Source organism: Indicator indicator, chromosome 1 (assembly GCF_027791375.1).
Source record: "Indicator indicator isolate 239-I01 chromosome 1, UM_Iind_1.1, whole genome shotgun sequence".
Classification (NCBI taxonomy): domain Eukaryota; kingdom Metazoa; phylum Chordata; class Aves; order Piciformes; family Indicatoridae; genus Indicator; species Indicator indicator.
Window position 1 is genome coordinate 17,744,827 of NC_072010.1, and position 51,646 is coordinate 17,796,472.

The 51,646-nt window shown below is 39.3% G+C and overlaps 2 protein-coding genes across 2 annotated transcripts; both read left to right on the forward strand.

Annotated features, from left to right (window-relative positions):
- The first annotated feature begins 3,538 nt into the window (after positions 1-3,538).
- On the forward strand, positions 3,539-12,262 carry RAB39A (RAB39A, member RAS oncogene family). Its single transcript, XM_054383571.1, has 2 exons — positions 3,539-3,861; positions 11,836-12,262. Exons 1-2 carry the CDS (start codon positions 3,539-3,541, stop codon positions 12,260-12,262), a joined length of 750 nt encoding a protein of 249 aa, XP_054239546.1.
- A 9,145-nt stretch (positions 12,263-21,407) lies between these two features.
- Positions 21,408-51,314, forward strand: CUL5 (cullin 5). Its single transcript, XM_054384656.1, has 19 exons — positions 21,408-21,431; positions 27,965-28,074; positions 30,373-30,472; positions 31,749-31,925; positions 35,201-35,342; positions 36,461-36,606; positions 36,683-36,763; positions 37,944-38,037; positions 41,037-41,167; positions 41,950-42,057; positions 42,510-42,574; positions 44,678-44,810; positions 45,332-45,463; positions 46,081-46,204; positions 46,931-47,106; positions 47,225-47,386; positions 48,085-48,203; positions 49,469-49,592; positions 50,684-51,314. The coding sequence occupies exons 1-19, from the start codon at positions 21,408-21,410 to the stop codon at positions 50,876-50,878; spliced, it is 2,343 nt and encodes a 780-aa protein (XP_054240631.1). The 3' UTR covers positions 50,879-51,314.
- Positions 51,315-51,646: the final 332 nt, after the last annotated feature.

A 51,646-nucleotide genomic window follows, 5' to 3' on the forward strand; every position in this document is an offset into this window, starting at 1 on the left:
ATAAATAACATGAATACACAATTACCTTAGCTAATAATCTAATTAATCTAATAACACAATGAATAATTACCTTAGCATAGCCTATTTGCAGAAGCACATCAAAATACAGAAAAAAGCGTGAAAGAAAACCAGCAGCTACCCCACTACCGCTTGTCTCACCGACATCTCTGCGGAAAAGAGCCAACACCCAAAAACCCAAAACCCAGAAGCAGCAACTGGAACAGGAAGCTTCCCATGCTACAATCTGAACTTCAAGCCTCATAATACTTTGCTCCAGCCAGTACTTTCATTTTTGAAGCTGGCATGACTGCAGCATGGTATGAGTAACAGCAGCAGGTTTAACTCAATCCATGACAGGAAGGGAAATACAGCTCTTGTACGTCTGATCTAGACATAGCAAGCACCAAGCTGGGAATGATTGCTCTGGCTGTAAGATATTACTGACATTTTGAGGGAGGAGATAGTTAGCAAATAGGGGTGAGACAATGATAGGCCTATAGATAGAGGTTGTTTACCTATGTGAAACAAGGATGTCTTAACAATTGGTGAGATGTGTGGAAAAGTAAAAACATTTAATGGTTGTCAGGCATTTATTGAGGAAATAGTCTTTGGGTTTTAATATTCTGAAAAGTTTTGACTTTTAATTCTGAGACTTGTTTTGGAGTTCTTTGAAGTTATGCTGTAAGTCCTTCTGGAAGATTAGATCTGAAGAGTTAGGAGAAGTTTTCCTTTTCCAGATGGGTGTTTCTGCTCTGTTTAGTGACTGCCTCTGTGAGTTCATTCTGCTGTGAAGTAGTTTCACTTGCATCATCTCCACATAGCCATTTTAATGCCATGAACAAAGTGGATCTGTATGTAGATAGTTATTTAGATACTAAATTATCTGTGAATCTGTTCATTGATTCTGATGACTCAGTTGTGCAGGTTGGGGATTCTTTACTGTTTATACTGGTGCTCTACCATGAAAATATTGGCAAACATGTTTAGCTCCACTGTAAATGCCATAGGCAAATTACTTGGCTGACCTGTTAGGGATGAAATGAGCTGTGTAACTCAGTAGTACGAGGTTCTTTCAGCCCAGATGTGCAAAGGACAGTAATCTGCTATTCATCTAAACTAGACAGCACATACTTTGAAGACCTATGGGTGTTAGACAGGGTGGTGATTCATGCAGGATCTAGGTATTATACCACGAGCAAAGTCCACTTAAAATTTTGTCCTGTTCACATTCAGCAAGTATCAGAGTTACTGGTATCACATACCTTACATCTCTGTTCCACATGCAAATACTTCTTGTATCTAAGTGCCACTTTTGTCAGAAAGGATACCTAGGAATCACCTGTAATCTGTCTCATGTAGAACTGCAAGAACTGGACCAATTTTACCCATATGAAGGTTCATATATTTGCATTAATGTTGTTTTATTTTAAATGTTATTCAAAGGAGCCAGGTCCCTGGAGAGTTCACATTCTTGGAGTAGGCAGCGTCCTGCAGCGTCAGGTCAGTGTGCAAAGTAAGATAAATCCTTCTGGCAGCTTCTGACTGTGCCTTGTATAGATTCCAGGCTACCAGGCCAATTCTCTGCTAGAAGCCTCTGGGGTCCTTTGGCCAAGTCTCCTAGGGTCAGACGCACTTGCACATCCCAGCCATACTCATTTTGGGGCTGGAGCAGTGATTGCCCAAGCAGTGCTTGGCCAGGTGAAGAACTAAGGTGCCCCTGGTCTCATTCTTTCACACTGTGGAGCTGCAAAGTCCGCCCAGGCATACAGAGGGAAACATACTAGTCTCACACTGGTGACCACCTAAAGCATTGGAATAACAAATCTAGACTCAGGCAATGAGAATAATCATCGTAACAAAACTGCCCCACAAAGTTACAAAAGAAGTGTGGTTTCAGATACACCTCTAGCCAGCCACAGGCATGGTTTAGTTGCGTCTGTGCCTGACATTAAGAGGAGAACAGCAGGTTGTGTTAAAATGTCAGCCATCTCCTCGTCTTTTCCACTATCAAAGTGCCCATTCATTTGAGTATCCACTTACCGCTGACCTTCTGCCAGCAACCACCTACTTCCCAGCTCACCCAGCCTACTCTGCTTGGTTCTCAGGCTCTCTGCCTCCAGCTCCCTCAGTCTTCAGAAGAAGCTGCAATTCTCTTTACCAGAAGTCATCAGATTTCTGCTTGTCTCTAGTGACCTTACCAACTACCTGAGGACTGTTAGTGTTTGTTAGCCGATGTGGTTCTGAGACTTCAAAAGAGTCTCCCTATCTGGAGATACTCAAAACCTGCCTGGATGCGTTCCTGTGTGATCTGGTATAGGTGATCCTGCTCTGGCAAGGGGGTTGGACTAGATAATCTTCTGAGGTTCCTTCCAACCCCTAACATTCTGTGATTCTGTGCAGTCTGAGTAATCTACTGTTCAGCAGATTTATCATAACACAATACTTAGCAGAAGATCCCGGGGAGGGGCAAAGAAATTTATTCAGTGGACATCTCTACAGACTGAATTGTTTTATCCCCACAGGTAAAGGTACTTTCCCAAAGGCCCAATACCTGCAGGTTGTTCCAGTGCAAAATGAAGAGTGCATGTCCCTGTCATTTCCAGTATTTCACTTTTTCTCAATACAGTTTGCATGGTTCTCTCTAGGTACACCTAGATGGCCAGCTATCCTTTATCCCCTTTTCCATGTGCTGAGCCAGACTTTACCACTTGGCACTTGTTCCTCTACTTGTGAAGTGTCTCTTTTCCAGCTTGCACTCCTGTGGGCAGCTGCTGACCAGATGCCCCGCAACAAAGACAGCTGCCTTTCAGCTCCCTGACCCTTTTCACCTGCCGACCTTATTCCTCCTCTCCTTCCCTGGAATTTCCTTTCTGCACCCACTCGTCTTAGCAAATCCCATGCTCTAGCAGCCCGGTTCTCTCTCGCCTGCTTTTCCAGGACGGCCTAGTTTCAGCCCCACCCTGCACTTCCCTTCTCTTTGCCCATCCCTACACCTGTTGCTCACGGGAGGAGCTTGACCCTGGAATGTGTTGCAGCCCCAGGGCAGTGTCCTCGCCGCGGCACGACGGCGGGCAACCGGCGGTGTCTTCCGCAGACCTGCCATGGTGAGGGCGGTGGGCGAGGGGCCGGGCTGCCTGCCCGCCGCGCCGCGGGGGAGGGCCCGTCTCGCCGCGCAAATGACGGCACGGTGGGAGGCCCCGGCGGGTGGCTCGGCCGCAGCGCGGGCGGGGGAGGCGGGCCCCAGCGCTCACCCCGCGGTGGGAAGGCCAGCGGCAGCCGGGGCGGGGGCGCGGAGCCGAGCCCCGGGGCGGGGGCGGGAGCTGAGCAGCGCGGTGCTGAAGGGACAGCGCCCGCGGGCGCCGCCCGCTCCGCCCCGCCCGGCCGAGGCAGACACCGGGAGCCAGGCGCGGGGAGACCCGGCCTCCGCTCTCCCGCCCGGCCGCCGCCGCCCTGCCCGGCGTGGCCAACACGGCGGTCTCGTCCTACCCTCGCGGCTGCAGCTCGGGCCCCGCGCACCCTCCGCCCGCCAGCTGCGCCGATGCCGGGCGTTGGGGCGATCGGAGCGCGGTGCAGGCACCTGCCGCGCAGGAGCCCCAGGAAGAGCCCCAAGGCGGAGTCGGGCCAGGCTGGGGCCGCCATGGACGCGGCGATTTGGATCTATCAGTTCCGGCTGATCGTGCTGGGTGACTCCACCGTGGGCAAGTCCTGCCTCCTGCATCGCTTCACCGAGGGCCGCTTCCCGGGGCCGCTGCACTCTGACCCCACCGTGGGGGTGGACTTCTTCTCCCGGCTGGTGGAGATCGAGCCGGGCAAGAGGGTCAAGCTGCAGCTCTGGGACACTGCAGGGCAGGAGCGGTTCAGGTACAGGAGCTGAGATCTACCCCTCTACCCCCTCCCACCCGGCCCCCAAATCCGCCGGCCCACGGGCACACCCTATCCTCGGCCCCGGCCCCCGCCATCCTCCCAGCGCTCCGACACGGTTCCTGACCCAGGGACTTTGCCTCGCCTCCTAGAACACCTCACTGCACCCAGCTGGCTGTTGTGGCCCAGAACCGCTTGCCATCGCCTGCCAGTCTCCCCCGTCCCCAAGGCCCACTATCCTTCTCGCCTCACTGTCCACCAGTTCCGCTCCAGGAGCTTTATCCTTCAGCACCTTTTCCTTTGACACCCACACCAGCTCACACTAGGGGGTAACAAGTGGCCTTGTCCTTTATCTCCTCCCCCATCCTTGCCCTGAAGTGCTGGACCTAGGGTACTGGTCCTCTGCATTTTTCTACTTCTTTGCAGCAGGAAGTCCCTGTTTCACTCTGCATTTCGTACTTTGTCATCACCTCCGAACTCATCCTCCCCTGCAGCATTTCCCTCTCCCATAACTCTCCCTCCCATGCAATCTGGAGGGACCAGGCTACCTGCCTGCTCATCCTCCTTCCAGCACAGCAGCACTGCAAGCACCAGTGCAGCCTTGGCAGTGCAGAAGCCACTGACAGCCAGCTGCAGTCCCTTATGAGTGTTTTATCTGTCTTTTGCACCTGTTCTGCACTGATGGTTGCCAGGAGCCTTCACTAATACCAGTATCTTTTATAGTGTAACTAAACTGGCTTGAATGCTGCACAGAGTATTAAATTCTCACCTTTCTCCTCTCTGTCACAAACAGATAGCAAAACTACCCTCTGTTCCTGCCCCAAAAGAGTCACGGTCATTCCCCACATACAAACTGGTGCTATCCTTCACTCAATCCCATGGCTCTGTTGCATCTTTATGCTTGCCAATTTTGTCTATGGATTTTTGTTTGGACTTGGTGTTCAGGAGGTATGAACTCAAGTGGAAGGTTAATGTGTAGCCCATCTACACACTATCTGACCTACATACTTGTTACTGGGATGCTAGCAGTAGGGTTGACATGGATCTCTTCACTGTCCAGGATAGATTATTTTATGTTCCCTGTCTTCCACTGCAACAGTTGTTCAGAGTCTCACACTCAGCTGAAGAGGTGAGATTTCACTCCCTTACCAGGGAGCAAGGCCCACCCCCCCTCCTTTTTTTTTTTTTTCCTCCCAATAACAAGTGCTACAGTGAAACAATAAAGAGCTTTCCTGGGTTTGCATGAGTCACAACTTCATAGGTATTTTTGCAGGCAGGTCTCTGAAGGGGTTAGCAAAGAAATTAACAGCAATAACAGCAAGCTCTTAGCGTTTTTCATCCTTATTGTGCTTCCCAGCACAGAATTTGTAAAATACTTGGAAGCAAGTGACTGAGAATGTATAATCTCTTTATTTTGAATTTGCTGAGATGGTCAGTGACAATGCACTTTGACTGAAAGTAATGTAAATGATGAGAGTTTTGCATAAGTTTTAAATCAAATTATAGCCATCCTTTAACACAGGAATGCTCAGGGGATATACAGTGATGAGTCATGCAGCCAGTTGCTTTTAAACTTACCATTAGTATAAATCTGTTTTTTCTAATACCCAGAAGACACAAACTGAAGGAAGTAGTTTCAAACATCTGTGTTTGTTTTTCTGCTATGAGTTTCTTGTTACTTGGTGTACAAAATGTCATAGCATTTATTGTATAGTCTGGTTTACACTTACTCAAATTATATATATATTTTACTAAGTGATGCACCACAGATTAAAATCTTGCACAATCTGTTTTCTGACAATGGAGAAGACTACAGATCACAAGCAAAGATAGTCTGGGGGAGAAACTAATTATTCCATGAAGAAATCTAATTTTGGGGAACATCAAGCAGCTTACAGTTGTGATTCTCAGTTCTGCTCTGGTTCACTTGCACTGGTCCTTTGAAGGAGGTAAAGCTCCGTGGGAAGTTCTCTGTGTAGGGCAAACTACTGGCTGTAAAGTAACCCTCTTATTTTGGTCCCAGGTATTAGGAACATTCCCAGGGTAAAATTAAGGTGTGTTACACCTGCTGTCACACTCTCTTGAAAGAGAGCACTTATTTTATTTGATAAATTGTTTTGGAAAAATTCTTACATGTGTCTAGTTCATTGATGCTGCTGTATTTGAACTGGATTTTATACATGGCCTTAGAAATCATCACTGACATGCACTGTTTGCATTATTTCTTAAAGTCATTCTCACCACTTCCACAAAAAGGATGAGTGAGCTGCAAACACTGGTGCTGGGCAGTTTACTTCTTTTGAGCTCAGACAGGGCAGTTACTGGCTCTATTTGATATCAGTAAGGCATCACTAAGCACAATCTCCCATTATGCTAGGTGCCACAGTGCTGCTTTGGCTATGTTTCACATTGTCTACTTTGCTGTAATTTTGTTTGTTTGATTGATTTTCCTGTATTTAAAGCAAACAATATATTTAAATCATGAAACTTCCAAGGATATAAAGACTGAGAGTTCAAGAATATAGGGGCAAAACATTGTAAGGATGTCCCAATTATATTAGCCCACTTTTTAGCAGACTATGATATTAGATACATTCTGTTTCTAACACAGGGCTTGCAAACAGAACACTCCCCTTATTCTTCCTTTTGCGTAAGCAATCTGTATTCTCAGGATTAATACCATTACTATGTAGTTTTTAGTCACAGCATAAAAATAAGTCTTCAAAATTAGATAAAGCTTTTAGTGAAAGTTTGGTTCATCTGGTAAAGATCAGTAAGATCATAATGAGATAGAAACACTGTGTCTTATTTAATACGTCACCCTAAAGCCATAGTCTGATGTGATTAATACATCTTCTCTTTCATTTTCAGAAACAGTTGTTCAGTGGCCATCCTCTTACCAAGTCCTTTCTTGAGAGTATTAATTAAGCTCTTACATCTTGAATGTAATATTTAAATTAAGTTAAGAGAATGACTTCTGTTCTAGATAGTATTTTCCTATTCCATAATGGTAGTGTAGGCAGAATGAATAAGCAGAAGCAATATATAACCTATATGAAAAGTCATAATTTACAAAATAATTTAGGATCTGCATTTAACAAATGTTCCCAATTAGACTTAAAGGTTAGCCTTTGGAAAACCATTCTAACATAGCATTATCAAGCATCACAACCTATAACTTCTTGAAGAGCAGTCTCACCTTCATAGAATCATAGAATCATAGAATCAGTCAGGGTTGGAAGGGACCACAAGGATCATCTAGTTCCAACCCCCCTGCCATGGGCAGGGACACCTCACACTAGATCAGGCTGGCCAGAGCCTCAATTCAGCAATTTTCAAGTACAGAAACATCTGGAGAAACCTTGCAGCATTCAATATCAAAGTGTTGTGGTTCCCTTTTAGTGCAGTCTTACTTGTTAACGTGTTCTAATAAGGAAAACTGTATTTTCTCCAACCCTTTACATTTATTACAAATGCCAAGCATTATATGAAATGAGCAAAAGTTTTTCGTACAAGTATTCTTGCTGAAAAACTTAGGATAGTCTTGAGAATGCTAGAACAGTGCCTATTTCACAATAGCACAGATAAGGAGCTGTGCAATCTCTTTTTATTTCTATCAAGTGGGAAAGAAAATAAGAATTTTCCTTTCAATAATATTTATGCCAATTCTTATAACTCTCAACCAATAATTATGTAATACTTAACATACAAATTGTGGGCTGACTGGAGGCTGTAGCACACCCCATCATCAGTGGCTGGCGTGACATGCATTCTCCAGCCTGAAGGAGGAGCTTAACAGTCACCAAGGGGTTCAGTCACCTCTCCTACATAAGAGGGTTGTTTATTTCCATTTAGTGGAGCCCTGGCAAGCAGAAAAACTCCCTCCTGAAATACCAGCTTGCACCTTGAATGAAGGCCCTGGCAGACACATTGGTTTGGGCACTTTCATTGACTGTTGCCTAGACAAGGGTTCAGATGCATCTCTGAAAGAGATGCTGAGAGGAGAGACAGAAAGGAAGTACTGGACAAAAAAGAGCAGAAGAAAACCAAAGTGGTTTAGGCAGAGAGATACGACACACGAGTAAAGACAGATGCAAGGATGGATTTAAGATTTTGGTCCCCCTTTTGTTCAGAGTCAGGGGCACATTTGCCAGATTCTAAATCTGAATGAAGTTCTGCAACTTGCAGCTACGATCTCCTCTTAAATTTCCTGGAAGGACATGGCAGGCTTCATTGCTGTCTCTCCAGTTTTAGAAGACAGGCTGCTCTTTGGCCATTATTTTTACATCCTAACCCCACCCTGTTCCTAAGTTAAGGCTTTTCCTCTACTAAAGGAAATACTCCCCTCTGTCTCCCTCTCTACAGAACATTAATCATGGTGCTGCAAGTGAGACATTCCCTTCCATAATGCTAGTTTAATGACGTTAATTAGCTGAACCAAAATTCACATGAGAAGCCATCATTTCAACAAGGATTTAGGATCTGCAAGGGGATAATTTGAGAAATGGAAATGTGAACATCCTTTATGAATAAGTTGGACTACATCAAACCTGACCTGTCACCAGTTCCTGATCCTGACTTGAAAAACGCACAGGGCCCTAGAGGTTTTTCCATATGTTCAAAAAGTGAAAACAATAAGGGAATTAAAAATTTCATTTTGCTTTGAGTCCGATCTTTCAGCGTTTACCAAAGTGTATATAATCATATAATTGCATTCCCTGCTTATAAAAGAACACAAAAATGGCCAATCTAATTTTGTCTATGGTACCTACTCTGGTATCTATCCCTAGTCTACCTATCTCTAATGGAGTCTTTGTATTCTTCTGAGTTTTCTGTTGTCCTCTACTTTCAATTTGAGGGACTTCTGGGGACCAAAGCTCACTGAGTCTCTTGTTCAAGATTTGTTCAGTCTTCCATGGAACACAGATAAGATCTTTGACATTCATTGCATTCATAACATTTTTCCCAAGGAGATCTACAAGTCTATCAGGTATTGCACAACTTGATAGACACACCAAAAATACAGAAAAAAAAGGCTGCTGTCTCTTCCATATATTCACCCAAATTTTGTGATGTACAGCCCAAAGTTACAGATGCTTTTTAATCAGCTCAGTTACAAGCAATGTAATGGCTTAGCCCATCAGCTTGTGTAGATTAGCATGTCTCTGCAGAAGTGAGTTACAACAGATGAGGGTATTGACTGCTTCATGTGAGCACCCAATACACAAGGAGGGCTGCTTTTCAGTACTCCAGTTCATAGGTACACAATATATGTCAATCTATATACTTGGTAAAGAATGCACTGCATTTTCAGTACTAACTTATTTTTCTTCCCTGGTTAATGCATTTCTTTGGTATAACTGTTTTCAAGGTTTTTGTTGTGATTTGGTTTGGTTTGTTGTTGGATTTGATTTGGTTTTTCATTAAAACAGGTTGCATTAGCTTCCAATTCTCCAAATCAAATCCCATTTTTGTCACTCACTTCAGCTTTCTAGAAACAGATGTATTATTTTACTGTACTCATTTGTGTTTGCAACTGCTCTACAGCAAAAAACTGCTGACAAAAACCTGAAACAGATCTTTATGACACCTTTATTTAATACTTCACAAAATGTGGCACCTCTCATTTATGGTCTTAAATAATTTTGCAAAACCACACATCATTTCTCATATTGAGGCTATTTAAATTAATCTGAGGATAAGATCCTGTTGTCTTCAGATTTGAACTGTTTGGAAAGATACTCTATGGACTATTTCTGGGAACATAGAAAAGATTTTCCTCAACATTAGGACAAACAACCCCTCCCCCTTATCTAAAAAACATTTCAAATGCCATTTGCTATGGCTAAATGAATTCAGATATGCCAGCAAATTTAAACCTTATCTAGCTGTGCACTTACCTATCTGTTATATGCTTGCTGCTGCTAATTATATCTCTATGTTCAATTTGTTATAAAACACTCTATGAAATGTGATGAACTGAAAATTGGAAGGAGCTACTGTTACGGAAAGATAATGTTACGGTGCACGGTTCATTCTGATTCTGAAAGTTTTTGAGGCTGCATCCCCTTCATAATCCTAAAATAAAATGGAATAATGCTTAGCTAAATTATAATTTCAAATACTGAATGTCAATAGAGATTGTGCATCTCATTTCAGTTGGTGTTTACAAATACAATAGCTATGTATTTATGCTGGTGCTTCTGTCCACTCCTTGGTAGTCTGTCATTTCCTTTAAAATACTGCTTCTCACCTTCTCCATCCTCCTCTATTGCTCATGATTAGAGACTTACAATGATTTTCAACCCCATATCCTTCTTTCTTTCTACATTATAACAAATATTCTTTTTCTTCTAGAGAGTATTAAAAATCTTTCAACTAGGGGCTTCCTTCTTCCAAAATTCCTTCCAGTGAATTCTTTGCAACATAGAGGGCTCAAAAGTGGAAAATACCTCTTGCCAGTCCTGCAAGTCTCATGCCAAAAAAAAAGAGTAAATGCAATTATGAAGAGCTTTTGAACTGCTGTGTCAGAGAGGTATTGGAAGTATAAGTTTTCCCTGCCAATGCTCTAAAAAGTGTGTGTTTGCCCAGCTCAGTTACTTTTGGATAGTCTTGTTTAGGAATTTAGTTTCTTAGTCTGTTACCTGATGACTTCCATAAGCACAAAGAATTACAATTATCACAGTATCACAGAATCAGAGGTTGGAAGGGACCTCAAGAGATTATCAGGTCCAACACCCCTGCCAGAACAGGATTACTTAGGGTAGTCTGCACAGGAACGCATCCAGGTGGGTTTTGAAAGTCTCCAGAGGAGACAGCCCCCCTGGGCAGCCTGTTCCAGTGCTGTCACCCTCACTGTAAAGAAGTTTCTTCTCATGTTGAAGTGAAATTTTCTATGTTCAAGTTTGAACCCATTGCTCCTTTTCTTATCACTGTGAACCACCGAAAAGGGCCTGGCCTCCTCCACTTGACACCCACCCCTCAGATATTTATAGACATTGATCAGATCCCCTCTCAGTCTTCTCTTCTCAAGACTAAATAGCCCCAGGGCTCTCAGTCTCTCTTCATAGGGGAGATGCTCAAGTCCCCTAATCATCCCCATGGCTCTCCATTGGATTCTCTCCAGCAGGTCTCTGTCTCTCTTGAACTGGGGAGCCCAAAACTGGACACAGTATTCCAGGTTTGGTCTCACCAGGGCAGAGCAGAGAGGTAGAAGAACTTCCCTCGACCTGCTGGACACACCTTTCTTGATACATCCCAGGATCCCATTGGCTGTCTTGGCCACAAGGGCACATTGTTGTTCCATGCAGAACTTGCTGTCCACCAGCACTCCAAAGTCTTTCTCTGTGGAGCTGCTTTCCAGCAGCGCAGCCCCTAACCTGTCCTGGTGCCTGCTGTTATTTCTCCCCAGATGTAGGACCTTGCACTTGTCCTTATTAAACTTGATGAGGTTTGCCTGCCCCCAGCTCTCCAGCCTGTCCAGGTCACGTTGGATGGCTGCACAGCCTGATGGGTTGTCAGCCAACTCCCTCAGTTTTATCTGTACAAACTTGTCTTTCAAGGAATTTTTCTATGAGAAACTTGTCATTGGCAAGCTTAGGCTCCAGGTTTCTCAACATTTGCCTACATAGTTCAGTTTGCAGTAACTGATTAAAACAAAGCAAAGTGCATGTTTGTATAAAACTGAATGACTCAGACTTTAGCACCAACAAGTATTTGACAAATATATATATATATTTTAACTCTGTGAACATTTGCCACAGTTTAGAAAGTGACTTTTGAATGTAAGAAAAAAATGAAAAAGGAACATTTGTGTGTAGAAGGTAAATTGTTAAATTCGAATTAGTTTTTTAAAAAGCAAAGCTATTTCATAAAACTTATAGTAGATAAAAACACATTGCCACATGGAAAAGTAATGTATTTAAGGGTAAAGAGAAAAGATACTTTAATTTCCTCTCTTTTTTCCCTTCACAGATCAATAACACGCTCTTACTATCGCAATTCTGTGGGTGGCTTACTAGTGTTTGACATCACAAATCGAAGATCTTTTGAGCATGTGAAAGACTGGCTAGAAGAAGCAAGAATGCATGTGCAGCCCTTTCAGATTGTGTTTCTGCTAGTAGGACATAAATGTGACTTGGTGTCACAGCGGGAAGTTACAAGAGAAGAAGCTGAAAAACTGTCATCTGACTGTGGTATGAAATATATAGAAACTTCAGCAAAAGATGCCACAAATGTTGAAGAATCCTTTACAATTCTTACACGAGACATCTATGAACTTGTGAAAAAAGGAGAAATCTCAATACAAGATGGATGGGAAGGTGTCAAGAGTGGCTTTGTTCCAAATGTTGTACATTCATCAGAAGAAGCTGTAAAGCCCAGAAGACAGTGCATCTGCTGAATTTGTAGCATGCCAAAGAGAGCAACTGAGTGTTCAGAAGATGATGCCAACCTACATAACAGAATAATAATTTTGAAGCAGTATTAGATCATGACATAGCTGAATCATAGAACGGTAATTTGGTTTTGTATCCTTCTGTCTAGGTCATAACTTCATAAAAGTTTAAGTGCTTTTTTTTCTTTTCAGAGTACAATAACTTTGTGTGGTCTTCAGGAAAAGAAATCATATATTGCTAAAGGAAAAATTAATCCTATAGCAAGACACTGAGAAAGTGCAATAATCATTGTGGCTACATCCTCTCTTGAGCTTTGTATTTTGAATACTGTTTTAAAATCAGTTCTCAGTGAGGATCAGATAAGCTCATTACTTTTGTTCATCTTGCCTTAGTTTTGGTCAAGAAAATACTATACTTTTTTAATGTGGTTCTTTACTCAAGTACAGGGTTGCTAATGACCATTAGAGTTTAGAATGCTGTAGAATTTCATAATAAATATAACTAAAGAAAGCAAGCTGAAAGATTGCTCCAAAGGCAGACACTGTTGATATGACTATGAATGCAAGCCTTACTAAAGAAAAATAATGTTTTAGAAAAGAGGATTTATTTGTATACAAAAGTGGGTAATAGAAGCAATGAAGTTTATTATGAAATATTTTCTGAATTGCCAATGAAGCTAAATGTAACATCAGATATGATCCAGCTGTTGTTTGACTTGTATGCAAAACAGCTTTCCCAACCACTGGAATTACATTTTGGTGGCCAGATTGTCAGCTGGTAATTATCATAGCCACACTGATGCCTAGAGAATTATGTTAATTTACATGAACAGATTCCATATTACCTTTAAAAAATAAATTGACTTCTAACTGGAAGTAAAAACAAAAGTGCTGCAACCCATGGAGACCCAGGCCTTAAATCTGAAGAGAGCAAGGATTGTTTTATTCTCAGCCAGCCAATGTCTAAAGCCTGAAGGTTTTAAAACTAAAGCTATCATGAATTGAGTGGAGAGGAGAGAATTTCTAGAATACCATTTGGCTACAGAGAGCATAACTGGAGAACATCTATTCTAAGAAAGCAACACATAATAGCTTTTAATAACAATAATAATAGGAGAAATATGTGATCCTGTGGCATTTTACTGAGCTTGAGGTCATGTTCCTATTCCTCTGACTATAACACACACTAGCTTTATGCAAACTATGCCCTATGTGTCTAGCATTTAAATACCAAATAAGTCTATTTCTATTTTATTGTAGTAGTATGACAAGATGACTTGATCTCCAGAATTGATAAGCATCTACAATTTAGCTGGGCTTACTCATAACAACAAACCATTACCTTCATTTGACAGTGTACTATTGTGTTACAATTCTGCATATTCAAGACCAAGCGACAAGTCAGTGTCTAAGTTTGTCTTCAACAAACATATAATTGGTTTTCCCTCAGATTCCTTTTAGGTCTTTCTACAATCCTATTGTAAATATTCCACACTATAGAGACAAGGTTTTTGGTTCCAGTTGTTTTATTCTTTTAGGGCTGCTAAAATTATTGACTTCAAAGGGAACTGAAAGGTTAATTTTTTTCTATAGCTTAAGTCTCACTTGCACTGAGGCACAGTTATGGCTGTTATACAGAGGCCTTAATATAAACAGGAATCAGCCTTAATTCATTAGCAATTAAAATGGTTGGTTAATTCTAGTCTCAGCATGCCACAAAGTAATTGTTGTGAGCCTGATTCCCTATTAAACCACATATATTAATTGTTTACACCAAATTTGAGGGCATTTTAGGCCCTCTTTACAAAGTAAATGTGATTACAGATGCCAAAAGGTAGCGCAGAATCAGGCTGTATGCATTTTACATTGATTCTGCCATGATACTAGGCCCATGTTGTGTGTCTCAGATCTTGTCTTAGCTGTTAAAGAAGACAGGATGGGCCAAAAAATAAATTGGTGGCTGGGGCGTCAACAGACCCAAAGTCTACAACTGGTTCACTGGTGTTTTCTGTGCCTCACCTTCTGTATCTCAAAAGCAGAGATGATTGTTCTTCCTGAAATTCACAAAGACTGCTGAGACCCAGTCCAACTGTGATCTGCAGTCTGGAGTCTTCTCTTTGTGTACTAGCTGTTGTAGAGTGTTTAGCACTACGGGATGCAGATATTGGTTTCTTCTGCCATACCAAAAAAAAAAAAAAAAAAAAGTAACAGCTTTATAAGTACCAGGTATTGCTATTACTGTGAATCTACATTCCACTACACATTTCATTTCTTTCAGGTTAAAATCTTTTATCTTAAATTTTTCTTCCTGAATACTCTGCAGCAATGAACTTGTCATTCTGTATGAAAAAAAATGAGGTGTATTGTGGGAGAAGGGACAGGGAGAAGGGAGTGGAGGGGAGGTATGCGCAGAGAAATAATCATGAGGACAAAGCCTTAATGACCTCTGCGGTCAGTGCTGTATCTGTAGTGCCACTTTCAGTACACTGGGAATAGAGCTTTTAACTAGATTCAACTGTGTAAGGAACTGGCATTGTCAATGCAACTAGAAGAGAAGTTCAGTTTACTGCATTTTGAAGTACTGTGCACATGGTTATCTTATTTGTAATTTCTAAAAATGTAGATTAACTTGTACATTCAAGTGTTGTCTGTCCTGATGATATATTAAACCACTACTGTACCTTCTCACTACACATTTGCAGTTAATAGAAATATCTGATAAATAGATTTTCTTTCTGAAATACATGATTTTGTTTGCAGGTACTTTGTGGTACAGTATATTAAGTAACATCTTGAAGAGGCCAGAGAATGGATTATAATTCAGTGTATGTATATTCTTTTTTTCCCCAAGGAAGGGCCAATATTGATATCAGAATGAAATTTCCAGAAATTAGAGTACTCTGAATTTGGCAGCCAAATTAGTAAATAGAGATTATTTGTTAAGAAAACATCACAACTTTGCAGATTAATGTGTGGTAAATTACAGTTAGGAAAAGGAAGAAGCTGTTGAAATAGTAAACAGTTTGCATTGGGATTCATAGGCCTGGCAAATGAATGGATAGAAAGTATTGTTTTGGACTTCTAAAATGTTTAAGCTTTCATTGCTTTTATTTTGAGTTTGATATAAAAAAGAACAAATATCTTCCCCTAGTCATCTAAATATTTCACACATTCATTCTTCAGATATTTTGGCTTGCATATAGTGGTATCTGTATCTGTCCTGTGTAAGAAGCAGAACTCAGCCACACACCCTAGGAATCAACCAAGAAAATAATACAGGCTTGACTGAGCACCCAAGTACATTGCAGTTGTTCTGTGCTGAGATCCCTTCTGCCACAGCCAAACTGTTATTGGTACCCAAGATGCCTAACTTAAATCAAAGATAGGTGGATGCACTGCACTCACATATATTTCAATCTTAGTGCTTCAGCTTGCTTAATAGAATACTCACTTCATTGCCCTCTTTTTGCACAATTAACATCTAGAGAGAGCATTTTTCCCCAAGTTGTAGACCCCATGACAACAGCTCCTTCAAGCCTTCATCCATACCCTATACTCGGAGTGGGCACAGAAATCTCAGCAGCCTTCATTCAGCCTTGGAGAGAAAGAAGGAGCGCTCAGGGCTTATTCTCAATATGGGCATGGAACCATACCACAGACATGCTGGACTGTTTAAGAAATCATTAAATATCAAAACACAATTGTCAGTAGCAAACATTTGCATTGCTCATTCCGCAGAGTCCAAAGCAGTATTTTAAATAAGCAAAAATAACTACAATTCTAGAAGAGGAATCCATAAAATACAACTCTCCCTAAAAGGCCTAATAGATAGGATTGCACAAGAAAATGAAATATATATATATATATATATGTATATGTGTGTGTGTATGTATAAAAAAAAAAAGTCCAAGCATTTCTGTAGTCATCCTTTGCTCTGGTACTGCATGTGGTAGCCCAGTTTTCTAAGGATAATAATGGTATCATTGAATGTATTTAACACTAGAATAATTCAACCAAAATTCATCTACCTGATCCTCAGAGAAAAAAAAAAATGCGTCTCATGAATGCACACATACTTATTTCCCAGCTCATTTCAAATAGTAATTCCATGTACAGGTTTAATGCTATGTTCCCTGAGGCTGTCCTCTGAAAACCACCTCCCTACATATGCTGTCATTTTACTCAGCAGTATTTCCTCTGCAAAGTGAATACAGCTGTGGAAAAGCTGAATTTTACTTCTGAGTATGGCAGAATTGTTTGTCCTGTTTCAGTGAGTGTTGAAGTCAGATGAAAGTAGTGCAACTGAAGACATCCCAGTTGAGCATAACATAAAGACTATGAAGTTGTACAGGTTCCTGAAGACAGTTTGCCTTGCATAATACTTAATTAGTGGGAGTGTAGCATATTTGTGAAGAAATCTAAATTGGTTCTGTGAACCCCAAAATATTTTTCTAAGTAGCACTTCTGATGTGCAAGAGCCAACTCCTTAGACACAGGACTCCACAGAGCAATCGGTTTTCTTCACGGAGTTGCTGCTCCCACAGGCAGTGGAACCACAAATATGTGGCTAAAATGCATCCAGGAAATAGAATCATAGAATTGTGATGGCACAAATCCCCAAAAATATAATACATACACTGTGGGCTTTTTTTGTCTCTGGGAGACGGGAAACAGTTGTTCAACAGCCAATTCCACCACTCATTTCTCAAAGTCACATTTTAGGCTAGGCTACTCAGGGATGGACACTTTGTGTAATCTGCTGAAAGACTACTTCTCCATGGCAGCAGTTCTGTAAACTAGCTGACATCAACCTTCAGCAGCCTCACAGGCTACAAGGGCAGCTCAAACTAAAAACAGCCCTGATTACCTTTACAGGCTGCTAAAGGCTCACCTTGCAGCTAAAAAGCTTCTACAGAAACAGAACAGTAGAAGTAACAAGAAGAAATTCTATGTATTGTAAATAAAATCAATGCATAGGTAAACAAGCTGAAGTTTCAGCTACAGTTCAATTATTGTGATTCTTCATTGCTGTGGCTTCAAATCTGCTTGAGTGCAAATTGGTTTTTCCTCCTCCATGAAAACTGTGGAGGAACAGACTGAGCCTCCTGTAGCAATAAACTCAGTCACTAGGGAATTTAACGCACAAGATAAGGATGGAAAGCAAGACACAGATAATTTCTTCCATCCCTGCACAGCCCTGGGGGAGCAGTGAGACTAACCACTTCCTGGGCCCGTAAAACCCTACAGAAATTTCCATCACTGTTATTGGATTTGTGGGGTAAAGGAAAGTGCCAAGGACCTGGTGTCAGCACAGAGACACAGCCTGTTGACTCCTTAACTCCAATGTCTCCCTAAGGATTGGTTAATTCTGTGGACTGCCACCCAAGAGGAACAGTTGGGTATAATTCCATGCCAGCACATCTAGGTTGCAGGCTTCTTCCCCTTTTACCTTCTCCTCTGTGTGGTTTCTTTGCAGGAAGAGACTGCCAGAGGCCATATTTGGCAGTACAATGTGACAGCAAGCAGAGTGATGGTTTAAAATGTTAGTGGTAGTTGCTAAGTATTAAGGTACTAACACCAAGGGGAGGAATTGTGGAAAATATTTCAGTCAAAATAATAAAAACATTGCAGGCCTGGCACTGCTTTGCACCACTTTCCAGAATTGTCCATTTTTGCTACATTTTCAACACCAAGAAAATAGTTTAGCTATTTAGTCATGACTTTTATCAATTTGCTCGTTTAAAATAATTACTGCTTATTATTCAGGGGGAAAAGTCTCCCCTGTGCAGATAATTTTTCTCATTTCCCTGACATATAGCTGGTGTTATATGCATTAAACAAGGAAGCTATGCCAGGATGTAAGGTTAGAAGATGTAAGTCTCAATTCCAGTTAGTCAGACCATTGAAATTCATAGTAGTACTGTTCATTTTATTGGGGTTTTTCTCTGTAGAAAACAGAGTCTGATTCTCAAAACACAAACAGACAAAAAACAACAAACTTTTAAAACAAAAGAGAGACAAAGCTTACTGAAAAAGAGCTGCACATGTGAACAAGTGTCAAAAAAGCAGCATGTGACATAATTTTTCTTGTTGCATTCTTTTTCACTCTACCGTGCTTTGCAGACCAACTACAACTCCCTGAGTACACAGAGTGAGTGGAACAGTAAATTTCTAGCTGTCAGCTATGAGAGGAAAAATTAGATCAGATGTAATTCCCCACAGTGGTTCTCTGCAACTCTGTGCCAGGCTATGGAACAATGGCCACATTTTCCCTAACACACGCCATGTGCTTCTCCATGTCCCAAGAGGAATTTGGTCTCAGCAAAAAACCTCCTGCAGGTTCTGCTGGCACACAGTTGCTCTGCACCACTTCACATCACCCTCAGTGTAACACAGGGCAAAAAGTGCAAGGTTTTCCAGCAAGGAAATTGTGAGGGAGTAGTGCTGTTGTCTAAAAATACATCACAGAAGAAAAAACATCAGGAAGACATAAGTTATTTAAGCTAAAGGACAATGTTGGCATAAGAATAAAGAGGACATCCTGAGATGCACAGGATAGGCAGTTCTGGTGATGCTAAAATACCAACATTTTTAACAGCTTTAAGTGAAAGCAACAGACACACATTATTTTTAATATCAGTAAAAAGTACAGCTGCTTCTAAGGTGTTCAAGTTCTCTTTATTTCTTGGCTAGCACTACTCATAACTACTGCATAAGAGCATAGAAAGCAGCTCTGTGGAAAAGGATGTGGAGGTGCTGATGGATGAGAAGCTGGATGAGAGCAAACAGTGTGTGCACTTGCAGCCCAGAAGGCAAGTCACATCCTGGGCTACATCAAAACAAGTATGGCCAGCAGATGGAGTGAAGTGATTCTGCCACTTTGGTCTACTCTTGTGGGACCTCACCTGGTGTACTGCATCCAGATCTGGAGCCCTCAATATAGGAAGGACATGGATCTGACAGAGGGCCACGAAAATGATCAGGGGGCTGGAGCACCTCTGCTATGAAGACAGGCTGAGGGAACTAGGGTTGTTCAGCCCAGAAAAGAGGAGGTTCCAGGGAGGCTGAACAGCGACCTTACAGTACCTGAAGGGGGCCTACAAGCAGGATGGAGAGAGACTGTTTACAAAGGCCTATAGTGATAGGATGAGGGGCAATGGCTTCAAACAAGAGATGAGTAGATATAGATTGGATGTTAGGAACGTACTCTTTACCATGGGGGTAGTGGAACACTGGAACAGGTTGCCCTGGGAAGCGGTTAGGGCCCCAATCCTGGAGATATTTAAGGTGAGGCTTGACAGGGCTCTGGGCAGCCTGATCTAGTGGAGGATGCCCCTGCTTACTGCAGAGGGGGTTGGACTAGATGAGCCTTCCAACCCAGACCATTCTATGATTCTATAATACACCGACTGGGAAGCAAACTGGCTGGTGCACACATTTTACTGACCTTGCTAGAGGCTTTGTAACTTCAGCAGTGTTGTACAACACTACATAATACAATCAACTTTATTGCATAATTTTATACATATGACACATACAACTGCATAACTGTATGCATTATATATGTGCAATTAATACTGAATACTTATTTATAGTATAGATATCACAATATATAATAACAGCAAAGGAAAAATTAAAAACTAATTGAAGCACTCAGAAGCTGGAAACTATCAAACTAGCAATTACTCAGTACCCCCTTTTTACTTCTTAATTAAGAGACTGTCTTAATATGGCTATCTTAATTCATCAAGTTAATAAGGCTGCAGGCCATATTTAGTCAGCATTGTCAAAACTTCTCTGGTGTGCAGATTTGTTGAATGTGTTATTACAGCTTTTTTAACACTTCAGGGTCCCTATCTTCTAAGATATTAATTTATCTTCAAATTCCATCCCTCATTGTATGCCCAGGAGAGACAAAGGGCACACCTGTGTTCCCAGCAGCAGGCAGTGAGACAGTAGGCAAGGCCAAACAGATGGCATCAGCTCTTGGGATTCCTAACTTGTGAGAAAAGATCAATGAAATTTTCTTCATTTTAGATTAAGTCTAAATATTTTAACAAAGTAAAATTCTTTTTTCTATAAAACGAAACCTGAAAGTTTCCAGATCCCTCCTAAAAGATACCCAAAATCAGACATTTCTTACTACTTGCATAAACGGTTTGACAGGTTAGCCAGATTTGGGTATAGGGGAGCACCCTGACTGCACAGATTGTGGTTTTGGGTCGGTAACCCGACGGCGGTCCCTGCCCTAAGTGCTCCCACCCATCAGGCATGCAGGAGGCCGTGCAGGGCTACTTGACACCTCGCAGGAACCAAAACAGAGAAGGAGGCTGGAGGGCTGTGCTTGCCAACCTCTGCCAAGTAAGAAATAGATTTATTTCTCTGCTTATAAACCACATTATTCAGCCACGTTAAATCCGCGCCTCCGTTTCTGTGGTTCAAATCCATGGGGTTTTGTCAGGGAGAAGGTATACGGGATTGGGAAGTGAGGGAGGTGGATTGGGAAGTGAGGGAGGGGGTTTGGGCGGGGGGTGTCGCTGGGATGGCCGCGGAGCCGCGAGGGAAAGCAGCCAGCTTTGCCCAGCCACCGGCTCCTGCCACGCCGGAAGTTTCCAGCATCTGCCGCTTGTACCAGGATTCATTCCAGCGGGGCTGCGAAGGCAGACGTCTTGCCGCGACAAGAGCGGGCTCGGCAGAAAGCGGGAGCGTGGGGCGGGCCGGGAGGAGTTCCCCCGCGCAGCGTAGCGGCGGACCGCTAGGGGGCGCTGCAGGCAGAGCGCGCGGCCAGAGCGGCCGCGCTTGACGGCGGGGCTGGCTCCTCAGCGCCGCATCATGTGGGCCGGCCCCTTCCATGGAGCCGGGGCTGCTGCCGAGCGCCTCCTGGGCGGACGCCGCCATGAGGCTCTGAGGGGCGGCTGCGTGCGGAGGACCCAGCCGGTCGCGCTGCGGAGCACCCCGAGCCTGACACTGGCCTCGCCCCCAGGCAGGGGAGCCCAGCGCTGCAGCCTCTGCTACTGCCGCCGCCGCGGGTCCGGCCGGGCGGGCGGGAGGCCCGGGGCCATGTAAAGCGGCAGCGGCCTCGGGGAGCCGAGCCGAGCTCGGGGAGAAGAGCCGCTGCCGCCGGCCTGGGAGGCCCCGCGGGGGGGTGATCATGGCGACGTCTAATCTCTTAAAGGTGAGCGAGGGGCCTGGCGGCGCCCTGCGTGAGGAGAGAGGCAGCGGGGTCCGGCCGACCGGGACTGCCCCGCCGTCGGCTGGGCCTTACGGGTGCCTGGGGCGGCCGGGCCAGGCCGGGCTGAGCGGCGGGTGGGGACAGGGCGCGGGCACTGCTCCCCGAAGTTGTCGTACCCCAGAGGCGGGGGCGCCGGCGGCCCTCCCTCAGGTGAACGGCCTTAGCACCGCGCCCGCGCTCGGTGCGGGACCGCTGGCCTCGGCCCAGCCCGGCCCGGCGACGCTTGGCTGCCAGCACCCCCCTCCCCCCCGACTCTCCCTTCCTAAATACGCGTCGTTGGGAAACAGCGTTGCGTCGAGCTGTGAGACAGGGCACGGTATCGTCCCTTTGTTTATTTAAGACGACATAGGTGGGCAAAAAATTAGTTATAAGTTACACAAAGAGTTGAAAATGTCTTCGCGGTGGGAAGGTGGTGTTATTTGGGTTACCACCATGTTCTAGCTGTTTTAACTACGTATTTTCTGCAAAGAAAAACTCCTGGAAGCCTTTAGCTAACATGAAGCAGGTTTGCTTTTGTAGTCACATGTTTTCAAGCACTTCACCTGCGTTTGATGACAGATGCCAGTCACACCAAGGTGCTACAGATTTGAACACAAGTTTTCAGTATGACAGTCCAGTACTTGAGCCTGTCCTGATACTTGCTGCAGCATGTGTGTGGAGAAAACTCTATGTGGCCTTTGATGCCATGCCAGCACATGGAAGACGGGCCTACTTTGAACAACTGCTACCAATGGTTCCAATAAGTGTTTCTAGAACGTGTGTGTAGTTAGGGAAAGACCTTGGGAAAGCTGCTTAACTTTATCAGTTAGCAATTTAAAATACATATAAATACTATAAGTATAATGTAAGCATACTCGTGTTTTAGTACTGTGTGTTTTGGTTAGATATCATTCTGAAGAAGTGCTGCCTGAATTTTACCAATCCGATCTATTTTGGATGTATAGATTCTTGCCTGAAACTGCTGGTTATATTGCTCCGGGACACACAGTGTGAAGAAATGAGATAAATTGATAGTCCTGTTTCTTCCTGGTATTAAAAAAAAAATCATATTAAAAAGACAATTCCTTAAAAAATCTTTCTTGAAATTGAAATGTAATGGAAATTAACTTTTATCTAGTTGTAATTAACTTCTCTAATTTTTTTAATGCCTAACTGGGTAGTTATGTTTTTCTGCAGGTAAGATTTAAATAAAAATCTAAAATTGAAGAATCCAAGAACAGATTTTTTTGAAGAAATGTACATTTTATGAAAGAGTGTGGATTTAGAGCAGGGCTCAAGATCTGCTTACCAATGTTTTAGTCTATCTCTTTGCTATACGTTTAAGGATTGCAGGAAAGACCAATGCATGCTTTGACAAGACGTGGTTGTACAGCCTGTAGTAGGTAAAAGAAACATAAGCCTTTAAGATTTGTCAGCATTACACTTCAGCAGCTTTGAAAGAATAATAGGTGTACAGTAAGGGAAAACAGAGTCATGGACCTTGATTCTTGCTGCACTCTGAAGCCTTTGTGTTGACTAGTCATGCTTTTACAACTGGCCTTTGAATCATGAATATTTTTCTATTGACAGCAATATAAATGCACATTGTGTTTTAAGAAAAATTCTAGAGACACCTATTCTAAAATAGGCCTTTCTGGTCACTTGGACTATTTTTTAGCACTACAGCTTACTAACTAGTGAGTTTTCTAAAGACAGTCAAGTGTGAGTCCTGCATTACAAAAAAGGAAAGATTATACAATTATTTAACTTTGTTCATAGTGACACAATAAAACAGTGCAAGAATTGGACTAGGTAAGGTCTTTTGTTCCCCAATTCTGCTCATCACAGTGCTCTCAGAGAAACAAATTGTTGATTCCACATTAATTGACAGTGCCTCATGCTGTTTGAGGCTGTGAAATGTACTTCCGCTTTAATGTTCAGGGAAAAAAAAGAGCTATGTCTCAGCATAGTAAAAATCCCTGGTTAAGAATGGAGAGGTGTTAAAATTTTAAAAGGTTTTTCCATATCCTTGCCAAGTAAGCCTTCTTAATCAAATCTAAGTTGGATTCAGACAGATCTTATTTTTGCCAGGATAAACTGGAACTAGGAGTTTTCTCTGTTTTTCCCTCATTCTTGTTCAACTTTCTACATGGTTGAGAAAATGAAGTGAAATGTTCTTCTCTTATTCTAAGTAATTGGCTGAATCCAAATCTGACTGGTTGTTGTAATTTTAAAGGGCATTGTTTAAACTCCACTAGTGCATCATTTTCCTAACTCTAAAATAAATTTTAGTGAGAAACTTATTCTCAGAGAGCCTTCTTTAAATGCAAAATTAGAATGACCAACTGTATTGCAGGATCACAGGATGTTAGGGGTTGAAAGGGACCTCCGGACATCATTGAGTACAACCCCCCTGCCAGAGCTGGACCATAGAATCTAGTGCAGGTCATGCAGGAATGCATCTAGATGGGTCTTGAAAATTTCCAGAGGAGACTCCAAAACCTCTCTGGGGAGCCTGTTCCAGTGCTCTGTGACCCTCACAGTAAAGAAGTTCCTCCTCATGTTGAGGTGGAACCTCCTGCGCTGTAGTTTATATCCATTGCCCCTTGTCCTATCACAGGGTGCAACTGAGAAGAGCCTGTCTGCTCCCTCTTGACACTCAGCCCTCAGATATTTATAAACATATATTAAATCCCCTCTCAGTCTTCTCTTCTCCAGATTAAAAAGCCCCAGGTCCTTCAGCCTCTCCTCATCAGGCATGTGTTCCAGTCCCTTAATCATCCTCGTAGCCCTCCATTGGACTCTCTTAAGCAGATCCCTGTCCCTCTTGAACTGGGAAGCCCAAAACTGGATGCAGTATTCCATGTGAGGTCTCACTAGGGCAGAGTAGAGGGGGAGGAGAACCTCCCTTGATCCGCTGGACGCACTCTTAATGCACCCCAGGATACTATTTGCCCTCTTGGCCACAAAGGCACATTGTTGTCCCATGGATAACTTGTTATCCACCAGCACTCCCAGATCTTTCTCCACGGGGCTGCTCTCTGTGTATGTTGAATCCTGGTGAGATACAACAAATTGTAATGTGATGAAAATGTTGAAGTACTGAAGAGGTAGCCGTTATGTAGTAAGCAAGCGTGTACCCTGCCTGTAGCAGAGGTGCTCTCCCAAGCTGAAGCTGTTGCTTTCCTATAGATGACTAGGTGAATCTCCTAAAGTTTTTCCTTTCAACATATATGTGATTCTGTCTCTTTTAAAGTGAGATGCTTTGTTTCAGGTCATGTGTTGGATTTGTAACCTGTTCCCTGTGTAGTGACAAGATAACGTAAACCAAATATCTGTCATGTGCTGTGAAGACACATGAGTTTTTCTGCAGTTTCTGGAGCAGAGAACACCTTGACTTATTGGAACATGGAGAGGAGTTTCAAGGTTCAGAGGGACCGTAGCATAGAGATCATATTATATTGCATTGCCTTGTTCTATTCTAAGTTTATTTGGACTTCTTAGTCTATACTCTGCCTGCTTCTGAGAGGAACTTCGTGCTATGTGGTAATACCCAAATTGGAAAAAAAAAAAAAAAGGGCAGTGAAACAATTCCACTGAAATCATTATAGTAATTCTGAATACTATCCACCAAAGAGTCTGAGGGGTTATTAAACTCCTGTTTTAAAATAGTGTGTAGGTGCTTAGGCATAGAATTGAAGAATGGGAAAAAAGTAAGTTTGAAGAGAAGAGTTGTAGTATATATTTCAAATAAATTTAGTGTTAAAATGGAGTTTCAAATTGCTGTGAACAAATTCAGTAAAGTTACTTTTGAAACTTAAAATGTTTCCCAAGTGAAGTTATTTTTCAAAGCCATAAATTTTAAACTTCTATAATGGTTACTTAGCCAGGGTATAGTTATCAATTATAATCCATATTTGCAGAGAAGGTTTGGTAAGTGGAGTAATTTTATTTCACCAAAGGTATGACTTACTTCCCTGCTTGCTTTCTCTTGGGAATGATGGTTTGAGACAACAAATTAAGGAAGTTTTGCTCAGAAATTGTACAGGTTCGTAGGTGGCTCAGCAAATTGGAAAATGGGTTCCTTGAGTTATCTAGGTCACTGATGTACGTGTGATTTTGGTAACAACTAAGAATTACCACTGTTTAACCTCTCTTCTACTATAAATGTTGGGTTTCTCATGCATGAGGAATAGATTAATGAATGTGAATGACATGATAGATGGTATTAAGCACTTTTTCTTCAAGACTATAAAATTAATGGCTGTGGAAGCCTTTATGATGTTGAATTATTTATTGACATTTAAGAATAGTTGAGTTGGATTTTTAATACCTTCATTTTATTTACTCTTCTGCTCAATTTATGTGTAAAGGCAAAAATGTGGAGGAAAAAAGTAAAAATAATTTTACTTATATGTATATAGCAAGCAAAGTTCTAAACTTCTGCCACACTTTATGTAGGGAATTCTTTTTAAGTAGGTACGTGCTTGTTACAAGTGGACATGCAGGTTTTTATGTGTGTAGTTCTTACCACGAACTAGGTAATCATGATGTAAATCATGCAAACACTGATGTTTGCAATCCCCGCCTGTCCTCACAGTGTTTTACAGTGAAACTAGTGTTATTCACAAAGATAAAGTATTCAGTTTTTCTCTTCAGTGACTTCCAGTGAATGACTGTGTTACACTTCTCCAGAAATGCAGAGCAGGCTTTTACCTCTTCCAGAAAACTTAAAGGCTCCTCTCTAAAAGGAAAACTTTGAGGATGTTGATTTTACTTATTTTATAATGCCTTTTCTAGAACTTCTAACTGTTCAACAGCTTGTCTTTTGAGTTTATTGTGCTACAAAGACAGAATGGGAACAGAAATATCTGGAAATAGAAACTAATATTTTGCACAGGAATAGGAAAGATTAGAGCAACTCACAGAAGCTTGGAGAAAAATTGCAAAGCTGTGTCTATGTAGGGGAAGCGTGTAGGTGATGATTTTCAAAGATGATGCATTCAGGTTTTTTGTGGTGGAAGAGAACAGGCAAAACTGTCTCTATGAATTGGAAAAAAATTTCCCCTTGTTTTTATATTTTGATGTTGAAAGAATTCCTTACTGAACAGGAACTGCTTCTGTGAGACCCATGTTTAGTACCTGCTGAAATGGTTGGATAATGCTGTGAGGCCTCCAGGTGCTGCTGCTGTAAAAAATAGTTACTGTGATGCCTGTTGTATCATTATAGCTTGAAGATGAGACATCTTTGCACCTCAGAGCAGCAGGGGATACAGTTTCCAAACCGTGCTTATCCTGAATTCTAAATAATGGGTTTAATAGTGAATTTCTATGTAGAAATTAGTCACAAGGAGATGATTGAGAGAAGATGTGCTGCTTGTGGTTATTTATTTGGAGAGGTGTTAGTGGTAGAACAGTGCACTTGTCAGAATTCCAAGTAGTTAGACTGTATTATTTGCTGTATTCAAAGTAAATTGTGGCATATGTAATATTAGTAGCCAAGACAATGATCTGTTCAAAAGCAAGCAGTGCATTGGAACAGAACCAGTAGTCTTCGCCACAGAATTCTCAATCAACGTTTCTTTTAATTGCAGAGTTTTCTTGATAATACACAGAGCTGTAACCAAGTAGAATTACAGCATATGCAATAGAGCCATTGTTTTCTCTTAAAGTTTTGGGGGTTTTAATAATGGAAGTCAGTCTGTATACTGTGGTGAGATTTTTCAGAATGATATGGGAACATTTTGTTTCTTTAGCTTTCCTCTTAATTTGTAGCATTAACTTAAAAAAATTCACCTTGGGTTAGATTTTTGTAATAATCAGAATGGTATACTAACACTTTGTTTCTTTAACTTTCCTCTTAATTTGTATCATTAACTTAGAAAAAAAATCACCTTCAGTTAGATTTTTCAGCACACACAGCATAGTTCATTTTTGTATGCACCAACTGTAGTCTCGTCTGTCAGACTTTACCTGTGACCATTTAACCCACAGGAAGGGAGTCAGTGATAAAACAGCTCCTACACTTTTCTGCTTTCTTCCTTCATCTTTGCTGCTGATACCAAATGCACAGTGGAGAAAAAAGGTACATGGCATCATCCACAGGTGCTACTCCTGATTCTTAGCTGCCATTTTGGTAATGGTAGTTTATTCAAGACAAGTTTGCAAGTTTCCTTCATCATTGGCTAAAGCAGTGAAGCTGACAAGAATATCATTTATGTTGTCCATGCTAGAACTTGTTGCATTGTAGCTAATACAAATGAAGAAGGAAGAAGTTGGCAGTCTACTTCTCTTAAGAAACAAATAATAGCTCTGTCACTTTTAAAAAGTGAAACTTACTGTGAAAAGGCTTGTTCAGCTGTGGTGGTGTAGCTCAAACACTCATTTAAAGACACTTCTGAGAAGATATTTTGACATTAACAATAGATACTGCAGTCCTAAAAAATAACATTAAATAAGAAAGTGTTTTATTGACAAATTTTCTTTGATCCTTTTAGAATAAAGGTTCACTTCAGTTTGAAGACAAATGGGATTTCATGCGCCCTATTGTTCTGAAACTTCTTCGTCAGGAGTCTGTCACAAAACAGCAATGGTTTGATTTGTTTTCGTAAGTAATTTTTTAGTATCTTACATCCTTTTGCATAATGGGATTACAGTCACGGTACTGCTTCTGATACAGAAGTCATGTATGACATGGACTATATGGAAACAGAACAAAAGTAATAGTTGAAGTTTTATTAAGTGGGAAGTGTGCCTACTTCACTGTAAATGGGTGAAAGTAGAGGGGTGTTTTTGAGAACAAGATCTTTGAAAATAGGATGAAGACATAAGAACAGAGCTTTTGACTTTAGGTAGTCATAGTAAACAAGTTTACTGCCCACAAACCTTTTGTTAGAACTTGAAAGTGTTGTGTACTGCCTTTGCAATAAGTTCATGTGAAGGCAGTTTGTATGTGACATTCTCATTTGAATGACTTTCTTCTAAAATAACTTAAGAGTACTATAAAAGTAACAGGGCAATGCAGTTTTACTGGTCTAATTTGAATAGTTTTATACACTAAGAATAATATATTGAATATTTTTCAGACAATTTTCATTATTGTACTTTCTAAAAATTCTGCCATTTTTATCCCAAAAAGCCAGCAGTTGCTTCTTGTTAGGTGAGGATTTTTCCTTACAGTATGTCATGTGACTTTTGCCAACATAACATGGGAGTGAGTTACAACACGTATATCAAAAGTATACCTAAAATAATCTTTGTCTTAAAATAGCTATTTTCCCTCAAATACAGTTGTAGCTTAAATCTGCAGTCTCTCCTGCTTTTTAAAATGTCACAAAAGTTTTTTATTTAAACATAGTCTTGGTGTACCCTGTAGCTTTATTGCTCTCTTCAATGAGGACAGCCTACTGATTCTTTTTACAGCTATCTTACTGCACCTGTCACGCTTTTCTGTCAATCAAAAGGAAAGATAATTTATCGTGTAATGAGTTTTAATATCTTACGATAGCTAGAAATATGTATAGTTAAGGTACAAATTCAGTTCTGAATCATTGCTGTAGTTTTTAGTAACTAGTTCAATAATACTGCATTGGTATTGAAATTTCCCGTTTATTCTTTTTCTTGTACCTGAATTATTTGATGAAACTTAAGTAACTTTCTGGCTAAATGAAGGATATTGGGGGAAAAGATCCCATTCTCCTAGGTTCCTATTTTTGGAGAGTGTTCTTTGTTAAAGTTTTTAGTAACAATTAAAAATCTGTAGATATCTTCTACCTGCCATTTGAGTACAATTATCCAGCATTGCTTTTTGCACTGCTGTCAGAAACAGTGGTATCCGAAATACAGTAACACCTTTTCTGTGTGTGAAAGTTGTGTAAGTCTCCCAAGTTGGGCAGACCTCTATAAATCGTGGGACTACACCTTTGATCTGTGTCAAAAGAATCTTTTTTTATCTTGCAAGCTTTGTCTTTTCAGTAAAAATGAAAAAGATGCTTTTGTATTGAAATAACTGTATTGATTTAATAGGAACAAAGTCATACCATTAGATTATGTGGTTGCTTTCTTTCAAAGATGTGGTGGTGTTATTGAAAGGAAGAAGAACCAGAGGAAAGTAATTGAGTCAAAAAAGGCTTTCTAAGCCAAGTTATATATGATATATGGTTAGGAGCATAATTTGCTTTATTTAGTCTTTAGTATGGAAAGTAGGAGTTAAGTTACACTTGCTGGGCTGCCTGCTAGGAAAAACAGGAATTTATTTGAATGTTGCTTGAAACTCAGTAATAGAATTTTACTTTGCAATGCTGTTTGGCTTTTCTGCAGTAGGTTTCACTTTAAAATGCTACCACTGTCATGAAACCTTTAAGTGATCTTATTAAACTAATTAAAACATCTGTTAAACTACTTGATGTCCCTGAGCTCAAATTTCTCACAAAGGAGGTTTGTTTCCTTTGTAGCGCAAGAATGTGCTTGGACTGTGAAGCTGTGAGCAAAGACTGCATGTTAGTGAGAGCATTTTAGAATAATATGAGTTGAGTAGTAATGCTTGTACTGGCAAGTGATTTTTGTCTTTGTCAAAGAAAAGCTTTAAAAATTGCCCTTAATGCAATCAGGATTATTGAATAGGTACTGAAAACAGATTTGGCTGCTATATCTCCTTCTTGACCATAGCCTTTTTCTCAATAGGTTGCTGTTATTTGCTTCCAAGATTTTCTCCTAGTTTCAGTGTCTTCTCCAAACATATTTGTTTGCATGTATCACTGGGATCTACTAGTACAATATTTGACTATGATAGCTAAAAAATGTATTAACTCCTTAGACATACTTAAATTATGACTACTTAGGCCTCATACATTACAGCATTAAACTTCAATAAGTGTTACTAAAAGATGGATAAATTGTTTTCTAGAGATGTACATGCAGTTTGCTTGTGGGATGATAAAGGTCCAGCAAAAATCCATCAGGCTCTGAAGGAAGACATCCTTGATTTTATTAAACAAGCACAAGCAGTAAGTTCTTTGTTTCATAACTTATATTTATATTGTTAGAAAAATAACCAAATAGTTTCTCACTTTCATTGGATTTAAGTGCATTTGCTTTTCTGTTTGAAATTCTATGATGTTCTAGAGATGGTAATTGCCCTGCGACCTTCTATTGACAAAAAGGAAGACTTAGCCTTAAGCATTTGCCTTGGCTCAGTGTTTTTTCCAGGTCCTTGAAACCGGAGTGGGCAATGATTTTTGTGTTACATTAAAAATAACCACAGAAACCAGCATTATTTTTGTTTATCTAACAGTACTTAATGGAATCTTCCTTCACTTGAAAACTTGAGGCAAAATTTTCTTTAAGAAATTTCTGCATTTCTGTGGTTTTTTTTTAATCTAGCCTTAGTGCTGTGCTGACATGTTCATGGATGGCTTTAAAATAAGCCATATGGGTGTTGTACTAGAAGTATCTATGCTATTGATTCAGCAAGCTTAGCTGAGTCAAATTTTATGGGCTTCCCCCAACAGAAGTCATTAATAGGACATGTCCATGTTTGTAAAATGTATAGCAAAAGATGTTTTCTGTAATAAGGGATTTACAAGAGGAGCTGGTTGTGGAATTAAAACTCCAATATAGGGGTTTGAAAAGGAGAAAATTAAAGTCTTTTTCTAGTAAAGAAATTTGCATCACTAAGACTTTGCTTAAAGGAAGATAGTTTCTTGTTGATTTTTAAGTCACATCAGCGTACTTGCTCACATAAATGCTATGCTGAACTGTGGCCTTTGATATAGTCTGCATTAGCTGTTGTTAGAGAGGTCTTTCCTTTAGGTGCTATGGTAGCCATTGAAAAATATAGCTGTAGTTTCCAAGCTGTAATAAGACATCAATAGGATGCCATTGAATTACTTTTCTCATTGTATGGAATAGAACATAGTCTTTACAGGTTTAATTCCAAAATTTTTTAATGCAGTGGTACCAGTACATACTTTTAGACCAAACATTGTAAACATTGTAATCTTTTTGATTTGCAGATGGCTTAAAAGAAAAAAGTTTCATTTTGAAAATCTAAACTTACTGTTTGCTTGCTCTTAGCTTTTTTTTGACCTTTTAGAAGTGGTCCATGTGTCATGAGTTAACTACTCTCCTAAACTTAATGGCACTGTGTAGATTTTCTTATTCTGATATATCTATATATTTTAATATTATATGGAGAGTTACTTTCAATCTAAGCAAAGCCAATCCATATTTTGTGCATAAAGCTGTTTATAAATTACCTCCTCTTTTCCTCACTTCCTCCAGAGAGTGCTGAGTCATCAAGATGATACAGCTTTACTAAAAGCATATATAGTGGAGTGGCGCAAATTCTTCACACAGTGTGACATTTTGCCCAAGCCATTTTGTCAGTTAGAGATTACCTTAATGGGCAAGCAGGGCAGCAACAAGAAGTCTAACGTAGAAGACAGTATTGTTCGTAAGGTAAGTGATGGCTATTAAGAGTTTTGTTGCACACTGTTCTGCCTACAGTAATAGTACAGACAGGATTCTGTAGCTGAAGGTGAAACCGCACTGATTATAAAATATGACATCACACTTTGCTTCAGTGTGAGGGTCAGAACAACCCACCATCTTTTTGGTTTTTGCCTATGCAATAGTTTCACTCTGTTTCTTTAGTTTTGCTTTGGCTGTTAAGTGTTTTGTTCACGTGATTAAAGCGCTTCTTCCTCAGGCATTCAGTCTGTTTGGGGTTTTTCTGTTTACTTGTTTTTTAATTATGACTTGAATCCTGGGGCAGAAGGCAGGTGTAAATTCACCTCTTGCTTCTATACTTGCAAGTAGCAAGTGTACTTGTATATACAAGTGAGTAGCTTTTCTACAGCTAGTTTATTTCCTGGGCCAAGATGGTAATTTGAGCACATCTCTATGTTTTATAAATGACCAATTAATATTGTCATCTTAAGCTAATTTCCCTGTTTTCTCCAAACTGTCAGTCATATCAATGAAAAGATTGAACATGTAGAATCTTGTGAATATGATATTTTTACTAGTGTATATCAAACAGTATAGGGTTTTGAGTATGGAGCGTTCAGTGTTCTGAGTCACATGAATAATTGTCCTTGAAATTGCCTTAGTTTTTTATTATAAGAAAAAATGGAGCAGACTAGTTGTGAAGTGCTAAGTCCTTTAGTTTAACGTAGTTCATTATCCCTTTTCATTGCAGAAAGTATCAGTAGGGAAATGAAATTTCTGTTTGTAGTCTTTTATTTGGTACTGAAGATCATTTTGTCTGTTTCCCCTATCTTTAGGATGGAAAGAAAGAAATTGTTCAAGTGCATTACTTTGTGCAAGGCTTTTTTTTCTTTACCCTCCTATTTTGAAATCTGATCCTCTATTCCTCTTGAAGAAATGGAAAAGAGGAATCACCAGTTCAAACTACCTTTTTTGTTTTCATTGTTTGTTGGAAAAGGCATGTGATTTTACTAGGGTCTCCAATATCTGGCAAACGTGAACTTTTCTGTGCTGTATGCAGAAGGCAAGAGAACTAAGAAATGAAAGTAAAAACAATGTGAAGTGGAGAAAGTAGGAGAAAAAAACGGTTTTATTCAGGCGTGAAGCTGATGGAGATGTGCATCATCTCTCATGCATTCCAATTAGGACCATCTCAGGATGGGAACCTCAAAGCCCAGAGTCTCCAACCTGTCTAGTACTTTCCCATTCACTGCTGAAGGTCATAATGAAAGACCTAACTGAGGACACATAATCAAATAAATTTTTGTCTCTAAGAATACTCCAATATTTTGAAAAGTAATTGCCTTCCAAGACACATGACTTTGATGTCAAAAATGGAAATTTATCTGAAATTAAGACATGGTTATGGAGGAGTAAAGGATAAGGATGGCAACATTTATTAGGTGCTTGCTGTGTTAAAATCTTTTTAGATTAAAAAGCAAGAATCGAGCCTTTATTTTTAACTTTGCTGTACAACTGGGTCAAGTCACTCTAAGCTAGTTTTTAATGAGTTTATTCACAATTATGGGGTAAAATTTGAACTGGTAAATTTTCTTGCTTCAACATGTTTTTCACTGCCAGTGCAGACTGACAATGAGCATGCTTAAATGATGCTCATAGCAGTTAGTGTCGTGTTTGAAGATACTCTAAGTAACTTACCACACTAACTTGAATTCTTAAGCAAAGGTTTTGTGGCAAACATGTAGCATGCTTTGAGGATCAACCACTGAACAGCTGGTGGAGGTTAGGTAGGCACAAATATGTCAGGGCTTTTTTTCATATTGCTCAGCTGTAGCACCTTGGGGCTGCTGATCAGGTGGAATGCTACATACCTACAGCAGTGTCAGCAGTGCTCATGAAAAAAAACATAAAATCAGACAGTGGAGTACGAAGGGACTCTTTGAGTAATGAGGAGTTTGGTAGCAGCCTCCATAACTAACTTTAAAACTTTGCAGTCCTTGGATAATGTTTGGATTTTTTTATGAAGTGTATGTTACTTTGGGATGTGGTTTAAAGGCCATGGTGGTGTTAGGTTGATGGTTGGACTCGGAGGTCTTTTCCAACCAAAACAATTGTATGATTTATGTTTCTATATATGCGTTACTTGCATATTGAATGTTAAGTAAACCCGAAAAACTTTTTTTTTCCACCTAACGATGGTGTTGAGGTTTTGTTTTATTTATGACCAAGCCTGGCAAATGGTAAGCTATATTTGGATGTTTGGCTCAAAAGTACCACCCGGAGATGGGACTCCTGACACATTGCATTACTGGAATCGATTGATCGATTACTGAGAACTATAGAAATAATACAGCATTCTAAATTAACTTATGAATCAAATGGTACTTCCCTTATCTGACCAGTTCAGTAAGTTAAGCTTGTAATGTAAGTGGAATATTAATTCTACAGTGAGTTCAGACCAAGATCAACTTCTAAGGAAGTTGAATTGCTGTATGTAACCTGAAAATTACATTGTAAATGTAAGGATCTAGCAGTGCTGGTGGACAAGAAGTTCACTGTGAGCCAGCAATGTGTCCCTTGTGGCCAAGAAGGCCAATGGGTATTCTGAGGTACATTAAGAAGAGTGTGGCCTGCAGGCTAAGGGAGGGTCTCTTTCCTCTCTGCTCTGCCTTGGTGAGGCAGCACCTGGAATATTGTGTCCAGTTCTGGGCTTTACAGTTCAAGAAGGACAGGGAACTACTGGAGAGAGTTGAACAGAAGGCCACAAAGATGATTAGGGAACCGGAACATCTCTCTTTTGAGGAGAGGCTGAGAGACCTGGGACTTCTTGGTCTGGAAAAGAGAAGACCAAGAGGGGGGGTCTCATAAATGCATAGAAATACCTAAAGAGTGGAGATCACGAGGGTGGGGTTGGGCTCTTTTCAGTAGTGGCCAATGATGGGAAAAGTGGCAGTGGGTACAAACTAGAACACAGGAGGTTTCACTTGAACTTAGAGAAAAATTTCTTTGAAACAGGCTTCCCACTCAGGTTGTGGAGTCTCCTTCTTTGGAGACTTTCAAAACTCCCTGGATACTCCTGTGCAACCTCATTTAGGTGAGCCTGTGTTAGCTGTGGAGGGGGGTGGACTAGTTCCGTTCCAACGCCTTCCAGAGTTCCCTTCCAACCCCTACCATTCTGTGATACTAAATTGTTTGATTTCTGATTTCTTGTGTTTCTTTTGTGTAAACTTAGATCTGAGCCTGCCTTTCTAACAAGTTTGGTTTTTTTTCTTCCTAACATACAGCTCATGCTAGATACATGGAATGAATCCATATTTTCAAATATAAAAAATAGACTTCAGGACAGTGCAATGAAACTAGTTCATGCTGAAAGACTAGGAGAAGCTTTTGACTCTCAGCTTGTTATTGGAGTTCGAGAATCATATGGTATGTCTTGCACAGGCTAATCTCTGTTGTCTCCTGACTTTAATAACTGAATTTCCATCATACAAAATGGACACGTGAACGAGCTCAATTTTGTTTTGTTGTTATGTGATACTGTTTAATTTCTGTCTAACTTCTAAGTGATCTAGCTACATATTACTTACTGTAAAATGAGTGTTTTTGAAGAGCAAACTACTTTTGGACCTCTTAGGGTCACAGATATTATCTGGTGTCTGTGCTCCTTTCCATACTGTTTCTGATTCTTGAGACAGTTTGAAGAAGAAATGCTAAACAGGCCACATATAACACTATGTTTTCTTCTTTGCCGAACAGATCTGTCTATCTGCAGCTTCTCTGATGTTTCAGTTTCTTCAAAGTTCTGCAACCTTTTGAATTAAACTTGTGGTTAATATATTCAGGTGGCTTTATAGATGTCCAATTATAATTTATTTTTTTTAAGCATGTTCCATTTAAGGACTGATTTTATTATTTATTTCTTTAACAGTCGAGAGGAAGGTGGAATTGTTTTTTCCAAAGAGTGCAAAGCACTTCTGCATAGCAGTAAACTCACTGTTTCCATTCGTGTAAAACAGGAAAAAAAAAAAAAAAAAACAACCCAAACCAAAAAGAGCAGCAAAACAAACAAATCTCCCACAGTGCGGAAATAAATTAATAAATCAATGTCCAAATGAAGACACTAAGATTGGAGTAACAGTGTCTAAAACAAGCTGTTCATTCAGGTGAAAAATTTTTTTGTTGAGGCATTATAGTGAGGTTTTTGCTTGCTTGGTTGCTTTTTTTCCTTCTTCCTCCCCCTCCCTCCCCCCCCCCCCTCCCCCCCAGTTTTGCAATTATATGTGTATTTCTGGTAAACATATTTGAATCTCTAAAATGCTGTATGCATTTCTTTCCATAGTTAATTTTCTATAGTTAAAAATGTTTTTGGAGCAAAGACTGGACAATTTTTGTAACCTCTAGGAATCAGAGCATATTTATAGGATTCTTCAAATTGTTCAATGTAGCCATTTAGTACAAGACTCACTTGAATGAGAGAGATTTGCTGATTTTTAACCATGTGAGTTTCTAGGACTTGAGAGTAAGTTTGGACATTCTCTTTGCAGTGAACCTTTGTTCTAATCCTGAGGATAAACTTCAGATATATCGGGATAACTTTGAAAAGGCATACTTGGATTCGACAGAGAGGTTTTATAGAACACAGGCTCCTTCTTATTTACAGCAAAATGGTGTACAGAATTATATGAAATATGTAAGTAAAAACTGTGTTGTAACTCTCTACTGAAACTGTTGGTACTTAAAATGATGGTTGGTCTACTTTTGCACAGGCAGATGCTAAACTAAAAGAAGAGGAGAAAAGAGCACTACGGTATTTAGAAACAAGACGTGAATGTAACTCAGTAGAAGCAGTAAGTATAGATGTGTGGAAAATTTGTTGTATTTTACAGTTAAAATGTTACTACACTGCAGTTTTTGTGTATGTTACAGTATTATTTGGTAGCAGTAGATTGATGTAAAACTGTTGATTGTATGGATTTTAGTCATCCATTATGTATTTTTCTTGCAAAAATCTGTATTACTTTCCTATCTAGCAATTTACAATTTCCAAAGATGTGTAGGTCAGAATTTAAGATAGAAGGGCAGGTTTTAATTCAAATTGATTTTTATTATTTCATTTTGATTAAGGTATGATTTTTTTTTTTCCTACTCTTACCAGCCAGTAAGAATGGTATTTGAAAATAAGCTAGCAGATAATGGCTCTTTTAGAATTCCTGAAAGAGTTCTTGTTCATTGCAATCAACAGGTGCAATAGAAATTTCATTACAACTGTTCAAAATTTCGTTAACATTAGAATGAAATATGGCCTTTTAATATAAAGGATATTATTTATTTTTTTTTCTTCCTCTTCCCCACCTTGAGCAGTATTTTACATCATTCAGATTCTGGAGAAAGATTTAACTGCAGTGAATAGTTCATGAGTATGCTGAAATTTGTTGAGGAAACAGGTTGTTTTAAATAAGAACCCTTCAAATCTGTTTTCCACAGTGGATCAAAATCTATTTTGTCTTTTGTTAACTTTTAAGTCTTTCATTTTTCACAGCAATAAATTGTGACCTGTATAAAGAGGCTGGGAAAAAAAAAAAAAAAAAAAAAAAAGGTGGTCCTGACATGTACAAGCAGTCTCTGTTCCAGATCTACTCATAGTGTCTTGTTCAAGCCTGGTCCAAATAGAGTATGCTGGAATGAGAACTATTCTTAGCTCTTGGATGTATACTTGGAAACTAAGTAGGGTAGTTGATGTTCCGAAAGTGAGGGCTCCCTTGAGAGAAAAGAGGTGATGGATATGTGAAGCTCATTACTGGTTTGAAAGAGTTTGCCACGTTTACTTAGACATTTTGAAGAAATGCAATTTCCTTTATAGATTTTATTAAAACTTTCACATACTTTCATGAATCAGTGAATTATTTTTTTTTATAGATCATAGTTGTTGAGAGCAGGCTAGATTTTGTGTCATGGCAAACTTGAGACAGGTCAGGCTTTGGTGTTCAGACAGCTAAATGAGCTACTTCTGTGTTTAATATATTTCAGCTGATGGAGTGCTGTGTCAATGCCCTGGTGACATCTTTTAAAGAGACTATTTTAGCTGAATGCCAAGGCATGATCAAACGAAATGAAACAGAAAGTAAGTGAAGCTTCAAGAACTGCTGCAGCATCAACTGTGTATAAATAGATTTGTTTGTAGATATATCAGATTACTGATGTTAATAGATGGAAGCACTGTTTCATAGATAAGATATTACTGCAGGTGGGCACTTTTATCTCACAAGAAATTGCCATCATTGATTTCTGAAATCTATATGTCTGGTACCCTAATATGAATATCTGGATAACTCATCCTCTTTTTGTGTTCTGCTTTCTTTATTTTTCCCACAACTTATTTTCCTCATGCTGACTAAGTCTGGTAAATGTTGCCACTCCCCCTTCATTGCACCCCCACAATCATCTTCCCTTCTGGAAAAGAAGCATCTCTTTACAATGATGTTTTTCTGAAAATCAGGGAGAATTTTTTCTTATTCTGATTGTTGGTGCAGGTCAACAAACAAAATCTTTTCAAGTTTTTCATATGGTTTTATAGCCAGTATGTCACTGTGAGTGTTGAAAGTTAGCTCTGCATGCCTTTTGAAATTTTTCACAAGTCTGTTGTTTTTAACTCCACTGCCATAAAATGAGAGGTGTAATTCAGAAGTCTTGTGTTGGTCCTGTGTGGTAAACCAAACTAAACAAGTCATTAAAATTGAAAAGGAAAAAAAAGTGAAATCACAGGTTATTTTTTTTTTTTTTGAAGTCTCTATACTGCAGCCAGGGAACATTTACTAATGTCTGTGTGAAGTGTTCATTTCTGTGGAAATGTAAAAACTCTTTTATGACAGAACAGTGTAGAAAATACTTCTAAAGCTAACATTTCAGAAAATATTTGACCTCAAAACTATGTCATACCGATCTGCTCATCTAGCTGCATGATTTCTGGCAGTAGTCCAGAGCTAAATTTAGAAAGCCGCCAAACTTCTTACAAGTATATATTACAGTCTTTGGGAGAATACAAGAAGCTTATTTAAATGCAGAGCTTCAGAAGGGTTCATCTGCAGCATGCAAAACATCTTCGTTTAGAAACACTGTCCTCACTTCCTGTGTGGTTATGTTTGTCCTGTGATACTGTTTGAAAACAAAATACTTTAGTATATAAGAACTCAAGCATCTCTTGTAAATCTTACTGATTTGTTTCTTTTTTTTTTTCTCCCTCCCTACCCTGGACCTACCTATGCTGTTTAAAATGTTTTAATAAAGGATACAGGTGCAGATAATAATTTATTTAAATACTGAAGCTATACGTAGTATTATATGCATCTGATAGTACCCTCTGCAGTACTTGGCTTATTCATATGTCTTTATTCACCCCAAAGAATTTCATTATGTTTTCTTTATTAAAAGAACTGGGTGTTTTGACTATGAGCTGGAACACTGCTGAAAAATACACTGTTACTTTAAGTACCTAGTATTTACATGCCATGCAAAGGAAGGCAGGCATAGTATTTTCCAACTAGAAACTATCAGAGATGTGTAACTTGCAAATGCTCTTCAGAATTTGCTTAGTGTGTTTTTGTTTGCTTGTAGTATTAGAGATAGGAGCTTTAAATTTTATTTTTAAATACTTCATAACAGAAATAAAAAGTACAGTTGGCTTTTATAAGCACAAAGTGAAAACACAACAGCTACGATGTGAGTTTCTTTGCCTTTCAGTGTTGTAATGTATTTTGAGAGACCTTCCAGTGAAAATCAGTTTTGGTTTTGTCACTTTGAAACCTATCTTAAGAATATGGGCTTTTTGGCTTTCTAGGGATGCACCAAAATCTTCCTTTGCCACCGTTTATTAGGAGAAACCACTGACTTTTTTCTTGAATTATTCATGCCATCACTATTTTACAGAACCAGTTATAGAATCCTTTTATATATATTCCTGTTTCCTTTTTTCCACCAACTGTACCTCTCATCGTTTTTTGAAGTAGGATTATAGAATCATAGAATCATTCAGGGTTGGAAGGGACCACAAGGATCATCTAGTTCCAACCCCCCTGCCATGGGCAGGGACACCTCACACTACATCAGGCTGGCCAGAGCCTCATCCAGCCTGGCCTCAACCCTGGCTCAAGGGATGGGGCCTCAACCACCTCCCTGGACAACCCATTCCAGGCTCTCACCATTCTCATGGTGAAGAACTTCTTCCTCATGTCCAGCCTTAATCTCTTCCAACTTTATTCCATTCCCCCTAGTCCGATGATACAGAAGTTGGTAATGTATTTTGTTAGAGGTGACAGGATCTTGGTGTTGCTAATCAGAATATGCGATTGGTTAGTTCTATTTCATTAAGCAGAATCCTTTGCTTCATTCAAATCTGTGGTCTTTAAAACAATCTGGTGGTTTTAATCCAGGTGTTTCTTTGTGAACAGCTTTATCGATATGGTTGTTGGTTTCAGTATTTTTCCTTTTTTTTTGTTTGTTTTTAGAATTAGCAGTATTGAAATACCTTCACAAAAAGTAGACAAATCATACCAGTTTTTAGAGGTTTTTGAACTGATAACTTTCAGAAAAAGTAAACTCTTTTGAAAAACAGAAAGGAGAGAATGCTGTTTAACTTAATATGTTTTTGTTACTTTAGAGTTTGGCATGCTTTTGATTAAAATGTTGTAGATGGTATTGGAAGATACACAAAGACAGCTCTGTTTGGCTTTAATTTAAAAAAATAACATCTTGAATCCATATAATTTCCTGTATAAATGTAGACCTCCAGCTAAAAGAGATTGCCAGGGATTTTAAGGCAACTGAGAACTTGGATTTACTCCAAATTGCCATTGACTTTAGGGGGTTTTATTCAAGCTTGTGATACTATATGCATAAGCCAATATTATGTCGAAGTAAGTATTACTTTTTACGTTCAGAAGAATCTCCTTGTGGGGCTGGAATTAGAACAGTATTCAAAAGACCTCCCCTTATAAGGGATTAATTAGATTATCCATTCTTTACATAAGCAGTGTTCCACTTGAGATCTCTTTAGCAGAAATACAGTGTATTTGTTTTTTATACAGCTCTTTGACTGGTGACCTTATCAGTATTTATTTCTTTCAGAGTTGCATTTAATGTTTTCACTGATGGATAAAGTTCCAAATGGCATAGAGCCTATGCTAAAAGACTTGGAAGAACATATTGTTAGTGCTGGACTTGCAGATATGGTAGCAGCTGCTGAAACTATTACTACTGTAAGTGTGTTGTTTTTTTAATAAAGTAACAATGAAAAACACAACTTTGCAGAAGTTAAATAGTCTTTGTCAGACATATGTATGAATGGAAATAAATTTTGAAGATTTTATCTTTAAACATCAAATTCTGATCCACTGGAAGTTTTAAATGACTTCAGAATATTTTTTATTTTTTCCGGTTTTAGTTACAACTTTAAAACATGAATCCAGTTTGCAGTAAAGGAAATGTTATAAACTGAGTGCATTGGATACTTACATTGTTAGCATCTTAACTAAAAGGGCATAATAATTTTTTTCAAAATTCTTGACTTCCTGATGAAATTTCAAATTTGCTTCTGATCCGGAGTTATTGTTCAGTGTGGAAGTCAATTTTTTTTTCCTTACTGTTCTTTTTCAGCTTTTTGTTGTCTTTTTCTCTGGGTCTGGGAGGCCATAGTACCTGCAGCAATTAGGATGTGTCTTTTATTAATCCTTGAAAAGGTTTTGTTTGGGGTTTTTTTATGTTCAGATGTTACGATATAATAGTTGAAAATTATGACGGGTGTTTTTTTGTGTGTGTATCTAGGTGTGTATATGTATGTTTACATATCAGAAACACTATCCTGAAGGTCTGTGTTGAGGCTTGTATGTTGTGGGGCTCTTCAGCATAGAGAATAAAGATTAAATGCTCATTTGCAGTATGCAGGCTTGAAGATACTACATTATTACAGATAAGGGAATTAAATGTAAGTTCACATTGAACTGTATGGAGCCTGATTCTTACTTGATTTTTGCCTCTTTAGGATTCTGAAAAATATGTAGAGCAATTGCTCACACTATTTAATCGATTTAGTAAGTTGGTTAAAGAAGCTTTTCAAGATGATCCAAGATTTCTTACTGCAAGAGATAAGGTATGTGTTTCTGCTGATACTGTCATTCATGTTGTGATGTCTCTGAAGTCTTTGTGCTTGTTTGCTGTTAAATTCAGAAGCTGATAATACTCTTATAAGTATGCAGGCTAAAACATTAACAATGCTTGCTACTGACTGATGAGCTTTCAGTTTGTTTTGTAGTTGTATTTGCATGTTCTCCTGACTTGAAACTGCAATGCTTTCCTAACCTTTTGCTTAAAGGAAGGTAGCATGTTAATGAAAAAGAGGACAATGCAAAACATCAGTTAATGAGAAAATGAGTCATAGAATTTGAACTCGAAAAAATCAAATCTGCAAACTTTGGACTAATAAAAATAATGAGATTAATTTCATGTTACAGTAATGTAAAAAGATAAAATGATAAAATATCTGTGATTTGTATCTTAAAGACAAATTGAGTGAAGCAATAATAATCTGTAATTATTTTTTAGGCATACAAAGCAGTTGTGAATGATGCTACAATATTTAAACTTGAATTGCCATTGAAGCAAAAGGGGTAAGCCATCTAAATTTTATGTGAATCAATTTTAAGTTAGTGAAGATCAAGCTTCTCTTTTGAAGGATCTCTTTTAAAAGTAACAGTGTTGAGAAGTTCTTTGTGTCCTTTGCATTATGGAGTATCATTCTCTGGTAAGACACTCTTCACATGGCAGTGAACCAGTAAATAGCAAGCTCCATAAACTCAAATTTACTTGTAGTAATTGGTGATCTATTCTTTTATAGTAATGAGTCCATTTGCTAGCTGAATTTAATACTACCTCCCTGGGTTATTAATTGGAAAATCCTGAGGTCTATAACACTGCCACAACTTGAATAAAAGGCCTGGGGAAAACAGGCAGTAATCTTTATGGGAATAACTGTGGCTGATTATCCAGTAACAGCTATCCACAAGCTGTTTGCCATGTTCTCTTGTGCCATCTGTGAATGCGACCTGTCTGGGTTGTTAACATTTTTGTTTCAGTGCAGAATTAACCTGGTTGATTTAGACTTCAGTACAATAAACCAACCTGTGTGCCTCAAGAATAAAGCTGTGCTTAGGGTGGCCGCTCTGTGGTCAGTTAAGAGAAAGTAGCAGTCAGTTAATTGATTGTTAACCTTTCATATGAGATGTTCCACTTGAGTCAAAATCTGTAGGTATTTAGGTGATTGGGATGGCTTATGTATAGTTTGTAGTCATATTTACTACAGAAGAAAACTTAATGTAGCTGGGCTGCTAGTTTCCCTTTCCAGTTACTTCTAGTTAGGGATGACTGGTTATAATACCTGCCCAGCATTCTGGTTCTTATTCTGTGATGGTTTTTGACTAATGGTAAGCCTGGACAGGGGTTACCTTTGTGAAAACGTTCCTCCAGTAACATAAAACAAAAAGACCCCTCCTTTGTATATTCCATATAGATGTAGCCAAGGTAGAAGATTTTTAGGTCTGTGGATGTTTTTATTTTCCCTGGCAGCATCCAAATCAATACCTCATTCAAGCTGCGCTTCAGTCCTGAAGTTAAGCCTGTCTAGGAATTTCTTAGGAGCTACCATGATGGCAGTGGTCTTCTGTTCAGCATTCTTTTTTCCCAAGCTCTTTGAAGTTGTCTACATACGCAACCAGGTTTAAGTAAAATTAAGCCTTACCCTGCTTAACATGTGCCATTAAGTTCAGCCTAAGAATATGTAATCTGGTCATTTTTCATTGCTGTCAGAATCTTGAAGACTCCTATCAGAAATACCTAGGAACACACTGGTTAAAGGGTTGTGTCATGTAATAACCAAAAGACTAGTGATCTGCTTTTACTCCAAACGGTCTGTAAGACGGATGAAGACGTTAGCTTGCAACCTTCTTCATGAATTAAAAAAGACAAGTTTTCTTAAGAGTTTTAGCACTCTCTACACAAGTTGATGAGAGGGTGAGAGAATGAGCGAGAACACTGGATTCCTGAGCATACCCACAGCTTCCTACCTGCTCTCTTACTGCCTTTATTTTGGGTCTTTGAGAGTATGTTTTATTCACCAGTTTAGACAGACTCAGAACATGACTTGTGCTTGCATGTGTTTTGAAGAACCTTAGTCTGTCTACTGTAGCATCTTCTTGTCCAACTCTGTAATCTGCTTTAAATCTCTGAGCTGTTAGTATGCTATTTATAACTGTTAAAGTAGTTTTATTCTGTTACTCTGTGATAGCTGTGTTATGTTCTGCAGTCTTGTGAAATGTAGTGCAGGAAGCTGTTCCTGAGACTTTCATTAGTGCATACTGACAAGATGAGTGAAACATTTCACTAGTGCGTTTGATAATTCTTTACTGGAATACTTGGTGCCATGCAATGTTCAGTTGTTTCAAACTAGTTTCAACATAATCCTTTATTGTCAGAGTTCTAAAATTAAAAGCAGTCGGAATGATCAAGCTGTAGAAGCTGTAGGAAAATGTTTTAGTGTTTATTCTTTCAAGAAAGTTATCCCTGATTTTTAATTAGTTTAACAAGGATATGAATTCACCACCAGAATCCTTGCCAAGGGGGTTGAGAAAGAGTGGTCTGTCATGTTAACAATGTGACTACTCCAGGCCAGCAGGATTCTATACGATTTGAAGATACATTGTTCTTCTTTTATTTAGCGTTGGACTGAAGACACAGCCAGAATCCAAATGCCCAGAGCTTCTTGCTAATTACTGTGACATGTTGCTAAGAAAAACACCACTAAGCAAAAAACTAACCTCTGAAGAAATTGAAGCAAAGCTTAAAGAAGTGGTATGTTTTTATTTTCTGCTTCTCAATTTTTCTGAAGAATGAATTTGTTTATTTTGTTTCCTGATGTCTGTGGAGGCCTTGATCTTCAGAAACAGTTATGCAGTGTGTAATAACAGGGAAAAGAGTTTATATCACTGAATGTGTGTGTTTAAACCTTGTAAATCATGCAGTGTTTTATGTCAGTTCAAAAAATCAGTATGCTAAATAAATGCCTGTAGCACTGTAATGTATTGCAGTAACTAATGTTAGTCTAGAAAGTACTGCAGGAGGTTTGACATCTCAACATCAATGCCTTTGCTCATTTAAGAGAAGGTTCTTGATGGTTGACAAATGAAGAAAGGCAAGGTGTGATAGTATGAAAGATTCATAATTGATGCCTGTGATAGGATTTATACAATTGCTCTCAACGCAACATCAAGTAGTCTTTATACTTCATAGTCTACAATGTCATTAGATCAGCATTCAAAGACTTGTCTGATTGACAATGTAATTAAATATGTTAAAATCTACTTTTTTGACAGCTTTTGGTACTTAAATATGTACAGAATAAAGATGTTTTCATGCGGTATCACAAAGCTCACTTAACAAGACGCCTGATATTAGATATATCAGCTGATAGTGAAATTGAGGAAAATATGGTGGAATGGCTCAGAGTAAGTAGCTGGGTATCTTTCTTTCTTTGGTTGTGCCTCTTGTGGTATTAATTCCCACTCTTCAAGTCAGCCTTTTTGGTGAGTTCTGTCTTAAATAGCAGGCCATTGAGGACAACTTCTCTTCTATTGTATAGATTTGTAAGAGAAATGTTGATCCTAATAGTGGTAAAGACAATGATAGATTTAAAAATGTCTCACGTATGATTATTTGAAGCTTCATATATTCCAAATGCAAACAAGCAAAATGAAGTGTACTCATTTAAATATGTAAATAATTTGAGATGCTTTCTAATTGTGAAATTTTATGTAGATTAGAATATTATTTGCATGCCTGAAATATTCCTTCAAATTTCTGAATTCATTGATTCCTCGATGCATGCAAATGTTCTTCAGCACTTGGATTTCTTTGCAAAGAATCAACGGGCCCTTAAGGATTATCTACCTATGATACATGCAAAAAACTCCTTTCTATTTTATTGCAGATTAACTATTACTGTAAAGTGATAATAGCTGTGTACTTCAATGCTCTTCATTTGTTTGAATTTATTATTTTTAATATAGAGCTTTTTGATCATAGTTTTCTGTGTCATAGTTTAGTGTTCTCTTTGTTTATACAGGAAGTGGGAATGCCAGCAGACTATGTAAACAAGCTGGCTAGAATGTTCCAAGATATCAAAGTGTCTGAAGACTTGAACCAGGCCTTCAAAGAAATGCACAAGAATAATAAACTTGCTTTACCAGGTATTGTTGTTAAATGATTTGCTATTTTTCATTTGTATCCCTAATGGAATCCAGTGTTAAAAATTGTATCAACTGCAGATTGAACATATTCTTCAGGGCATTGTTAACTCCTAGATTGGTAGTGTCTGTAGAATCTGCTTTCTCTTACAGTTGACAGTGGAGCTCCATCATTCTCTTAGTTACTGTGGGGTTTCATTATGGGCAATCTTGTAGATACAAACTCCCTACTCTTGGAGATTGCAAGCAGGGGCTTGAATCAATATTAACCAAGTGAATGCCTGAACTACCCACTTCTTCTATGCCTTCATCATTCCTCTTGACTGCTTCATGCTGTGCTTCCCCTTTATATGCCAGCAAGAGAGCTGGATGCGTGCTATGAAGAGCTTAAATCAGATTTCTGAGGTTCCATTTCACTGATGAGAGTAGGCTGAGGAACATACAGTTTTGGACCTGCTGCTGCTGAAAATCTTTGAGTAGTGCTTACAAGCATCAGCTATAAAGCTGTATCAGGGTTTAAGGAGCTCTGCAGAGGCAAGCTAAAAAGCCTTAGAGATTTCAGTCAGTGTTGCTGGCAGAAAGCCACTGGTGCATAAATGGCGTACCATAATGTGTAAGTAGGTAGACACCCTGCTGCTTCCATAATTGTATTTAGGGTAAAAAAAAACCACAAAAAGCCATTTTATCTGTTACACTTGGAGATTCATATAACCCAATATTGTCTTACAGCTGACTCTGTGAATATTAAAATTTTAAATGCTGGTGCCTGGTCCCGAAGTTCTGAAAAGGTGTTTGTCTCGCTGCCCACGGAATTAGAAGATCTCATCCCAGAAGTTGAAGAATTTTATAAAAAGAATCACAGTGGTAGAAAACTGCACTGGCACCACCTCATGTCCAATGGCATTGTAAGTGTGCAATTTTCAGTGCATCAGTCTCAATGGCTGTACTTTCTGTGTATTTATAGTAGTAGGAAAGCTTGTGATCCAGAAAAGCTCATAAGGACAATTATCATTCTGTTCACAGATAACATTTAAGAATGAGGTTGGCCAGTATGACTTGGAGGTAACAACATTTCAGCTAGCTGTGCTTTTTGCGTGGAACCAAAGACCCAGAGAAAAGATCAGCTTTGAAAATCTGAAACTGGCAACTGAACTCCCTGATGCAGAACTTAGGAGGACTTTATGGGTATTTCCCTTTCTCTTGAAACAGATTTCTTCCTAATTTTTGTACTCAGAAATACTGGATTAGTATTTTTAAAGAGCAGTCAGGTAACAAAACACTGTCACTTTGAAATGTGAGTTCCTTTCTTGCTCATTAAGTAATGCTGGCTCCTTGCACTACTGCTGAGCATACACAGCCTTTACATTAATGCATTCTCTCTACCCACTATTATCTAAGGTAAACTTCTGGAAGCAGCAAGACATTTCTGACCCTATACTGCTTAAAGCACACAGTTTGATTGTGGTTTATGTAGTGGGACTGATCAGATTGGAGGAAATCACTGGCTTATATGTTGCTTAAAAATAACTTCCGTGTTTGCTCTGTCAGGTTTTTAATTATTTAGCTCAAGAATAGAGAGAAAACACATAAATCAGACTTAACACCAATTCTGTAGCCATGAGTTCATGTGTTTTACTTCCTTGTATGATTTTACTTACTTCCGCTAACCCATTTCAGAAGGAGATTTGGTAAACTGTGCCCCCTCTCTGGTTTTAATAGTATCTTTGTGTTGCTCTCTAGCAGGTCCAACCAAGGCTACATGGTTCTCTTACTACAGTCTGCACAGCAGTGACCTATGTTCTTAAAAAGTGATTGTTTCAATTTAGAAAGTGTGGTGTTTTATTTTCATTCTTTCCCCACCCCCCTCCCCCTTTTCTCTGTAGTCTCTTGTAGCATTTCCAAAGCTGAAACGTCAGGTTTTATTGTATGAACCTCAAGTCAATTCACCCAAAGACTTTACAGAAGGAACCCTCTTCTCCGTGAACCAGGAGTTCAGTTTAATGTAAGATGATGTTTGAAAAGTAAAATAACAATGTGCTATTTTGTAGCTAAAGGAATTCACTAAGCTAACCTTCATTCTGGAAAGTTTTCAAGATTCAACTAGACACATGCTTTGCTGCCCTATCCTCACTTAGTTTTGGCAATAGCCATGTTTCAAGAAGGTGGTTGGATTTGATGACCTCCAGCAGTCACTTCAGTCAAATGTTTCTATGATTCTGATTTCTGTGAAATTGAATTTTTTAAATACCCAGACATGAGGTGCAAACCTGGAGGTTTTTCTATCTTCCTATTACTAATGAGCCCATGAAGTTTCACACAGGAGGAAGAGTATGTAAGCAGAGCACTAGAGCTGTACTGCTCATTACACACAGTTTCAGAAGCAAAGTGATAAGTTAAAAAGGGAAGTAAAACTGCTTAATAATATGGTATGCTGTCAGAAGCTGGACTTTTGGTGTGGCTTTCACTGGAGAGGAGCATCTTTATTTCACTGAGAATTGCAGTGCTTTTTACTGGTGCTTTAATATCCTTCAGAGCCTAAGACGATATAAGAAGAGACTGTCTAAATGCTACAAACCACATTCAGCACATTTTACTTTGGATTTTACCTCTCTATAATCAATGGTTATGATTAGAAATTTGAACTGATTGCTTGCTAGTAACCCCAGATTGGAGGCCTCATTTACAGTAGCAGCTGGACATCTTGATCTGTGGAGAGGGGTGACAGTTCCTGGGGCTTAGTTTCTTGCCCAGAGCCATGATGTTTGTTCCTGTCATCAGGATCGTGAGCTTTGGGAAGTGATGGGAGGGCATGACATAGGAAACAGGCTGTACAGAAATTTTGTGGGTTACCACTGGTGAATGCCATCAGCTTTCTTTGTTACAATACTTGGGTTTTGTCATCCTTTTTTTTCTGATAGAAGGTTCTTTTCATAGAATATTAACTAGTCCGATATCCTGCACTTTGTTGTAAACAGTTCCTCATTAGACTGAAACACGTTTCTCTGAAATGTTACTCTTTACAACTTCGGACACTGTCAGCTTCAGCTGATGGATTTGCTGTAATGCTAGCATGTTGGGGTTTATTGTGCAGAGACCTTCTGCAGTGGGTTTTGAATTGTATGCCAGCTATCTCACTGCTGCAGTGCTGATAGACTAGAATGTCTGATATGGGATGGCACTCCTTGCTGCCGTACTTGAAATTTAACAGGAATTCCTTAATTGAAAGTGTATTTTTTGCTTGTTTTTCACACAATACAACTTTTTCAGAAAAAATGCTAAAGTTCAGAAAAGGGGCAAGATAAATTTGATTGGTCGATTACAACTTACTACAGAGAGAATGCGGGAAGAAGAAAATGAAGGAATAGTCCAGCTGAGAATATTACGAACCCAGGCAAGTAAACTGCCAGAGGAATATAAAATTACCTTGTTTCTTTTGTTGTCTTATCAGTACTGCATGCTGTGCACATTTGGATGTTGATGTATGAAGTGGATGCTTTTGAATCCCACTGGAACTTACTTTTGCTATTTGTCTCAGAACATTTGCGAATTTTGCCTGTGCTTGTAGCCAACACCTTCGTGTTCTGATGTACCAGATCCTCATTTTTAAAGAGGACAAAACAAATAAGTGGGGGGTGGCAGCAGATGGTAAAGTTGACTGACTTGAGTCACCAACATGAACAAGCAACTATGTTGATCTTGAGATTTCTTTGCTCTGTATGAAGAGAGTAAGTTCTGAGATGGGATCAGGGTGTGTAGTAATAGCAGTAGACTTTTGAGAGGCCTTCTCTTTAGAGGGGAAGTGTATATCCTACATCTAGATTATAGACTGCAGCTTCCTGCTTTGTGGTTGGTTGTTCAGTCAGGTGCTCATGTCAGTTCTTTTGAGCTGACAATTCTTTAAAAAAAAAAAAAAATCAATACTGGGGGGCATTACCTGTGATAAAGTCTCAAAAAACTCATCTTGCCTTCAAATGGCAGGTCTGTTCTGTCGTTCAGATTAGATTCCACACCAGGTGCATTGTTAATTATACCTCCTGACTTCAATTCCTGGCTATACTTACTACATGACTTTATTTATGAAATGAGAACTCATTATGAGGTCAGTTTGAGATTGTTTGCATTTCATGAGGCATTCCCAAAGTATACACAAGTCACCATAGAAACGTCAATTTCTACTCAGTGAATGAGCACTATGTTTTACTGAGCAATTCGCACTCTGGGTATAAGATTTAACTGCAGATTCTCCTGTGGCTGGACTTGTCTTTTATATCTCTTGCATTTTGACAGTGTTTTGTTCTTTTCCTTCGTCAGCTTCTTTATGAAAGCAGTTCAGTATCTACTTAGAAATGCAGCATATGCCTGGTTTTTAAGGAAAAATACAGATTTCCTTGCTGTCTTGACTTACCATAATGCTTTTTTCACTTTGTCACTTCACCCAGGCATTAAAAGAACTAACTTCTTTTTTCCTCTTGTCCCCACCAGGAGGCTATCATCCAAATAATGAAAATGCGGAAGAAAATTACTAATGCGCAGCTTCAGACTGAACTGGTAGAAATATTAAAAAACATGTTCTTGCCACAAAAGAAAATGATAAAAGAGCAAATTGAATGGCTTATAGAGCACAAATATATCAGAAGAGATGAGTCGGATATCAACACCTTCATATATATGGCATGATTTGCGGACTCTGCAGGATGCTGAGAACATAAATGGAGGGGTGCTTGGACAGACAGCTGCAACAATTCGTGCTGCAGGAGGACTTGTTTTGACTTTTCGTTACGTATAAAAAATCCCTGCCTTACCTTACAGAGGACTATATTTTGCCAATCTCATTCAGCTAGCATGATGGCATTCCCTTCATGTTGCACACTTTTAACAGCATGCTGTTTTGTGGGAAACTTGCATTCATGAAGAGCCCATTGTGAACTTTTTAAAGTAGATTTGATTTATACCCACCAGGAAGAACACAGGTTTGGGTTTTTAGATGACCAGTAATTGCACAAGGAAAAAATACTCAAATATTCATGCACTGAGGAACTGCTATTAGTTTTGTTTGGGGTTGGTTTGTTTGGGATGTTGTTTTGGGGTTTTTTTGGTTTTGGGTTATTTTGTGTTTGGGTTCTTTTGTTGGTTTGGGTTTTTTTTGTTGGATTGGGGGTTTTTTGGTTTCTTGTTTGTTTTTTTTTTTTAAACGCAATTAGGACTAGAAGTAGCACTTTCACTTTTGTGTTTTGGATCAACAGAGTAATGTACTGTCCTTTGATCCTTTTTGTGTAATAACATTGAGAGACACAAACACATGCATCACAACTGATAAGTATTTGTTACTGTTGAAACCTGTTGGCTAGAGCAGTACTTCAGTCTAGTAACTGGATTTTAGTAATTGACACGTAAGTAACATAAAAATAATTCCAAGTCATGGGTGATATTTTTCCTTAAGCAAGG

Bases quoted from the DNA above. Each gene is read 5' to 3' on its own strand.
- CUL5 (XM_054384656.1), top strand. From the start codon at position 21,408: ATGGCGACGTCTAATCTCTTAAAG. The intron at 35,343-36,460 runs GTATGTCTTGCA...TTCTCTTTGCAG, and splicing joins TGGAGTTCGAGAATCATATG to TGAACCTTTGTTCTAATCCT. The intron at 42,058-42,509 runs GTATGTGTTTCT...ATTATTTTTTAG, and splicing joins TTCTTACTGCAAGAGATAAG to GCATACAAAGCAGTTGTGAA.
- RAB39A (XM_054383571.1), top strand. From the start codon at position 3,539: ATGCCGGGCGTTGGGGCGATCGGAGCGCGGTGCAGGCACCTGCCGCGC. The intron at 3,862-11,835 runs GTACAGGAGCTG...TTCCCTTCACAG, and splicing joins GCAGGGCAGGAGCGGTTCAG to ATCAATAACACGCTCTTACT.